At 36.5% G+C, this 71,569-nt stretch overlaps 5 protein-coding genes and 2 long non-coding RNA genes across 11 annotated transcripts; all 7 read left to right on the top strand.

The window, feature by feature from the left end:
• The first annotated feature begins 3,539 nt into the window (after positions 1–3,539).
• On the top strand, positions 3,540–4,995 carry LOC125474664 (NAC domain-containing protein 90-like). Its single transcript, XM_048578617.1, has 3 exons — positions 3,540–3,745; positions 3,919–4,205; positions 4,394–4,995. The coding sequence occupies exons 1-3, from the start codon at positions 3,592–3,594 to the stop codon at positions 4,697–4,699; spliced, it is 747 nt and encodes a 248-aa protein (XP_048434574.1). The 5' UTR covers positions 3,540–3,591; the 3' UTR covers positions 4,700–4,995.
• Positions 4,996–11,778: 6,783 nt separating this feature from the next.
• Positions 11,779–14,040, top strand: LOC103963849 (vesicle-associated membrane protein 714). Its single transcript, XM_009376702.3, has 4 exons — positions 11,779–12,170; positions 12,290–12,480; positions 12,819–12,982; positions 13,644–14,040. The coding sequence occupies exons 1-4, from the start codon at positions 11,954–11,956 to the stop codon at positions 13,732–13,734; spliced, it is 663 nt and encodes a 220-aa protein (XP_009374977.2). The 5' UTR covers positions 11,779–11,953; the 3' UTR covers positions 13,735–14,040.
• Positions 14,041–21,047: 7,007 nt separating this feature from the next.
• On the top strand, positions 21,048–22,776 carry LOC103963848 (capsanthin/capsorubin synthase, chromoplastic-like). The gene has a single exon (XM_009376701.3). It carries the CDS (start codon positions 21,133–21,135, stop codon positions 22,621–22,623), a length of 1,491 nt encoding a protein of 496 aa, XP_009374976.2. The 5' UTR covers positions 21,048–21,132; the 3' UTR covers positions 22,624–22,776.
• A 12,772-nt stretch (positions 22,777–35,548) lies between these two features.
• On the top strand, positions 35,549–43,597 carry LOC103963847 (mitochondrial fission protein ELM1). The gene is made up of 10 exons (XM_009376699.3): positions 35,549–35,886; positions 37,515–37,741; positions 38,151–38,247; positions 39,540–39,689; positions 39,882–40,008; positions 41,350–41,462; positions 41,534–41,597; positions 42,242–42,335; positions 42,428–42,536; positions 43,204–43,597. Exons 1-10 carry the CDS (start codon positions 35,704–35,706, stop codon positions 43,303–43,305), a joined length of 1,266 nt encoding a protein of 421 aa, XP_009374974.2. The 5' UTR covers positions 35,549–35,703; the 3' UTR covers positions 43,306–43,597.
• Positions 43,598–43,724: 127 nt separating this feature from the next.
• LOC125474669 (casparian strip membrane protein 5-like) lies at positions 43,725–45,256 on the top strand. The gene has a single exon (XM_048578635.1). The coding sequence runs from the start codon at positions 44,455–44,457 to the stop codon at positions 44,785–44,787; it is 333 nt and encodes a 110-aa protein (XP_048434592.1). The 5' UTR covers positions 43,725–44,454; the 3' UTR covers positions 44,788–45,256.
• Positions 45,257–59,612: 14,356 nt separating this feature from the next.
• On the top strand, positions 59,613–62,105 carry LOC103963843. 4 transcript variants are annotated; one of them, XR_669791.3, is made up of 4 exons: positions 59,613–59,850; positions 60,207–60,262; positions 61,448–61,528; positions 61,614–62,099. It is a non-coding gene; the product is annotated as an uncharacterized LOC103963843 (long non-coding RNA). The 4 variants fall into 4 exon arrangements; XR_007256124.1 differs by having other exon boundaries at positions 59,613–60,279; positions 61,448–61,942; positions 62,088–62,105; XR_007256122.1 differs by having other exon boundaries at positions 59,613–60,262.
• Positions 62,106–62,142: 37 nt separating this feature from the next.
• Positions 62,143–64,816, top strand: LOC108868422. Of its 2 annotated transcripts, XR_001954596.2 has the most exons (3): positions 62,143–63,576; positions 64,271–64,433; positions 64,737–64,816. It is a non-coding gene; the product is annotated as an uncharacterized LOC108868422 (long non-coding RNA). The 2 variants fall into 2 exon arrangements; XR_007256121.1 differs by lacking the exon at positions 64,737–64,816 and having other exon boundaries at positions 64,271–64,600.
• The last annotated feature ends 6,753 nt before the right edge of the window (positions 64,817–71,569 follow it).

The raw sequence follows: 71,569 nt of genomic DNA, 5'->3' as shown, positions 1-71,569 counted from the left end.
TATAAATAGTACTATATACAAAATCTTCATATGGTTTTCTATCTTGCAGCATCAGCATTTTTTGCTTGTACGGGTCTAATTTCCAAATCAGCAATTTAATGGCAGACTAAATGATTTTTGTTACGGAAGAACTTCAAGAATGCTATAGAAAATATAAATAATCCAACATACAATGATGTTTGTCTGTATAATTGACCCCCACCATGGCGTTTGAGTGTCAAAGGAAGTCCACCCCTATGAGGCCCTCAATATTTGTAATTTGTCCAGTCATTTTAACCTTTGGGACATACGACAGTCAAAAATTAAAGTCACACACCAAACGATGACTAGAAGGCCAGAAAGAAGACCCCATGCATGCAAGTTGGATGACCACAAAACCTGAACGCGGGTGTGAAGAGGTAAACGAAGAGAATTGTTCCCCAGTCACGCGTGCAAAGATTGGATTTTAATGGAATATAAGATTTACACAAAAGTATGTTTCCCTTTCTTAGATTTATGTCCCTTTACTGCCCTACATGACCGAGTCTTTGTTGGTACTTGACATTTTGTTTACTCTTTATAATGATATATGATATTGGAAAAGAATGAGTCCATGGTGGAAAATTAGGCTTTAAGTATTAAATACTAGCAAAGAACACATATTTTGTGTGTATGAACAACCGTCCATCTCCTTTCACATTCTCCTCAAGCGCAACCGCTTCAGTTCATTTAAACTATCCAAAAAGCATCATGATTTCACTTACCTGTATAAAAAAATGATGGTGAGACAATTTCTCTTAATAAATCTTATGTAAATATTTTGATACAAAATTACTATTTTGCCCTTCTTATGTAAATAGTGTATCAAAGGGTGAGGGCAAAATAGGAAAAAAGGGAGCAAAAAGTTCAAAAGGTACAAAATTACTATTTTGCCCTGCTCATGTCAATATTGTGTATTCAAAAGTGAGGGCAAAATTGAAAAAAAAAAAAAAAAGGGGCAAAAAGTTGACAAGCCCTCTTCTCTTAATAGAATATATATATATATATATATATATAGTTAATAAAGAATATGAAAAGTTAATACAAATTTTATCAGTTTTATGTTATGCATATCACTTAATTTCTCATTTTATTTAGGTGTTGATGTTTTTATATTGGGCACTCCTCGAAATGTTGCTTGTCTTGAAGCATCTCTAATGGACATATCAAATTATTATTGTCAAAATTTTATTTGATAATTGATGTAACAAATTAAATATTGATGTTTAATCTTCTTTCCTTGAAGTACATGTGTCAAATATTTGTTTTATTAATATGTTTGGCCTCATGGTACATTAACTATTAAGAAATAATTAAAAATGATTTAATTTTCATTCCATTGATTGGTAAAGGAAACCGTGCATTAAAAAATAAATTAAAAGCATTTAGCGCCCAAACCTTATGTTGCCAAAAATGACAACCAAAGGCAATGCAATCGATCCACGTCAGCTTATAACATTTCGCTGTGTTTTTTGTCCGACATGGCGTTGGGCATTCTACATCACATTTCACATATTGATTGAAGATGCTCTTAGATTTTTTTTTCTCATCATGCTTACTTATATATCCTTTGGGAAAAAAAATATGTATATGTTTTTGGTATAATATATTGTGGAGTAAAACAATTCAAAAAAATTGTAAGTGGTGAATTGCTTTGGTAATTAGAGTCTTCCATTCAACCCTCTGCATTTTGGATTCAAATTCTTTTTCAACCTCTTAGCGTAGATTGACATAAAATATTCCTTGTAATAAAAATAAAATAAATAAATTTAAAAACTGCCTGAAAGGATTTTGTTTTAGTGTACTAAAATAAACTGAAAATTATGTCTGGAATGGTGATATGAAATTCTTATTTTTAATTTGAAAGTTGTCTTTCAATTTCTCATATCGAAATTGAAAATCCTTGTTATGATAAAATAAATCAAGAATTATTATCTAACTATTTATAACATCATAATAGACCAACACGATGTTTTTCTATAAAACAATGAAATGCTCATGGTGATAGTCAAATAATTAAAGATTTTATATATAGTTGTTTCTTAAAGAATAAGATCTAACTAGCTCTTTGTACTATTCATCCGAGGGAACTACTCTTATGAAGGGGTTGTATGTATGTGAGCATGTGTTTACATGTATAAGCAAACTTCAAGGGAGGGATCTCAAATTTGTCACAAGAAATTATCAACTTTTTTTTTTTATTTCTAAAAGATGATAAAAACTTACACAGAGGATCCTCGACACATCATACTTTCAAATTTATCAAAAAGTAACTTAAAAACTATTACATGAAGAAAGTTAGCAAATGAAATATAACGGTTGGAGGCCATGTTGGCAAAAAAAATCGTTGAAGGATTTTGTTAATTTATTTTTTTTTTTTTTGCCAATATGCCAAATTAGCAAAAAAAACACTTCAAGAACGTGGCAAAAAAAAAAAAAAAAAAAAAAAAACTCCTTATCTATTCCTTGTTATGCTCTAATAAATTTTCTTAGCTGTATATTTAATTTGATTTTACAAAATAATTTGAATTTTTCTCAAAATTATTTAGTTTTAAAGTGTTTTTCTTTAAATTATGATTTTCATAAAGAGCTTATGTATGGAAAAGCCTACAATGCTACCTCATCAAATGTACACAAAGATGCATCATCTCACCAACAAAACTAGAGTTATAAATTTAATGTTTTCTTATTTATATGCAAAGAAGTTAAGACAACTTTAAATTTTTAATATATATATTGTTTTCATACGACGATGCATTTACATTAAAAAGGGGGAGATTTGAGTTGTCACACAATGACTTAGCCATTATAATTTAATATCAAACTTACCGTTCACGAAAATTAAACTTAAAACATTATGCTTGTAAGTAAAGATAAATAGCGTAAATAAATCTTCAATATATTCATTATTTTTGTAATATTATTTAATTTTGTCTACCACCTTGTGTTGTGTCCACTAGAGATTAGATTTTTTCTTTTCACCAGGGGAGGAGAGGAGAGTGAGTTCAAATTTAAGCAATAGACCCATGGTTACATTATTTAGTGAATAGCTCAAATTTGAGTTCAATGGTACGTATCATCGGTAATATATAGTATTAAAGAAAAATCCAAATAACTCTACTAAAACTCAGGTCACATATTTGCGTCCAGAAAACCACAGATATCAAGATTAACTTCAATTCTACAAATTGCATTTATGATTAAAATTGGCGGTGACCATGCTGGAAACGTTACGTCGTATGGACCACAAACCCACAAAAGAATTGGACCTTTAATTGTTTTCCTTTCTTGATTGAGTTAAACTGAATAGTATAGCTGACTAGTTCAAAGGAGATTTTATTAGATGACTAATCATGTCTACATCAAATAAAAAAATAGCAATTATTTTCTGACCTAAACGCGTGAAAGTTTCCACCAATCCACAGGCCTCCCCATTTTTCCAATCTAACTCGGTAAATATCTCTTTCTCCCCATTATTTTTTATTTTGTACCTCTCCATCTATATAAATAGCTCCCTTAGCAAGCACACAGATATCAAACTAAAATATACACGTACAGAATAACACAAAAAACATGGAGGAGCTGCTACCAGGTTATCGCTTCTATCCAACAGAAGAAGAACTGGTCTCCTTCTATCTGCATAACAAGCTCCAAGGGAAGCGAGAAGATACTTGTCGCGTAATCCCGACTGTAGACATTTACAGAAAAGAGCCTTGGGACCTTCCAAGTACATTCTATCTTCCATTAATCTGTACATTCTTATATATGTTCTACTATGCTCAATTGCATGGCATGCACCAGAGTACTGGATGATTGGATATGTAGTTCAATCCAACACGACATACTAATATAATGGTAGCTAGTGCTTATGTGAGTAAGTTTGTTCTATATATGTTGTAGAGTCATCGGGGGAGTTGTGCCGTGGAGACAAAGAGCAATGGTTTTTCTTTACGCGGAGGCAACAACGAGAAGCTCAAGGAGGGAGGCCCAACAGGACTACTGCCTCTGGGTACTGGAAGGCCACCGGCTCACCTGGCTACGTTTACTCTTCAGATAACAAGGTGATTGGAGTGAAGAAAACCATGGTTTTCTATAAAGGCAAAGCTCCAACTGGAAGAAAAACCAAATGGAAGATGAATGAGTATAGAGCCATTGAAGTAGACAACTCAACTACCAATACACCCAAGGTATGTGCACGATAATTCAATTGACAATACGAACAGTAATGCATTTGCAGCTCAATTAGATAAGACTTAAGAGCATTCGCTTCTGCACTCGAGGTCTGGATTCAAAATTATCAGAACCAATCACATTATTACATTATCATTTTCAAATTTTCTTCACATCACGCTTAATAACATTTTATTCCCTATAGTTGGGGCATGAATTCAGATTGTGTCGAGTGTACGTGGTATCTGGGAGTTCTCGAGCATTTGACAGACGGCCATTGGATCCAGTCGGAGAGGCACAACAAAAATTTAGTGACTCTACAGGAGCAAGTACTTCTTCTTTGAAGACTACAATGATGGAGAAAGCAAGCGCATCAGATGAAACTTATTCACATTCAGGAGAGCTTGGTGATCTCCCGGAGACGTCAGCAGGGATTAATAGTAGTAACTGGGAGATTAATGAAGGTTTTGAAGAACCTCTATGGGAATGGGAACAACTAAATTTTCTCTAATAAGCAGCCCAAAACCAACTTTTAAACGTGCATCAGTTGGATTAGGCATCAAGCTAAGCTATTAGAGGAAGCAAAGCATAGGTATAACTTAATTTAGATGCAGTAAAATGTAAATTTTTTGTGACTACTCCATTGTCAAGTATAAGAGAAGAATGAGAGTGAAATATTAGAAGAAAGTAAACCATTCAAATTCATGTAAAATAAATAGTTAGATAAGTTGAGGCTGATATTTGACTTTGGAGATGACCATCTGTACTTTGTTCCTATTATAATTTTAGTTATAGAGTTAAAAAGCATTGTTCCTTTGTAATCTCTTTTTTTATTAATATATTATCAGTTGGTCAAGAAAAAGAAAGTCTTCGAAATCTGAAAGAAAATGGAAATAATGTCAATAAACAAATCAAATAGAGTTGCGCTGGCACTCCAACTCATTTCGATTTCGTCATTAGGTTACATTTCTAAAGTAATTTCAGAAGAGAATAAAATTGTATTGGAGAAAGTCAAGAAGTGGGTGAGAGATGGGGAGAAGAGACACTTGAATCTTGACCCTTTCAACCATATAGATAAAATGACAGATCATAGTTAGAACACTGAAGAATACTAGCTTATTTTTTTATTTTTTTAAAGGATGCTTAGTAATTAAAAGAAAAAAAAAATCACAGCACATCAGATAACCAAGATAGTTAATCTTTCACACGGACTTGTTAACTCAAAAGAAATAAAAGCGTTCCGTTGTCTGGTTCCTTGCATGGAAAAAAACGTTAGCAAATTACAAATGAACCGCATCCAACCACCAAGACACAGTGCAAAGCATTTTTATGCCAGGAGGATCTGGCCCGCATCCAACCACCAAGACACAGTGTGCAAAGCATTTTTATGCCAGGAGGATCCTTGCTGGATCCTCTTTGTGAAGATCCTGGGAATCTTTCAATTAGGTCCGTTCATCGTACATTGTGCAGTCAGAAATCATTGTAAAATTTTATATTTAAAATTGAATATAAATAGTATCTAACAAAAATTGGCCGCACGATGTATGATGACCAAATGTGATTAAAGGATCCAGTGAGGATCCTCACTCATTTTTATGCTCAAAAGATGTGGAGGTTGATCACAATAACATATGAGCACAAAAAATTGTTATAAATTTGTTGACTCTAAAGACTACTTAGCCTACGTGGCGCGCAAACTTAATAGATAATAAGCTAACTATGTCCTTCAATTGAATGCAAGGTGTGCCAACCCTTCTTAAATTGTCACACCGACCTGCCCAACAAAGGCAAGTCAACACCAACCTGCCCTGAAAAATCTAGAATTCCAATCACTTCACCTACATCACTTAGAAACACGTTCATAGAGAAGTTAATTTTATGGTAGATACTATTTCGAAGTTTTGAAGATTCATTCAAGACTTGTACTTTGTGGATCATATGCTTCTTAGTTATGTTAATAAATGGTTTTTTCGGCCTTATTAAAAAGTAAAAATCTATTTCACTAAAATGGGCCTCCTAAAGAAATCCACAGGGACCTAAACTAGTAATGGGTTATCTAGGTGGCAAGGCCCACAACATTAACTAGAGAGGTTTCAAACTGAGCGTATTGTCTAACTAAAGCGCTCGACCCTGGTCACTTTTTTATCTACACAACTGAGCATTTTTTACCCAAGAAGTAGAAGGCATGCTCAACTATCAACTCTGCACCACATGTCAGTAATCGATACGGAAGAAATCCCGTATTAGGGGGAAATGATCCTCTCCGGATTCCTCCCAACAAAATCTTTCGGATCATGAATTTTGCATGCAAGCCTTGCCTCCAGCACAGCCGCGAAGCTATCACAGCTTCATCTTCTTCCTTGAATAAGTCCACAAAGCCACGATCTCAACCTTGGCTCGAACAGGATCGTGAAGCTATCGATCTTGACTACGATTCTAAAAGCACCGTCGTCTTCTCCACCTTTGCACCCTCTTAACCCCTCATGTTATCAACACCATTGCCGGGGATTCGATGATCATTACTGCCATCGCAACTTCTTCTTATTTCGATGGCGGGAAAACGTTTTCCTGATCGTTCGGATTTCTTTTGGATAACTAAGATTGAAGGATCCTCCGAATCCAGATGGAAGGGATCCGAATAAGATCTTATTCCTATATGGGAAAGGATCATCTCTGGATTCCTCCTAACCGGATCCTTCGAATCCTGAATTTTGCCTGCAAGCCTACCTCTAGCACAGCCGTGAAGCAATCACAGCTTCATCTTTTTCCTCGAACAGGTCCATAAAGCCACGATCTCAACCTTGCCTGGAACAGGACCTTGAAATTATCTATCTTGACTACAATTCTGACAACGTTGTCGTCTCCTCCACCTCTGCACCCTCTCAACCCCTCATGTCGTCAACACCATCACGGGGAATTTGATGCAGAGGATCCGATGGCCATTGTTGCCATCGTAGCTTCTTCCAATTCCGATAGTGACTAAACATTTTTTTGACTGTTCGATTTTCTTTTGGACAACTAAGATTGAAAGGATCCTCCGAATCCAGATGGAAGGGATCAGGAGAAGATCCCATTACCGTATTATGGCCATCACCTATAGCCTACTTACCCACAAGAGGCTTAAAAAATGGAAGACAAATCTTTTAGACTAAGGAGGCATGGCTTATAAGAGTATTCAAGGTATTGCAGTGCAATACATTCAATCTTTGTTCTCTTCGGCCAGGGCATCTAATTCATGAATATTATATCATGTGTGCCGAGTAGAATAAGAGGGTTGGAAAATAATTTATTGATTGCTCGGGTGACCGATGCGGAGATTGAGCATGCTATCTATCAAATGCACCCAACCAAATCACCAGGTCCAGATGGGTTTAATGTTGGGTTCTTTCATCATCATTGGGAAATAGTGGGTGGTGTGGTGCTAGGCATGGTTAAAACTTTCTTTCAAATTGGCTGAATGCTAAAAAAGTTGAATCACACAAATATTGTGCTTATTCCAAAGGTGGACAATCCAAGAAAAATGTCCCAATTTCAACCAATATCCTTATGTAATGTGGTGTACAAGATTATTTCAAAAGTGATGACGAATCAATTAAAGAAAGTAATTCCTAAGGTAATTAGTCTGAATAAGTCGATGTTTATGGCAGTGAGACAAATTTCAGATGATATACCGATGGTTCATGAATTGCTTCACTCTATGAAGCAAGGGAGTGAGGAAGGGATCAATTTCATGGCGTTGAAATTGGATATGGCTAAGGCTTATGATTATGTTGAATGGCTGTTTTTGAATGCTATGTTGCATAAATTGGGATTTGATGAAACTTTTTGTGAGTGGGTGATGGAGTGTGTACAAACTATCTTTTATAGTGTGGTAGTAAAGGGGAAGCTTTGGGGAACATCACACCTTGCAGGGGTTAACCGCCAAGAGGACCCTCTATCGCCGTTTCTGTTTTTAATTTGTGTCGAAGTTCTTTCTACCTTACTACAAAATGAAGAGAAGGTTGGGTGCATTCGGGGCATGACTGTTAGCCATGTTGCCGAGTCTCTTTCTCATGTTTTCTTTGCGAATGACTCGGTGCTATTTTGTCAAGCAACAACAACAAAGGCGTTACATGTTAATGGTGTACTAAAAAAATATGCTAAAGGGTCGAGCCAATTCGTGAATTTGGAGAAAATCTCGACATACTTTAGTTCTTGTTGTCTACAAGCTTTAAGGATTCGGCTAATAGAGGTGTTGGGGATTAAATATCAAGAGAACTTCAACAAATATTTGGGTACCCAAGAGGATTTTGGGGTCTAAAAAAAGAAGGTGTTTGAAGATATATGGAATAGGTTAGAAGAGAGAATTAATGGATGGGCAGAACAGTTTTTATCGGTTTCTGGGAAAGAGGTACTTTTTAAAAGTGTAGCGACTGCTTTGTCTAATTATACTATGTCATGCTTTCAATTACCCATTCAGTTGTCAAGGGAAATTGAACAAGTAATTGCTCGCTTTAGGTGGAGGGACCAGAAAACACAAAAGAGGGTTCATTGGATGGCTTGGAGGAAAGTGGCGAAATGTATGACATTTGGAGGGCTTGGGTTCAAGGAAATTATTGCTTTTAACTTAGCCATGCTAGCGAAGGTTGGGTGGTGTATTATCTGTAATCCGGACTCTCTGTTGGCAAAGGTTCTTTAAGCAAAATATTACCCTTCCTCTTCTTTTTTGGATGCACCAGTGGAAAGAGGAACTTCTTGGGATTGGAAGGGTATTTTGTAGGGAAAAAATATTTTGAAATGAGGCATACGATGGTGGGTTGGAGACGGACGGAGTATTCGAATTCTAAAGGTTACCTATTTCATATACTTTTATCCCTATCTCAAGTTCTACGGAGATGCCACAAAGGGCTGAAGAGCTCGTGGTTCCTGATGGTAAATGGGGAATAGATGTGATTGATCGATGTTTCAATAATGAGGAAGCCTGCATCATGTTAAGTTTACCGTTTAGTCAATTTGGAGGCCCGGATCGTATCATTTGGCACTATACACGGAATGGGATGTACTCGGTCAAATCGGGATATAAGGTGGCTCAAGAGATGAAGTGGAATGGTGAGTTGGGATGAAAAGGTACGGGTCAGTCAAGTGAGGATCATCTTAAAGATCCTATTTGCTTGGCTATGTGGTAGTTGTCGGTTCCTCTGAAGGGTTGCAAAAATATCCTTGCGATTCGATCTAATCTACAATGTCGAGGTGTTCGGTTGGAGACTTGTTGTCCACATTGTGGGGAGGACATGGAGACACAGTACATCTCTTTTTCAAATGTTCGTTTGCTAGAATTTTTGGTTTGGCTCGCCATTACAGCTGGATGTGGTTTCGATGGAGGGTGGGGATTTTTTGGAATGTTGGAAATGGTTGAGTAAGAAATATAGTGACGAGGTGGAGGCGGACAAACTTATGTGGTAGGTGGTGTGTGGTTTGTGGCGTATTTGGAAATGTAGATATAGTGTGGTATTTGAAAAAGAGCATAGTGGAGCCTCGAGTTACTTTGGAGCTTCTGCAGTGACAATGGAGTGAGATTGAGGAATGTGGAATGTGGAGCGGATCAAGTGCAGTTAGATGGACAACAGTGTCGAGTAGGGGGGACGGTTCAGGAGAGGTAGGTGAAGCCTCAATTTCACACAATTAAGGTTAATTGTGATGGAGCTTGGTACACTTAAACGAGGAGGGGTGGATTTGGATGGGTTGCTAGAGATTTTGCAGGGATTTTTCAAGGAGCCGGAGGTGTGGGGAATGTTTTGTGTGAATCTAGCTAGATGGCGGAAGTGGAAGCGGTGATGGGGGCTTTGTTGGCATGTATGGAGAAAGGTTATAGGATGGTTAGATTGAAACTAATTCGAAGGTGCTCGTGGATATGTTAAATGGTCTTTTATTACCGGAGGCTAGCATTAAAGGTGTGTTATGGGACATTGGTCATATCTGACAGCAATTGAGTTATGTAGAATTTCTCTTTACTCCTCGTGCCTGTAATGGGCTGCGCATTTGGTGGCGAATTATGTCACAAGTATGCTGGGTTCTCACTTGTGGGATTGCTTTAAACCGGAGTGGTTGTTTAATGCTCTGGCTATTGATATAAACATTTCTATTCGTAACTAATAATATTCTTCTCTTTGGCCAAAATATATATATATATATATATATATATATATATAAGGGTATTTATGTACCTATCAATGCTCTATTAGTTCTACTACTTGTTTGATTTTACGAGTCTTTGTTGTATTAGTGATTTGAGTGTGTGAGTCTTTGTTGTATTAGTGGCTTTACCCTCACGGTTCATAATGTTATTGCATTAAAATATATATATATATATATATAATTATTTTATGCATGCAAAAGGAAATGGATCCTCTTCAGATCCCTTCCTCCTAATCCACCAAATTAGAGAACCCGTGCCATTGAAATTTGATCAAATGACTACAAACAGGGGTCTACTTTAAAAGTTATAATAACTTCAGCCGTTGGATTAGATTTTAACGGTATGGATTCCTTGATTTGGTGGATTAGGAGGAAGGGATCTGGAGATGATCCATTTCCCATGCAAAATACTCTTATAATCTTTTTATTATTATATACATGGAAGTATTAAAAAATTTCATGGATAGTAAAAGAATCCATTTTATGCGACAATGAGTTGTGGTCAGTTAGTTAAGCGAATTTATCCTTGCACTTAAAATTATGTGTTCGAATCTCTTCTCGTAGTTTAAATGAAATAGCATAGATTATCGTACTATTTATAAATAGTACAACAACAATCGGATTTGATGCTCATCAATTCGATCCATTTTAAAATAATGGCTTAAATGTCAAAATGGTCCCTATGTTATAGCCATATGGCCAATTTAGTCCCCGTGTTTTCGATTTGGCTTATTTAGTCCACGTGTTTGTCTTTGTTAGTCAATTAAGGACATTGAATGCAATCTCTTTTAAGAAATTCATAAGAAAAATCATATAAGAAATAATTACGCTTTCTTTTTACAGAAAAATGCAAATTAATGAGAAATAACACATATAAAAAATAAAACTTGCAATCTAAAAATTGATTAAGGTTGTGACACAGAAAAGAGAGGGTGTAATGTTATGAGGAGAATAATTTTTCTTTTAATTTTTAATTTTATTTCATTTTAAACATTTTAAATCAAATAAATTATAAATATGTTTATAATAATTTGTAATTTTTTTTACATGAATTAGGTGGAAATGTGCTTAATTGGCTCACGAAGATAAACACAATGACCAAATTGACCAAATTGAAAACATAAGAATTAAATTAACCGAATGACTAAAACACATGAACCATTTTAACATTTAAGCATAAATAATTAGATTAGAAATGAATTCGAATATGAATAACAGTAAATTGATCAGAATTCAATTGGTTTACAAGTCTTAACAGAAACACAAACTAACAGGGACATGGAAACAAATTTCGAAACACTAGTAGGACCAAGTGTGTGTACGATTCCTTCTTATTTTATCAAACACGAAACCCCAATATCTCGTTGTACTCACCGCCCACCGGTGACAGCCAACATCGTCTACTTCGGTCTTCACCTTCACAAACAAAAACAAAAAAACAAAAAACAAAAAAAAACAAAAAAACAAACAATAAAAAAAAACAAAATAATCAGTAAATCAGAATTCAAACAGCTCCATGATACTTCGATCGCGATCGAAGTAGAGAGCTTTTGGAGCCCCAGACCCCAACTCCCGACGATACGAACCGTCGATGGCGATACTCTACGCGGTGGTGGCTCGAGGCACGGTGGTTTTGGCCGAGTTCAGCGCGGTTACAGGGAACACAGGGGCTGTGGCTCGGCGGATCTGCGAAAAGCTTCCGTCGGAGGCCGAATCTAGGGTTTGCTTCTCTCAAGATCGATACATCTTCCACATACTTAGAGCCGATGGCCTCACTTTCCTCTGCATGGCCAACGACACCTTCGGCAGTGCGTAACGTATTTCCTTCGATTATGTTCTTCAATTTTGATTTGGGAACTTCCATTTTTTTTTTTTTTTTGTGGGTTTTGTGGATTTTTAGTGTGTTGGTGAATTGCTATTGATCCAGGAAGAATACCCTTTTCGTACTTGGAGGATATTCATATGAGATTCATGAAGAATTATGGCAGAGTTGCCCCTTATGCTCCGGCTTATGCGATGAACGACGAGTTTTCGAGGGTGTTGCATCAACAAATGGAGTTTTTCTCCAGTAATCCTAGTGCCGACACTCTCAACCGTGTGAGGAGCGAAGTTGGTGAGGTAATTTTGCTGTGCTTCTCTGGAATTTTGATCATTTGGTCGTCTTATCTTACTTGTTTCGCAATTTGCCCGTTATACTGGTTGGGGGTAAAATGAGTGTTTTAGGAGAACACATCTGATATCTGAAAGCAAGTCAGTTGGTGTTGTTAACCTAATAATTTCTGAGGCATCACAAGATAGTTTGCAGTCTCGGTGAACAAAATATTATACCGAAGCATTTAATTTGTAGCGTTCAAAGTTATACGGCACTCTGTTCATTTGCTAGGTTGATGTTTCGTTCTTCAATGCCTTTCTAGTTTATGTTTATTTTGTTCTAACAGTCATTTTCTGGTATCTAGATACGAACTATAATGGTGGACAACATCGAAAAGATATTGGAGAGGGGTGACCGGATTGAGCTACTTGTTGACAAAACTGCAACTATGCAAGATAGTGCATTTCACTTCAAGAAGCAGTCTAAACGCCTTCGTCGAGCTCTGTGGATGAAAAATGCAAAGCTCTTGTAAGTCATTTTGATTTACAAATATGATATGATGTAGAATGGTTGGCGTATATTCTGGGAAGAAGAAAGGGTAACATAAAGATCATTAGAAGTGGTCAGAATTCAACATTAAGTAATGAAACCAAACATTAAATTTCTCTTTTCTGAATAATTTTTCTCAGACCAGATAAAGGCTATGTATTTGATTGAGAAAAAATAGAGGAAATCTGTTGCAGGTATGCCTGTAGTAATGGTATCCATCTGCAATCACAAGCCTGAAATCTAAAACCTTGAAGAGCAAGATAACTCCTACAATAGTTGAAGCCGACATTGTTAATAAAGTAATGGTCGAGAAAGCTTAGCAAGATCACTCAATGGCTATAAATTTAATTTCACTGTTCATAATATCATGCTCTAAGTTTATTATAATCTATTATGCACACTGCCTTCTGAAGATGACATCGACTTTGTAACAAGATCAAATATTTTGATTTCATGTTCGACTCCAAAGTCCTTGGGTCCATAAGCACTGAATGCTTTTCCTTGCTGAGCTGTATAGCCTTTGTACTTCCCAAATGTTGTAAAGATGAAGCTGCATGATATTATATCGTGTTTCCATGATTTGTTTGTTTGGTATTGCCATTTCCAGTTCAGTGCATTGAAGGTTGTCTAATTGTTACAGGGCCCTGTTGACATGCTTGATTGTCGTGCTTCTGTACATCATAATTGCTGCTTGTTGTGGAGGCATCACACTACCTTCCTGCAGGTCTTGACTAATTCGTTTGTTGTTCAAATTCTGCTGAGGTATGGAACAATTACTTTTGAGATAATCCAAGTCAATATGTACGGAAAGGGGTTCCAGTGCGTGATGGTTCAAATTCTTTGTGTGTATATGGAAGTGAAATATCTTAGCTTTGCAATGTACCAGTAATAATCCTGTAGATTGTGCACTTGGAGTGAATTGCTGATATTTTTTAGGAAGCCTGTCAAGTTGTTCTAACAGTCTCATATCATCTCCGTAACTTTTAAACACTTTGGTAATTAGTAAATTGTTATTGATTGTGAAAACTTACATACTACTAGTTGGTAGTCTTTGACGATTTCTAAGGTGTGGATGGTACCAAAATGCATATTCCACCACGAGGTTCCAGTATCTGCAGATAAACCTCCTCAATACACATTTTATGTCATATCCTACTGCCGTTATAAAACCCTATATATGCAGCATCTCAGTTGTTAGTCGTGTAGGAGGTTGTTTGCATTGAAGATGCCTTGACAAGGGAGTAAATGAGTGGTGGTTGTGTCATATAAACTTCTACCTTCCTAGCTAAGCGCTGGTTAGGTGTCTTCTGTTTTCTGTTTATGTTAATGAGACTGATTTTGATAACCTCTGTGCAACCTAGTAGTGCTTCTGCAATGCAGCATTTCGTTTATAAGCAGACCTACATATTATTTTCTCCTTTGGTCGAAAGCAGCCTACCTATTCTTCGAGTGGCTTTGTCTAGAAGTTCATACTATGTGATGTCAAGCCTGTCTTACATATTCTTCGCCAGAAAGGTGATCATTTCATTTTTAGTGAACATTGCGTTGAGCCGCACCGTAAGTTTTACTCGTGTTCAATATCCCTTGCTGTAGATTCTGCCATGACCATACAGATGTGGACTGACCTTAAGACATGATTGGCATGGTTTGAGCATGACTCGTATTGATGTATTTCTATTAGGGTGAAGTGCAGATATAGCTTGAACTATCACTTCAGTGAAATTTAGGTTCCTGAATTATTTTTTCGGTAAAATAAGTTCCTAAATTCATTCAAAATTGCTAATTGCATCCCTACTATTATAGTCGTAGTTATTGTATCCAATTTTTCATGAACTTGAGTCACTTAACACATTTTAGAGTGTAATACCGTCCCTTGCTCATCTATAAGCTCTTAACGTTTCATATAGGTTGTGAACCAAACATCTAATTTACCCTCCAAAGTTAAACCCATACATTGTTTTTTATGAAAAATTGCCAATCTACCCTCTAATGTATATCACATGCAAGCGACGTGACTTAAATTGACAGAAAATTGAAAATAGTAGCTTTGTATTTAATATTAGGGTTGTAATTGGCAAATTTTTATAATTCAAAGATTGATGTTTCCGAAAAAAAAAATTAATAGTTTAGGGATTTAATTTTTACTCATGTGATAATTTAGGAATTGACAGCTCACCATTTTTGTTATATTGACACTATAATCATTATACGTTATCTATATACTAGTATGCGTGTGGTAATTGGTTTTTTTTTTTTTTTTTTTTTTTTTTTTTTTTTTTTTTTTTGAAAAAGCAAAAAGCAAAAAACAGAAAAAATAAAATAATTATATAGGAAACTAGACTATAATCCCTAAATAAGATCTATTTTACATTAAAGTTGGGTGTAAGATTAAATACTAATTTTGGTCCTTTGACTTTATATATCACCAAAATCTAGCTAATAATCATTAACTTTTGTTTTATTTTATTTTTAGTATTTTAAATAAAAGATTTTTACTTAATGTGTATTCAATACGTGTAAAAAATTGCTTAAGTGGTAACAGTACATATATGCATGTGTATAAATACATAATTTGTGTACCTATGCATATGTACATAAATCTATATTTATGTATCAATATATATATATATATGCTCCTATATTTACATTTGTGTGCCTATACATATGAACTTTTGTATATATGTGTACCTATATATATGCACCTATATATATGAACCTATGTAAATGTATACCTATATATATGCACCTATATATATGAACCTATGTAAATGTGTACCTATATATGTATATATTCATGTACCTTTATTATCTATATTGTTTATTGTGTTTGCATATTAGTTTATTTGTTTGGTTTTATGATTGTCTGTATAAATTTTTATATAGTTTAATTCTCATTAGCAAAATATTTTAAAAAGTCTTCCATTTTTTTTAACAAACAAAAAAAGTCTTCCATTTTAAATTGCGAAATTTGATTTGTAGAAATAAAATTCCTATTTTTAAGGCCTAATTGATGATTAAGTTAGGAATTTTAGAAAGAAAATTTGAAAATAATAAAAGTGGGCAGGGTCATTTAATATGATTGATAATGAGTTTTAGGGTGTGTTTGTTGTACCGGATTATCTTGGACTGGATTAGCTTTAGAGACTAAGCTAGACTGGTTTAGACTAGAATAAGTTGGACTAAACTAGTGAAGCGTTTGGTGCAGTGTAGGACTAAAGGGCAGGATAATGAAAAAAAAATATTATTTTCAATTTGGTGTTTGCTCGGAGATGGACTAAATTAATGTTTATTTTAATTTCTTTCTGATTAAAATTGTTATGAAGATTAATATTATTGATTCCATATTTTTATGAAAATTAATTTTGTGGATTCCAAGTCTTTTAATGTCACATCCTGGCTCGGGCGGGATCACTTCCTGAGCTCGACTCTATCGTAGCACGATATTATCCGCTTTGGGTCTCCAGCACATCCTCACGGTTTTGTTTCTGGGAACTCACACGAGAACTTTTCAGTGGGTCACCCATCATGGGAGTGCTCTCGCGCGCTACTCGCTTAACTTCGGAGTTCCTATGGAACCCGAAGACAGTGAGCTCCCAAAAGGCCTCGTGCTAGGTAGAGATGGGAATATACATATAAGAATCACTCCCCTGGGCGATGTGGGATCTTACAATCCACACCCCTTAGGGGCCCAACGTCCTCGTCGACACATACGCGGCCAGGGTTAGGCTTTGATACCAAATTGTCACATCCCGGCCCGGGAGGACCACTTCTCGGGTCTATTCCACCACCATAGCATGATATTGTCTGCTTTGGGCCCCACGATTTTGTTTTTGGGAACTCACACAAGAACTTCCCAATGGGTCACCCATCATGGGAGTGCTCTCGTGCGCTACTCGCTTAACTTCGGAGTTCCTATAGAACCTGAAGCCAGTGAGCTCCCAAAAGGCTTCGTGCTAGGTAGAGATGAGAATATACCCCTGGGCGATGTGGGATCTTATATTTAATATCAAACTAAAAAAAAAAATATATATATATATATAGTCTTTAATATCTATCTTGAAAATATCCAAATCCTTCTCCATCTTGGAAATATCGAAAACAAAAATAAAAGGGCATAGCCCTCTTCTATGCGAAATAGTGTTCTACAATTAAATCGTCTGCAGCGGGGCAAAATCGACGATGACTTCCCGAGGGTATGTGGAGCCATTTTCGTGTTGTTCAACCACACCGCACTATTGCAGGGCTTCTATTTCTCTGTCGAAGAGGGCAGAGGAAGGTCCCCGTACAACCCTCCTAGCATTTTGACGACTACCCACTTTCTATCTCTGCAATTACATAGCTCTGAAAACCCTAGAGGGAAACTGAAGCTTATGGATTGATGTGAATTTGGAAGGGTTTGATGGGGATTCGATGGAAAATGAGCAGAGGATTTTTGGGGGAAATCGGTGAAATGAAGGTTTTAGAGTTCGAATTTGTGGCGAGATTTACATATTGACTGGGATTAACTAGTTATAATAATTTAAACGGTAAATTACATATTACTTACTTAACTTTGGGATCAATTGTAAACTCATACAAAATATTTAAAATATTTAAAACATTTCATTCTTATACATTTACTATTAATTCATTTTAATTTCATATATCTGTTAGAAAATCTGTTAAGTTAATTGTTAAGTGATGACGTGGAGAATATGAATTTCGCATTTTGCGAGGGAGGGGAGCAGGTTGAAGGTGAATAGTAGTAGAGGTGGGGCGGGGCCTAGGGGTGGGCAAATGGGTATAAAAATCGTGGGTCGGGGGTGGGTAATCAAGGTTTAGGGTGGGTACAGGCCAATTCCAATTTTTTAATAAGAGAAACTGGGCGGGGTGGGGTTGGGCAGGGTTTTGAAATTTTAGGGGTGGGGCGGTTCTAGATGTATAGGAAAAGGGGACCCTAGACCAGCCCGTTTGTAATTGCAATGGACGGCCCAGCAACCTCGAGTCATTAACGACATCGCCTCTACAACTCACTCTCTCACCCTTCTTATCTATGCAAGTCTAGAGTATGTCTCTCAGACTCTAGCTAACACACTTTTTCTCTCTCTATCTTCCTATCTTTCACTCCCAATCGGAACTGGATCTGATCCCTACCACTCGCCGGACCCAAAAAATCCCACCCAAACTTGATTACTCAACGGTAGTCATCCACGACGACGATGACTCCGAGTTTGATCGACAGAGCAAGCACAAAAGCTCCGACCCAGAACCCGACCTATACACCATCATGGTCTATAAGGGTAATGTCGATGAAGACGAAGACGACGACGCCTCTCTCCATTCGCTCCTCAAATGCCTTCCCAAGGACTTCGACGACGGAGCCTTAATCGATTACTTTGACGACGAAGAGGAAGACGAAAACGGCTTACGATTTTGGCACAATGATCATCAAGCCCGATCGAAATCAAACCACAAAGAGGTCGCACGACTTCAAGCGAGTGTTGTTTAACGATGAGGGAGATGGTAGTGGGTTCTCGACCTTTGTGGTGAGGTCGTCGAGTGAGAGATAGTTGGTTAGCAAGACTGTGGTGAGGAGGACGACCAGTGGCGTTAGTTCGACGATGAGTAGGGCAATGGCAAGTATGTAGGTTAAACTGAACCTGCAAATCCGACCTCGAATTCTCCACCGCCTTGCGAACTTGCCGCTTGCGATCCAGCTCGGCGATCAACTCGCGGAACAGCTCGGCGACTTCGAAGTCTTTGTCGCGATCTGCACCAGAACTGCTCCTCATTCTGCTTTAATCTCAGTATGCCTAAAACCGAAAATAAAAAAGTAATTGGACTCGTGGACCCACCCCGACCTACCTGTTTGAAACGGGCCAAGTTAGGTCTGATTCCTAAACTCAAAATCCCTTTACCCGGCATGGCCCGCCCCGTTACATTTTAAAATGGGTAGGGTCAAGTTCCTCCAAATTTGGTCCCGGCCCATGCCCAGCCCTAATGGGGTCTATTATGTTCTAAAAAAATATATTAGCATATGTGGCATGTTAGTGGCATCCACGTTAGCAAAAATGTGGGCCTTATAAGTGTTACGTCATCACTTAACAGTCAAATTGAGGGATTGACTAATTGATTATGAAATTGAAATGAATTAATAGTGAATGTATGAAATTGAAATGTTTCAGAAATGATATATGAGGTTGTAATTATATCCAAACTGGAGGGGGTAAAATGTAATTTTACGAGAGTCAAATATAAAACCTCTCACTTAATGGAGTTGGATATGAAATACTTGATGATAGCATCTAATACATATTAGTGTATACAATATACCTAATAAATTTATTTTTTAGGCCTTTAAAATGTTTTACAATTATCAAACTATTAGCAGTCCTAAATTAGTTAGGAATGTCTTTGTGTAAATCCTTATAGAATTCTTTAGTATCTTTTGATAGTTATTTAGTTGTAATGTATTACTTGAAAGGCAAGGATTCTCCATTTCTTACTACTATAAATAAATACACAATGGGGTGAGAAATACAAACCACATAATTCATCAATTCTCTCTTCTTTCTTTAACCGCTGACCCCTTTCATCTCTCTATAATCAAGTTATGTCTTTATTGTTGAAAACACCACAATATCTTGGAGGTCAACCAAGCAGACCTTAGTTGCAACTTCTTCAAATATTGCTGAAATTCTCACTCTTCGTGAAGCTACGCATGAATGCTTTCAGCTTAGATCCATTATGGAGTATATTTGAAGTACTAGCAGACTTTCTTCTGTTGTTGACGTCCTTACAATGATTTATGAAGACGCCGCCACCTGTATCGTCCAAATTAAGAAGGGATACATCAAAGGAGACAACACCAAGCATATTGCACCAAAATTCTTCTTCTCACATCAGCAACAAGAGTATCAAAAGATTGAATTCAAGGAAATCCGTTCCTAGGACTACCTTGCCGACCACTTTACAAAGTCACTACCGAAGTTTACTTTCCAGAAGCTTGTTCAAGGAAGTGGTATGCGTAAACTATTTGAGTTGAATTGCTTGTAGTTCTCATTTGGAAGTTTTGTCAAACTCATGGAAGCATCCAGAAGTAGACTCACTTGATAATTTTTGTCAAACTCATGGAAGCATCCAGAAGTAGACTCATTTGATCTTAATGTACTATTTTCCTTTAGATTTTTGCTACCTGACGAGGTTTTAACGAGGCACCCATCCTGGCTGGTCATACTTTTATGTGCGTTCTACTTGCATCCTGAAGGCGTTTAATTTTGACTTAATGCAAGTCTCATTTTTCTTCTTAGACTATGGGTTTTTTATCCAACCCTGGATTTTACCATAGCAAGGTTTTGTGAGTTCAACTCTTTGTGCATTCTTCCTTTTGTTTTGATACTCGCATTCGCTCTTGTGTCGATGACTTCATCAACTGCTCTTACTTCGTTGTTGAAAATTTGATGAGACATTTATCAAGTATTTACACACTCAAGGAAAAGTGTTGCAGTCTTAAAGTAGTTAGAAATGTGATTGTATAAATTCTTATAGGATTCTATAGTATAGTTTCCTAGTTGTAACATATTACTTGAAAAGCAAATATTTTTACTTTCTTACTACTACAAATAAAGGTATAGTAAGAAGTACATGCCACAGAATTCACCAATTCTCTCTTCTCTCTCATGTTGCCGGCTCTTCTCTCTCTTTGTATAATTCCTTAGTAAAATAGGCCCCCAACACAAACTTAATTATTAAGGATTTCATTTGTTTCAAGTTTTAGAATAAAAATTCTTATAAAGAAATTATTTAATCATCAAAATTCTCCTTTAGTTCTTCAAGATCTGTTGATAAAAAGTTGGGAACTTTTTCGAAAAACTCCTGGTACTATTTATTTTAACAAAAAATTACATTTTTGCACTAAAAAGTCAATCCTGGTACTATTCATTTTACCTTTTATTTTATTCTTATTGTTAAAACTCAAAATTTTCAAACTCTTTTAATTAGTTTTGCTTAAAAAGTTAGGCAATCCACCAAAAACATGAAAAGGTATCTTGTTAACAGTAAACATTAGATTCCTTCTGTCGCTCTCTCTTATTCTGCATCTATTAATAACACTGCTTACTACTTCCCGTTGACCTTCATTTCTCTCTCTAATGGCCACCCTTCTCTGGCCATTTCCACCGCCGCCGGCAGCGGCCGAAACTTCCCAATTCCTCCACTCATCCACCCCTCCACTCCCTTTTCCAAAAACCCATCACCCATCTCCAAAAAAATCTCTCTCCAAATTCCACAGCAGCAGGTTCGGCAATTTTCTCGACTTAAAACCAGAGGCAAAACCCGAGTCTTTGCACTTCGATCTCCACCAATTCGACCCGTCAACCCGGTCTCGCTTAGATGTGATCATTATCGGGACCGGCCCGGCTGGGCTTCGCCTTGCGGAGCAAGTTTCCCGCTACGGCATTAAGGTATGCTGTGTTGATCCTTCTCCTCTTTCTATGTGGCCAAATAACTATGGAGTTTGGGTTGATGAATTTGAAAGCTTGAATCTTGAAAGTTGCTTGGACAAAACGTGGCCTATGGCTTCTGTTCATGTGAACGATAGTAAGGCTAAGTATTTGGACCGCCCTTATGGTAGAGTTAGTAGGAAGAAACTCAAGACTTTGTTGTTGGAGAGGTGTCTCTCCAATGGGGTTCAATTTCATAAGGCTAAGGTTTGGAAAATTGAACACGAAGAGTTCGAGTCCTCTATTTTGTGCGATGATGGGAATGAGCTCAAGGCAAGCTTGATTGTTGATGCTAGTGGGTTTGCAAGCAGTTTCATAGAGTATGAGAAGCCTAGGAACCATGGCTATCAGATTGCTCATGGTATTTTGGCTGAAGTGGAAGAACACCCGTTTGATTTGGACAAGATGCTTCTAATGGATTGGAGAGATTCCCATCTCAATAACGAGCCTTATTTGCGCACTAGTAATTCTAGATTCCCAACTTTTTTATATGCAATGCCGTTTGATTCAAACTTGGTGTTTCTGGAAGAAACTTCGCTTGTTAGTAGGCCGGTGTTGTCTTATATGGAGATTAAGAAACGAATGGTTGCGAGGCTAAGGCATTTGGGGATTAGAGTGAAGAGGGTGATTGAAAACGAGAAGTGTTTGATCCCAATGGGAGGTCCGCTTCCTCGGATCCCCCAAAGAGTGATGTCAATTGGAGGGACTTCTGGGGTTGTTCACCCTTCAACTGGGTACATGGTGGCTAGAACCATGTCTCTAGCCCCGGTGTTGGCCGAGGCCATTGCAGAGTGCCTTGGTTCAACCCGAATGATCCGAGGGCAACCGCTTTATCATAGAGCATGGAATGGCTTGTGGCCAATTGAGAGGAGATGCACGAGGGACTTTTACTCATTTGGTATGGAGACTTTGTTGAAGCTTGATCTGAATGGGAGTAGAAGCTTCTTTGACGCTTTCTTTGACTTGAATCCTTATTACTGGCAAGGCTTTCTGTCGTCAAGGTTGTCTCTGAGAGAGCTCGCGTTGTTGAGTTTATCTCTGTTTACCCGAGCCTCTGCCTCATCTAGGTTTGATATTGTTACAAAGTGTCCTGTTCCCTTGGTTAAACTGATGGGCAATCTCGCACTTGAAGCTACATAGCAATGTAACACTTGGAATATTTAGTTGAGTAACAAGAGTTTGGTTTTCGTTCCATTGATTTTACAAGTGATCCTCTTGTCAAATGATCAGCTGAGACACAGAGCATGTGTAAAATGCTATTTGGATGGTATACTTAATTCCCCAATTTCTTAATCTGTAGTTGGTTATGCTAGTTTTTCTTTCTTATTTTCTTCTGTTTCATTTCAATATTTCCTTCCGGAAGGCCATTCTCTTTATATGTAACTTCATTTCTACGTTTTCCATTTCACTCATACCTGATAAAATTGAATTGCTACGTATTTTACCTCGAAAACTAACTGATAGAAGACCGCAGGTATCCATTGAAAATGAACAGATGTACCGGAGGAGAAGGCTTGATGATGTGCATAAACTCAAAAAGGGGAGTCACTCAATTAACATGGGCGGAGCCATGAAGGGACCAGAATGGTCCCGGGCCTATCTTGATTTCTCTCTCTCTATATTGTTAATTGATTTTTATGGTGGATCTCAATTCGGGATTCAACTGTCAACAAGGAAAGACTCATTAAGGGTTTTCAAATTTGAGCAACATATCCCGCTACACATTATCATTGTGAATTACAGAGCAAATGATTTTCGACAATCGACTAAGACCTGGTTTGGTACTGAGGTGATTATGAAAAAAGCTGCTATAAAAAAATGCTGGGAGCTGTTTTTGTGTTTGGTAAACACTCAACTTCAACTTTTTTCACAGTTTTGGATAAAAAAAAGCCAAAAACAAGAAGCTGCAAAACCTAGATTTGAAAAACCGGCTTTTTTTCACATCTGTTTTACATAAAAGTTTACCAAACACTCTAATACTGTTTTTTTTTTTTCAAAAACACTTTTACCAAAAAGTTTACCAAACACTTTGCTGCTTTATTTCACAGCTGCTTATTCTCACAGCACAGTAGAAGCAGCTTTTTTTCAAAACACATCAATACTAAACCAGCCCTAATACAAGAATTTGTTCCTCCAAAATCCATCTTTTTTTTTTGTCAGTGCATCAGCGGAACCTCTCCCGTTGGCATTTTTTCGAACCATTCTTTTGCAAGTTGTGGGAACATAGGAAGGTCCCTTGGATTTACAATTTCGTATATATTAGAACTAAATTGGGGTTAAAACTCTGGTAACAAGGTCATATATATCATGAATAAATCTCTGTGTTTACGTTTCAAAATAAAAAATCTGTGTTTATATACGGAGGGTTTGGAAAGAGAGAGTTGAATACTCTGATCAATTTTGTACTTTTATTAGGAAATGGTTACGGTACACACCTTGAAGAAAGTTCATGGGACGTATCTTTCAAAACTTTTCTAAAATCGTTCATCGTGTGCGCGTCTATACGAACAAAGCTTAAGTATGTTCTATTGACAATTTTTTGTTTTTTTTTTTTGGAACAAACAATAGTATCTACATGGTTGATGAGTGGCCTAAGTCTTATAATGGGATTGCCATAATAATAAGGTTCAACTTCGCCTTCGGTAAAATTTGAATCTAAGATCTCTCACTTACAAGTGAAAATGAATATCACTAAATTGTGATACTAAGTGGCGACTTGTTTTTACATAACTACAATATCAACTAATGGGGAAATAAGTAAGTGTAATATATGGTGTCTTTATTTGGGCTGAATAATGATTTTGTCGAGAAATTTAATCCGGTTGAAGAGAAAAAGAATGTCCTGCCCCAAATTACAAATAAATTCTATCCTTTGCTAAGTAACAAATAAACAATTACATCAAAAAATTCCTCAAATCAAACTAGATCTTGTGTCACATCGTTGCAATCCTATTTTCTTCCTATCAGCAAATGCGTTTTATTTGCCTAACGTAATGAAGGATCTTTTGTTAGTAATTTTTATTTATATTGTTATGGCCTATTTTATCTGACAAAGGAAGGGGGTTGGCGGCACAAAGAGAGAAAATAGAGAGACATGTGTTTGTAGGGTTGTGTAAAGGAATGTGTGCGTTATTTCGCCTACGCAGTGCCTTTATTTATAGTAATAAGAGAGAGAAGAAATCATTCTCCTCCAAGGAATACAAGTCCATATAGGAAACAATAACTATAATCAAATCTAATCTAGGATTTACACAATCATACTTAAATTAGAAGTTTACAACACTCCCCCTTGAGTGTATAAATACTCAAGTAGATTCAGCATCATGTAAAGGTTGAGGGACACTGATTCTAGGAACACGTTATTCTCAATAAGGTAGGAACTTGCATAAGGAAGTAAGTCTCACAAAAAACCCTATGGTTATGGTAAAAACCCAAGTAGGGGCAAAATCCATAGTCTAAGGGAAAATGCGTGAGTAATGCAAAATCAAATGAAACATCTACGGGACGTCGACAGGGATATGATCAACCCAAGGTGGGTGTCTCATTAAAACCTAGTTAGGTAGCAAAAACCCAGTGGGGAAAATGCTCCTAATTGTAGGGAAAAAAAAAGTACGTTAAGATCAAGCAAGTATACTTCAAGATACTCCCCCTGAGTTTGACACAATTCCAAAGAGAACTAACAATGTTACAACTCGAAAAGTTTACGCATACCAATTTCTTGAACAAGCTTCTGAAACTTCGCATTCGGTAGTGATTTTGGTGAAGAGGTTGGCCAGATTGTCTTGTGAATGGATTTTGCATGACTTCAATCTTCTGATGATCTTGATGTAAGACGAAGAACTTCAACGCAATGTACTTGGTGTTGTCTCTTTTGATGCAACCCTTCTAAGTTGTTCGATGCTTGTTGCATTGTCTTCATAAATCGTTGTCGAGACATCAATGACGGGGTAAAGATCACAAGAGCTTCAAATATGGCCCACAGCTGCGCTCAACCAAAAGCATTCCCTAGTTGCTTCATGTAAGGTGAGAATTTCAACATGGTTAGACGAAGTGGCAACTAAGGTCTGTTTAGTTGACCTCCAAGAGATTACGGTGCCTCCAACGGTGAAGATAACCCGTTTAAGAACGCGCCTTGTGTGGATCAAATAAGTATCTTGCATTGGCATAACCAACAAGGCGAGAATCGACTTGAGATAAAGGGGTGCGGCATCACTCGAGGATCCATAATGATAGAACAAATCCGTATTACCCTTAAGGTAGTGAAGAATGTCTTTAGTAGCAGTCCAGTGTCTGCGTGTTGGTGCATTATTGTATCTTGCCAAAAGATTAATACCGAAGGAGATGTCGGGTCTAGTGCACTGAGCTAAGTACAATAAAGCGCGTATCACACTTAGATAAGGAACTTCAGGGTCCAAAATCTCTTCATCATTTTGCTTCGGACGGAAAAGATATCGTTTTGCATATACCGATCGAACGACTATAATAGTACTCGAAGACTTCGCTTTATCCTCATTAAAGCAGCGCAACACCTTCTAGGTGTAGTTCGTTTGATGTACTAAGATTACATTTAAACAGTGCTCTATCTCGAGATCGAGACAGTATCGAGTCTTTCCTAGATCTTTCATCTCAAATTCCGACTTCAGGTACATGGCAGTTCTTGCGAGCTCTTTAAGAGTTTCGATAAGGTTCATGTCATCGACATATATTAGCAATAATCACAAAACTGGAATGTGAGTTCTTAATGAACACACAAGAGCATAGTTTGTTGTTCACATATCCTTGACTAGTCAAATACTCACTTAAACGGTTATACCACATTCTTTCAGATTGTTTCAAGCCGTAGAGTGAACGCCTCAGCCAAATTGAGAACGTGTTCTGGGGTTTGGAAATATTTGATCCAATCAAAGTAAGTTCTTTGGGAACCTTTATATAAATTTCCGTATCAAGATCCCCATAGAGATATGCAGTTACTACTTCCATCAGCCGCATACTCAGTTTTTCAAAAACTACCAAACTGATAAGGTAGCGAAAAGTAATCACATCCATAACGGGTGAATAAGTTTCATCATAGTTAATCTCGAGGCGTTGTGAGAAGCTTTGCGCAAAGATGAGCTTTGTAACGTATAATTTCATTCTTCTCATTATGCTTCCAAACGAAAATCCACTTGTAGCCAACAGGCTTCACATGTGGAGAAGTAAGAGCTATAGGTCCAAACATCTTACGTTTTGCAAATGAATCGAGTTCAATTTGGATTACTTGTTTCCAATTTGACCAATCAGTTCTACGTTGACATTCCTCAACGGAACTATCATCGCTCAACATGATCTTAGTAGCTACTGCATATGTTAATGCATCGTCGACGATCATCTTATTTCTACACCACACATCATCTAAGCTAGCATAATAGACTGAAATCTCATGATTCTCGAGAGGTAGATTCATCTCTTCAAATACGCTTCTGTAATCTAGAATTTCCTCATGAGTTAGATAAAATGAGTAAGCGATGATCAAATTCACGATAGGCTCTTCAGGTGTTGTGCAGTGGGTTTCCTCTTCCAAGGGTGTGAATTCTTTGAACCAAGTGGTCTACCATGCTTTTGTGTAGGGACAGATGATTGGTTAGCTGATAACATACTTAGATTGCCAAAGTTGGCATCCCAAGCTTCCAGGAGGGAAGTCCGTCGTACATTTGGTACATCCATCTTTGCAGGCACATTCACAGCTGGCATATGTGATCTTGTCACTCGTGCTAAATCGGTGAAAGCATCTGGCATGCTCTGAGCTATGCTCTGAAGATCTAATATGCAATGCATTTCAGTCTCATACTGAGTGGTGCGGGGATCTAAATGAGACAAAGTGGGAGTCATGAACGATAATTCACGTCGTTCTTCAGGAACGTTGACGTTCTTATCTCCCCTTAACGACAGGAAGATTGTCTCATAGAAGTGACAATCTACGAAACGAGCAGTAAACATATCGTTTGTCAAAGGTTCTAAGTAACGAATAATCAAAGGAGAATCATATCCAACAAATATTCTCATCCTTCAATGAGGCCCCATTTTTGTACGTAAATGCGGCGAAATCGGCACATAGATCGCATAACTAAAAACACGCAGATGCGATGTCATGTTCATATTTGGTAACCAACTGAAGGGCGCTATATGGTTGGGTCACAACAGGCCTCAGACGGACCAACATGGCTAAGTGCAATATTGCAAGGCCCCAAGCAGCGATCGGGAGCTTGGTACGTATGACCAACGATCAAGCAATCATTTGTAAGCGCTTAATGAATACCTCTGCTAGGCCGTTTTGGGTGTGAACATGGGGTACAAAATGTTCAACTTCAACCCCAACCGACATGCAATAGTCATCAAAAGTTTTAGATGAGAATTCTCCAGCATTATCTAATCGAATATATTTGATCGAATAATCAGGGTGGTGAGCCCTGAGCTTGATAACCTGAGCCAACAGTTTAGAGAATGCAACATTCTTTGTAAACATCAAACACACGTGTGACCAACGTGTGGAAGCGTCAAACAAAACCATAAAATATCTAAATGGTCCGCATTGAGGGTGAATCGGTCCACAAATGTCCCCCTGAATCCTTTGTAGAAAAATAGGAGGATTCGAACAAATCTTGTCATAAGAAGGCTTAATAATAAGCTTTCTCATAGAACAGGTTTGACATGTAATTCCTTGAATCGAACCTAAACTTCGGGTTAGTGGATGCCCGTGTGATGATTTGAGGATACGGCGCATCGCTGTTCGTCCAAGGTGTACCAAATGATCATGCCAAAGTGTAACTTCGTGCGTGGTCCCAGAGGTAAGGCCGGCCACATAGTGGCTTTCTATAGGGTGTATGGTCGTAGTATACAGACCACTCAGGATACGCTTAATCATCTCTAGAATACACTTCTGACCATATTCGTAGGAAGTTATGCACAGAAATTTAACTCCATTTTCTACATAGGTTTTAGCGTGGAAATTATTATCTCTAATGTCCTTAAAACTCAACAATGTTCTTCCGGAACGCGGAGAATAAAGTGCCTCATCAATGGTCAAAATTGTACCATTGGACAACATTATACATGTCTTACCGTATCTTTCGATCAGGTTGGATGGGCTTGAGAGGGTTGTCAGAGGTGCATTCTTAGGTATGAAGTTAGTGAAATAGAAGCGTTCAAATAAAACGGTGTGTGTGGTTCCACTATCTGCCAAACAACTAACTTCCCCACTAGTCATACCTAGAATGAAAATTAGTTTGAATCGGTCACATGCATAAAAGTTCTAAAAACAAATATCCATTCAAAATAATTTAAGTATCCAAGGATGGTAATTAATATAAAACTTAATATGCAAAAAACAAATCACCAACAAATAATCTAAACATAAAGGAAAATTGTTTAAAATTAACCAAAAACAAAAAAGGGGGTTCAGCCACTAGGTGGAATTCGGTCCCATTGTCTAAATTTCAACTAGAAAAATAGTTTATGTCAAAGATTCTAATCTTCCATAAGGATAATAGCCTCTTGAAAGTCAGAAGTCTCCATCTTGGTACTCTACGGTTCATCCACTTGCACAAATTTTGATTCAAACTTCTTATGACGAGAATGATATTCAGCTATAACCTTCTGGGGAGCTTGGCAAACACTGGGACCATGGTCATTTGAACCACAGTGATATCACATATCTGCATCCATGGTTTTAGGTGCTTTGCCTTTATTCTTGAAGTTTGGGGCCTTAGGAGCGAGATTAGGGCGCTTCTGGGCTTTGTTTCCTCCCTTGGATGAGCCTTGGCTCTGTTGACCTTGACGACGTGGCTTTTAGCCACCCCTATTTGGCTCTGTTAACCTTGACAAGGTGGCTTTTGGCCACCCCTACCATGCTTATTTTGGCGTTTTAGGTGTTTGTTTGTGTTATAGTGTGCATCAGGCACATCAGTGGCCCTAGTAAGTCGAGCTTGATGATTTTTCATCAACAGCTGATTTTGCTTTTCAACGAAAAGTAAAACAGAGATCAAATCCAAGAACTTAGTGAATTTTGAGCCCTATATTGTTGTTGCAAGACAATATTAGTAGCAGAGAAGGTTGAATAGGTCTTTTCTCGGAGATCCTCTTCGATTAAGGTCTCGTTACAGAACTTAAGAAGTGATCGGATTCAACAAACTTCGTAATTATATTCCTTCATAGACTTAAAGTATTGGAAGCACAAATGCTGCCAGTCATGTCTTACTTCAGGAAAGAAGATGTTCTTATGGTGATCAAGGAGATCAACCAAAGTGACCCAGAGTGCTCGTGGATCTTCCTTAGTAAGGTACTCGGTTTGCAGTGCATCATGAATATGTCTTCAGATGAAGATCATGGCAATGGCTTTCTCAGCTTCGCCAACCGGGTTGTACGTCTCATCTTCAATGGTGGGATGTAAATTCTTTGCAGTGAGGTGGAGCTTTGCATCTTGGACCTACTTGAAATAGTTCATTTCAAAGACCTCCTAAGCGGTAAAGTCGAGTTTGTTTAAATTTGACATGTTCCTATCACAAAATAAATGGATAAGATGTGATTAGTGTAATGGATAAAAAAAAATAAAAAATATAAAAATCAATCCATTCACATAGGAGTAGAACATTTAGGTTCTAATAGACATGTATTGGTTTAAATTCGCATGAAAAAAGCTTCGGGTTTTCATGAGTGATGTTTTTAAGAAAAACTTTAGGTTTTCAAACAAGGCAAGTTTGTAGAAACTTTAGGTTTCAAAATAATTACGAACTTCAGGTTCATATATTCCTGCAGACAAACACAAATATATATACAGAAATATGCAACAAGGAAATATGCAAATAAAACTTCAGGTCTATAATTATATTTGAATTAATTATTTAGAATTCGGGGCAAATTTAAAGTGTGGGTGAAAAAATAATAAAACTCAAATTGTCTAAAAAAAATAAACAATTAAGCTCAGGGCCCAAAAACATGGGCCAAAACGCACGTGTGGGCTAAGCAAATTTGTACCTTAAGGTCTAGGCCCAAAACTGGGCTGCAGTGGGCACGGGTTGATCATGCCTCAATTGGTGTTTGGGCTGCAGACCCAATAGCAGGAAATAGGCTGCAAGGATTGGGTCTAAGAGAGGCCCAAATAGCTATCAGATGCAACGCGATGCAGGTGCACTAATGCACTAGCTGCAAACTAGGATCCGGTGCATCGCGGGTGTAAGAACACCATAGCCCTCGGGCTAGTGTCACATGTTGGGCTGAGCCATGGTTTTAGGCCACATCAGATGAGCCCCGTTACCAAAAAAATAAAAAAAAATCCTTTTTTTTTTTTTTCCCTGTCATAGGCCGAGATGGATAGCCTAATTGGGCTTGGGGTTTTAGCCATAAGAAAACCCCAGCTTCATTGGGTGTGGTCACCGAGGACGAAGGCCCGCACCGCCGCTGCAGGCGATTGTGTTCTAGTCAAAAGAACTCGAAACGAGTTGTTGTGTTTGACATGGAACTGGGATGGTGTGACGGAGAAGGTCTCGACGTCCAAAAACCAAAGAAAAACATAGGATTCAATTTTGGGTTTTCGAAATCTAGGGAGATTCATACGAATCTCAATCAAAAACAATGTTAACGACGACTGTAGGTCGTCAGGGATGGTAGCCGTAGTGGCTAGGCATGGCTGCAGGCCATGCTTGTTATGCCGTGAAGGGGCGTCAGGGTTTTTGGGCTGGGTTCTAGAAGTTTGGAGCTTCGGGCTCAGGCTGTGGCTTGGGTCCCTAGAAATTATTTTTTTATTTTTTTTCTTTATTTCCGTATTATAATTCAATGCATATTGACAAATAATTTAATGCATGAGCAGATATAGGATGCAATTCATGGAAAATATCAAATTCACATAATTCAACAATTATGGATATAATGCATATACAATTTATGTAGAATCTAAAATTCAAAAAACATAAAGTTGGGTCGTGCATTATGGTGAATGTTCATGCTATCAGGGCTGCAAAAATATCGATATAAAAACCATTGTTTTGGAAGAACCTTATTGCGTGATGATATTTGTGAACTGGTTTGATGCAGAAAGCTTCCACGTCAGATTTCTAAGGACAATAGTAGAAGTGTGCGGATAACGTGTTATGGCCTATTTTATCTGACAAGGGAAGGGGGCCGGCAACATAGAGAGAGAAAATAGAGAGAGATGTGTTTGTAGGGTTGTGTAGAGGAATGTGTGTGTTATTCCCCCTACGCAGTGCCTTTATTTATAGTAATAAGAGAGAGAAGAAATCATTCTCCTCCAAGGAATACAAGTCCATATATGAAAGAATAACTATAATCAAATGCAATCTAGGATTTACACAATCACACTTAAACTAGAAGTTTACAACATATATATCCTACTAAAATCTATATTATTTTTTATCACTTAGATAATTTTGGTATTTAAGACATAGGCATGTTTGGAAGTGCTTTTAAAATGATTGAAAGCACTTTTGGCCAAGCACTTAAAGTGCTTTTCCACCATTTGCTAAGATTTTTACTAAGGATTGGTTTTAAAAACATTTCGCTTTCAATCATTTTTTTTATAGTAACGATAGTCGATTCCATTCAATGAAAAGAAATCGATAAAACAGCATGCAATCAAGCCATTTACAAGCAAAGCCCAAGTCAATTACAATAAGATAATAAAAAGTTCGAAATGAAATCTGGTGGTTCCTCAAATCATGAGTAGATGGTAGAGTCGTTGTGAAGGGAATAACGTGCTAGATGGCACGAACATTGGGGGAGCCAGCATGGGGTCATTGGTCGCCCTTGACCCCAACAACGTAAAAAACTCATGTACACTTGTTTGTGTGTTGTATTCAATGTATTAAAAAGTGAAGGCATGGGCAAGGCATTTCATGGATAGCCCCCCCTAGGCGAAAGCCTTGAGGCATGAGGCGAATCATCATGAGACCTAAAATTTTTTAATATAAGTCAGTGAAAATTAGGTCACTGAATTGATTTTTCGGTAAAATAAGTCCTTAAGTTCATTAAAAATTGCTAATTTCATCCTTACTATTATATTCAAAGTTATTTTATCCAATTTTTTGTTAATTAAATCACTTGACACACTTTAGAGTGTAATATCATCATTTTCTCTCCTATAAGCCCTTAACATTTCATATAGGTTGTAAATCTAATGTCTAAATTACCCTCTAAAGTTAACTCCATGCACTATTTCTTTATGGAAAATTACCAATCTACCCTCCAATGTGTCTCACATGCAAGTAACATGACTTAAATTGACGGAAAATTGAATATAGTAGCTTCAAATATAATATTAGGGATGTAATTGGCATACTTTTATAATTTCAAGGATTGATTTTTTTGAAAAAAAATAGTAGAGTGACCTAATTTTCACTCAGGTGATAATCTATGGACTAAATTAGCAGTTCACCTATATATATATAATATACAATTATATATAATAAATAAAAAATATAATACTTTGTAAAACAAATATTCACTGTTATTCAAAAATGCATAAGTCACAAACTCACATCACAAACAAGTTTAACAAAGCAATCAAATTAATCAACAAACAAACAAATAGAGTAGAAATCAGACATCTAGAATCTTAAGTAAGTGCATATATATGTGTGTGTGTGTGTGTGTGTGTGTGTGTGTATGTATATGAGAATTTTGAGTAATATTTGGTTAGGATATGTAGTCTTAAAAAAAGAAATAAGATCATAAAGTTTTTTTTCAAAAATAATAAAAGGTTAAATAATTAAAAACAAAAAGATGTTTACTTTTCTACTGGCAGAATATTCAGGAAAATATGCTTCTTTATCTTAAAAAAATAATAAGACCAAAAATTAAAAGATGTTTATCTATCTTGTAGATGAGAAAAAAATAATATAAAAATTAAAAAGTGAACATAAAAGAAGATAGTAAGGTAATAAATGTTAGAAAAGTAGGTTCATTTTAAACTTTAAAGAGAAATAATATAAATAAATAAAAAAAGAACAAAAACCCCTCACGATTCATCTTCTTTGATGGGAAGACAGACATCCTACAACTAGAAAATTTTAAATTTGAGCAACTCAAAAAGTAAAACAAGGACGCCCAGTTAACACCTCAGGCACGCCTTGGCCGTCCAAGCACGCCTTGACAAAGTTAGGCAAGTTTTTTGCCCACTCACAAAATAGAGGTGATTTTCCTCCCGCCCCCCTCCAAAGCCACCTAGGCGCTCCTTGGGGCGAGGTTTTTAAAATGCTGATTGTATTTCACCCCTATAAACAATTAAGGTAAACTAAATTACAAACTCCTCCTCCTACTTCTATTTTCTTATGTTATATTTGTCTTTCTTTTTTTTTTTTTTTTTTTTTTATGTGCGACTTTATTGTACGTACCATGTACTCGATGAATTATCCTAGTTGACAAGTCTTGGCAATCTTTAACATTACTCCACGGTATCATATCCACACTCAACAAGTGTCACATCCCGGCCCGGGGCGGATCATTTCCCGGGCCCGCTCCACCACCGTAGCACGATATTGTCTGCTTTAGGCTTACCATTCCCTCATAGTTTTGTTTTTGGGAACTCACGAGCAACTTCGCAGTAGGTCACCCATTATGGGATTGCTCTAGCCCCCTTCTCGCTTAACTTCGGAGTTCCTACGGAACCCGAAGCCAGTGAGCTCCCAAAAGGCCTCGTGCAAGGTAGGGATGAGAATATACATTTAAACTCCCCTAGGCGATATGGGATGTTACAATCCACCCCCCTTAGGGGCCCGATGTCCTCATCGGCACACCACGACCAGGGTTAGGCTCTGATGCCAATTTGTCACATCCCGGCCCGAGGCAGATCACTTCCCGGGCCCGCTCCACCACCGTAACACGATATTGTCCGCTTTAGGCTTACCATTCCCTCACGGTTTTGTTTTTGGGAACTCACGAGCAACTTCCCAGTGGGTCACCTATTATAGGATTGCTCTAGCCCCCTTCTCGCTTAACTTTGGAGTTCTTACGGAACCCGAAGCCAATGAGCTCCTAAAAGGCCTCGTGCTAGGTAGAGATGGAAATATACATTTAAGGATCACTCCCCTGGACGATGTGGGATGTCACAATCCACCCCCCTTAGGGGCCCAACTTCCTCGTTAGCACACCACGGCCAGGGTAAGGCTCTAATACCAAATTGTCACATCCCGGCCCGGGGCGGATCACTTCCCGGGCCCGCTCCACCACCGTAGCACGATATTATCCGCTTTGGGCTTACCATTCCCTCACGGTTTTGTTTTTGGGAACTCACGAGCAACCTCCCAGTGGGTCACCCATCATGGGATTGCTCTAGGCCCATTCTCGCTTAACTTCAGAGTTCCCATGGAACCCGAAGTCAGTGAGCTCCCAAAAGGCCTCGTGCTAGGTAAAGATGGGAATATACATTTAAGGATCACTCCCCTGGGTGATGTGGGATGTCACAACAAGCCTCTACAAATAATAGTAATTGTCGACATATATTGGCACAAACTTTTGACATATGTTGGCAGGTATTGGCAGGGTGCCTGCTAGGTGCTTGATGAAATAGCCCAATGAAACTTTTTAGCTGATATATGACCTCATTATTTGAAAATCCTGGCCAGACCACGGGTGAGCAATACAATTGGCTACACCACTAAGTGAGCAATACAATTGGCTTCACGACGAGTATGGTCAACTATAGCTCCAGTGATCTTGAGGAGCAAACCTTCGCATCATCCACAATATGCCTCACATCAGACATGTTAGAAGAACTTTTCTAAATGAGTCATAAATGAATTATGTTCTATTTTTTCTTTTCCTTTTTTTTTTTGTTTTTAGGAATACTAATGAAAAAAAAATTTAAAAATTTTGAGTTTTGATCAAAATAACAAAAAAATATTGTAAGTAAATAATACATGAGTGATTTTTTAAAATAAAAATATTTTTACCGTTAAAACTAAAAATATCAAGAGTGTTTCATTAGGATTTTTTTATTTTTTTTATTTTTTTTATTTTTTTTATTTTAAGGAACTCTTGTTACTCTACGAAGAAATTGTAATACCCCAAAGGGCCTATAGAAAATAATTTTCTTTTTCTTGGTGACTCTCTTGACAGCCAAGCAGCGAGCAGAGGGAAATTAACTACCGTGAGTTTGCACCAAATCTTTCCGCCTTTAACCTCCTTTGCATTACGCTTCGAATTGAACATCCGAATCCGAAGTTATTAACTTTCATGAGGCCCATACAGCTTCCGGAGCCGCCCGGTCCCAAACTGCGCACGCCGGAAATCTTCGAAGGCGGTGTGTACGGCGTCGTTAGGCGGGCCGTCGTGATTGGCAACGGCTCCCCGGGTTCGGAGAATCAGAGCATCGGCTTGGTTTGCGCTCTCGGCCTCGCTGATAAGCATGTCTTATATGTAAGTTACGTGATTAAACCTAATCATGGGCTTAATCCTTTTGATTTCTCCAAATTATGGTTATAATTTTGTATGCTAAACTACCCATTAAATATTTCGTACTAATTTTTGTGTGATGATTGTAATTTCAAGCTCAAGAACATATCGCAATTGTATGAATTTTAGTCTTTTACAACCTAAATGCATGTTTTACTAGGTTCTTATTAGAAATTAGTATACTTTTTGTTTGTTGAAATTATTTTAGTTGAAAGGAATATAAAGGTGTTGGCAACTTACTGAAGTATAATGTTTGATTACTCTAGCAGTTAGACAACGATGTTTTATTGGTGTCCAGTACACGAATCTGTTATAGGTTTATTTATTTGTTGCATACTACTTTTGAATGTGTTTCCACTGAAAAGCGGCCACGTTCTTCTTTGAATCTGTTTCCGTTCATTGTTTCCTGTTTTGTGGTTATGGGTTCTAGAGTGTTAGTTGAACATTGCTCTCTATGCTGAATTTCGTTAAAAGTTTAATAAGGCTTGGTTTTTGCGAACCTGAATGATTTGTTGTCGTTGTTTAATGTTATAAACTCAGTATTGCTATTCGACTTGGATGTTTGGCAATCCACAAGACCAGCCAGGTTACTTGTAATGGAGCGAGTTTAAATTAATTTTCTGAAAAGAAAAAATGCTGTCGACTTACATATGTTGGGGTCAGTGCCAGTTCAGAAGTTTTCCAGTACAAAGTTGGTATTCAATATCTGGTTTCATTAATTGGAAGTGAGGTTTAACCATCAATCCATTCGACCAAAAGGAAAACATACATGATCGCTTAAAGAATTATAACCATTCGAGACTAACAATGAACTGCAAAACATATGACATTCAATTTTTTGTCAATTAATCCTACTGGACGGCTGATTACAAAATGTGCCCCTTGTGTATTTCATCCTCAATATTTCATCCCCACTTTGACTTTAAACTAGTTTAGGCTGAAATAGATTTCTCTATCAAATCCAACTAGAATTGGTGTGAACCAATTACATTTTTCGAAAGCTACATTGTTCTTCAAGACGTATGAGATGTTTTATTGGTTATTGGCAGAGGGTTCTGTGACTTGCTTTGTTACTATTTGTCAATTTTTATAAGAATAATTAGTTGGTCTTTGATGTATTGGTGTCTTCATCAAAGGTGGTAGCCATAGCAACTAGAAAAGGTTTTCGTTTTTAGATTACTTGTGTCTTGTGTTTGGAGGTCATCCTTGTGATTGCTTGTTACAGTACCCTTCTTGCAGTCAAGAAATTATTGCTTCTAATACGCGTTTGAAGCTTAATTTTATTATAAATTTTGCAAGTTTCAATTAATAATTTGAGCATGCAATATGCAAGTTAACTATATCTCCTTTGTGATGCAAATGTCTGAATTATTATGTTTCATTGTTACTTTCTTCTTGTTTTTATATTATGCATGTGATTCCCTAACTACTTTGCGATTTGAAAAATACTATTAATATTACAAGTTGCAACAAATTATTGTCTGGAAACACGGTGTTAACATCACTGTAACCTTTTGTATCCCCGAATTTATTCTCACATCAGTTTCACTTTTTGACTCTGTTTATCTTTTAATTTTGACAATGTTATGCAGCGGGTTACAAGGCCGAAAGGAGGATTGAATGAGTGGCTTCACTGGCTCCCAGTTTCTCTTCACAAAAATTTATATTACATTGTAAGACAGATCTGTATTTTATTAAAGTATCGGGGGCAGAATGTTTTGCCTCAACCTGCAGAAAATGGTGGCAGTGTGGGGTTGAAATGTGTTTTAGAAGCTGATGTCCAGCAGATTGTGACAATGGTTCGTCAGAATTTTGAAAAGTAAATATTTCTTCTCCTCTTTCACAGTTCACTGTTAGTTATAGGAAGTGTATTCTTCAATTGTTTGCCTAAATAATGTATTCATCGGCATGAGTTGGTTGAGTGGACCTCAGGTTTGCTTCCACGCGGTCTGGGGTTAAATTCCTTAGGGAACCTATTAGCTATTTTCTGGAGTTTCCTGTGTCCAAAAGATTGTACGGTTGCTGGGGGCATAGTTTTGATTCTGAGTCAGCAATGCGGTTTGGGAGATTTCTGGGTAGCCTAAAAAAAAACAAAAGCAAAAATCAAAAAGTTTATTCAGGAAATACACTTGCTAATATCCAGAATGGCATTTGCCTCTTAAAATTTAGAATGTGGTGCTTGACTTGATACCTGTCTAACTTTTGGTACTCATTCTTTTCTTTTTCAGGGATGGACCTATGTTGGTGGTAGCTTCTGGAAGGGATACCATTTCTGTTGCAAGTTCTATTAAACAACTTGCATCTGACAATGTATTTGTTGTTCAGGTTTGTCAATGGGACCTTGTTTTTCCTGTATCAGTTATTAGCTATATATTATATTCCGAAATGAATTTGGACTTGATTTTTTTATTAAGTTACATGGTTTAGCGGTAAATGCAGAAATGACAATGAATGAATATGTCACAATGTTTATATTTATTGTGACAGTACACTTGCAGTATCCTGTTGCACTAATGATTTCATGTACGTTTTGCTTGAGTTTAGGTCAACTTGAGATAGTTTCTGGATATTTTACTTTCGAGTTTTATTTTTGTGGTTAAAGTAGTTTGGAAGTGTGGTTTTTATTTTTTAACAAAGAACAACCTTCTTGGTGGTGATTATATATGGTCATCCATTATATTTGTTTTCAACATTTCCTTCTACCTTTCCTATAGTTTTCTTGGCTTTACCAGGCCTTTGAATTATGTAGCAATGGCCACTTTGAATTTATATCTGTATGCTGTTTCTTCATCAGACTGATGCTTGTTATTATGGAAAACACTACTACTGCTACTCGCTGCCTTTTGCACCTAATTCTGTATGAGATTTTTGGTCCCCGATATACTGTTACTGTTGTAATGGATAAAAAAGGGTAATTTAAGATTTTAGATTGAATATCTGGCTTTCGAAATCTATGTATATCATGGTTTCCCTGACTTCACGACTTACTTTTGGCCTGTGCATTCTAAGTGGTTTTTACACATCTTCTCAACTTCTCAACCTTACAGGATCTAAACTGTACGATGTTATTGTTTTGATTGAGTGAGTAGTTTTGGGTATATGAGTACACAAATGGGTTTGGAATTGACCCTTTTCTTTGTTTATTGGTTAGTGTCAGATTTCAGTACTCTTTGATTTGTCTTTAGGGTCATATTCTCTCATTGATTTCATGAAATTAGTATCTCCATTTCTGTTATAAATTTTCAATTGATTTCATCAAGTATGTTATGAATTTGCTTGAGTATGCCTTTGCTCATCTGTTTTGCAATGAGGGTTTAGTTTTTGGAAGTGCACAATTTTCTCTTCAAAAGAAGTGCACAATTTTCTCTTTATTCATTGCTAAGGTTGGAGAGATCTTTGGAATGGATGCCTCTTTAGTACAGTTATGGAAATCATTTGCTTGCTTGCCTAGAAAGGACTTTTAGTCTGTGACTAGGTTCATAATTTTCAGTAGCTCAACAATCCAATCTTCTTTTCTTTTGGTGGCTGCGGCCGTTTTTGCCATGTCATTTGAATACCCAAAATGTTCATTATCTTCTAATTTTTATTGACACCACCATTTTCCATCTGTTTCGCAGATACTACATCCCAGGTTGCATCTAAATAGATTTGACTTGGTGATTACCCCTAAGCATGATTACTATCCTTTGACACGTGAAGCACAAAAGCAGGTTCCTCATTTTATTCATAGGTGGATAACTCCACGTGAACCTCCTGACAGTCATGTGGTATGTATGATGATTGATGACTTTGTTATATGCATGCATTTCATATATTTAAGAAACTTTAACCTTGTTTAATATCAACTGCTCCCAGTACTTCGAAACTGGAGGCTATCTTAATTTCCTTCCCCTCCCTCTCCCCCTTCCCCCTCTCTCCCCTCCTCCAACATATGACATACTAAAAACTTCTAAAATCAGGTTCTCACTGTTGGAGCTTTACATCAAGTTGATGCTGGTGCACTTCGTAATGCAGCTAGTGCATGGCGTGATGAGTTTGCACCTTTGCTGAAACCCTTACTTGTTGTGAACATTGGTGGCCCTACAGGTAATTTTTGATATAATCTGAATCTTTGTTGCTTAATGGTTTATGGGATTGATATATAAGTATTTGAGTACTTGATATATAATGTTTTGATATAATCTGAATCCTTGTTGCTTAATGGTTTATGGGATTGATATATAAGTATTTGAGTACCACATCATGTTTGATATATAATGCCTGCTTCATGTTAGGTTAGATTAAGCTCTGTATGCGGGGCAGCTGGTAGACTATTAGTGTTTGGATGTGATGCTTTTCTTTCTCCTTTCTTTTGTTCTTTTATGTATTACATGTGTTACTAAAAAGGGGGACTAGAATGGGTGCTCAGTATACATGGTGTTTTGATTTGTAAGTGTAGTATATCTATGAACTTTAAGGACCTGTACTACCTGTAGTTCTAGCATTGGAACAATCAAAGCGAAGACAAAATATATCTCTAAAGGTTACGACAGTAACTTTCTTGTCCTAGAAATACATCTATTCCTCTCCTTCGAAAGGGTCCACAACACTATGTAAGGAGGAGATTGCCAAGTCAATGGCCCAATTTTGTTACAAGAACACCCTTGCCAACAACACTCAACACCGAAGGGCTAACAAAAAAGGCACTATGCACTGGATACAAAAAATTAACTAACAATCGATACTTATCCGTTAATTTCTTTTGGGATTTTCCTTTATCAACTAGTTTTTTATTAGATGTATTGTCTAAGCCAATAATCAGACTCTGGAAGTCTATACCAATTCATTATTTTTCGTATAGACATAGTATGAAATGTGGCAATAACCTGATACTGGCACGTGTCTTTCAATGTCACCAAACGAGCATTTAGTTATTCTGGAAAAACTTTGGTTCAAATTATTTGTGTTCTTATTTATGCACAAGTTCGTGCCATCCTGCCAGCAAATGTTGTTTTGGAGGTCGGGATTTCTTTAGAAGAATGCATTCCCTTTGACAAAGGGAGTGACTTGTGTTGCATGGTATACCCTTTTGTTTTGTGTAATATCACTGACCTAGATTTGAATCCAAGTTTATACTACGATGGATAATGGAATTTGTGTCTTTTTTTTGTAATTTGTTTGAATCTCGAGTTGAAATCATTATGGCCTAGTAAAGGGAATGTAGGAAATCTGAAAATGTTTTATGTTTTTTTAATGTTAAATAGATTTTTGTTGCACGTTAGTGTTCAAGATTTAGTAGAGAGATGATTACTTTGAGGTGTATTAGATCATTCATTTTCTGAGTTTTCTGAGATGTTTGGAACTATCTACGTTGTTATTTTTGTTGCAGTAGTCCACTTATTCCAGTTGGGGCTTGTATGATTTGTATCCTTTTTTTTCATTTAATAGGCAATTGTCGTTATGGTGTGGACCTTGCAAAGCAATTGACAACCAACCTGCTCAGTGTTCTTCCTAGCTGTGGGAGTATCAGAATATGTTTCTCTAATAAGACTCCTGAAAAGGTATTGCTACAGATATACAAGTTCTTACTTTGGTTTTTTGTGATACTCAATTTTTCCTTTTTGCTCGTCAGGTATCTAATGTTATAGCGAAAGGGCTTGGCGGTAATCCAAAAGTTTATATCTGGGATGGCCAAGGTATCATGTGACTCAAAAACAATTTTCAAGTTTTAGGCCTTAAAAACGTGTTTGGTAGGACGATTTGCAAAAATTGAACTCAAGACTAACTAAAAAATATAGTCTATTCTCTAAAAATATAAACAGTGAGTTTTTAGAGTTTTTAAACTTAAACTTACTCCTTTCTTTTTCTCTCACTCCAAATCTCTCTTTTCTTCTTTCTCTCTCTTCTTTTTTTTTTATTTTTTTTACCTTTATCGTCTCTCCTCCAATCTGCTCTCTTCATTCTCTTAGTTCTTTCTCTCACTCGTCTTCCTCTCTTTCTCGTCGGATCCTCTGTCTTCTTTCTCTTTCCTTCAATCATCTCTTATTTTCTTTCCTCCTCTCTCCTCTTTCTCCTTCTCCTGCGACCCCCCTCTTTTTAGTTCTCTTTGTCTAGTTTAAGTCGTAAGATATAAAAAATTTAAATCGCAAACCAATCAAGTTTTTGAGTCTTAAAGAAAATTATTTTCAAGAAATGTTCTTAAGAAATGTTTTGAGAAATGATAACAATTTTCAAATAGGATACCAAACAGGCCCTTAACTTTTTCTGAGTTTCAGGTCGTTTTTAACTTTGATATGAATTGGGCTTTTTGTGCTGTACTGATGAGTATTTTGGTCTCCAGAGCCAAACCCACACATGGGCCATCTAGCCTGGGCCGATGCATTTGTTGTCACTGCAGATTCTGTCAGTATGATAAGCGAGGTTTGCAGCACTGGGTATGATTGAGGAAATTATGTCTGTATTCATGATATTTTCTTTAATGTATTCTTTATTTAAGCATTTTAATTTTGTCTGTCCATATTTCTAGGAAGCCTGTCTATATTATGGGAGCTGAGCGATGTACTTGGAAGTTCTCAGAGTTCCATAAATCACTTAAGGATCGAGGAGTAGTTCGGCCATTCACAGGTTCTGAGAATGTAAGTAAAAACCAATTTGTTTCCATAACTCTTCCATACAAGGTAGCAGATTATAGAGGATGCCCTTCTTAGGATTGCATTATTCGTTCATCATTCTCTGTCAACATAGATGCTAATAGAATAAATTGACAGACAACATTGGGAAATAAAAGAGACTGGGAGTACCGAGGAGGAGAGGTCATTTGTTTTTTTTCCCTTGTAAACACTCACAGACACACACACACTCTCTGTAGAACTGCTACAATAAAATTGCTTTGTTATCCATTCCAAAGGATACCAAAACTGAAGGAAATATTCTTGCTTGCACACATTGTAATGGCGGATTTTGTCATGCAATTCGAGGATAAGGTTTTTTCTCTTTCTTTGGAAGGTTTATGGGCCATTAATAGTTTTAAAGGTGGTTCTTCCAAGTTTTCGTTTCTTGATGGAATCACAAATGTCTGACTTCAGTTTGCTAATAATGATAATATATCCATTTGGAATGGTTGGAACTTCCGTATATTTTGACAAACCTTCCATATATTAACTTCTTTGTGCTTTTCTTTTTCTTGATTCTAACCGCATTCTCATTTATTCTTGATCACCATCTTTACCGAATGAATATTGGTCTCAAGTATACTTCTGGCTTTCTCTATCTTACGATCTTTGTTGCTTTGTATATTGACAGATTTCAGAGAGCTGGAGTTACCCTCCGCTCAATGAAACCGCAGAAGCAGCCAGTCAAGTGCATAAGGCACTTGCAGAGCGTGGATGGAGATTGCGACCATAGCAAGTGAGTTGATAACCATTGTTACTTGTAGACACACTCAAATGTTATGTTGAAAGACACCCATTGCAAGTTAAGCTTTTTGTGATAGCACGTTTAGGAATGACAGCTAGGCTGTTGTAGCTCTTATCTTTGATTCTTCCCCTTCCGGGGGGTCTTGAGATAGAATAAAGGCTTTCTCTAATTCTGCGGCTTGTAAATTACGAAGAGGGGCGAGCGTTTCTTTTGTCTAAAAGCGGGATGGTTCTTGTTCGAAAAATAATTCATTTGTAATTTAAAGTGGTTTTCTAGATTCTGTTTGATATTATCGAATTGGCCTTTGTAAACCAGTTTTCATGTAAGTCTTTTGAGATTGGACTTCGATTTGGCACAGTGACGGTCTGTTTGCTTCACCCATCACACCCAAGATTGAAAACGAACCAAATCAAATTGATTTGGTTCGTTTAAGTTATGTTCAATCAATTTCATTTGGGTTGTCCAGCTTCGCTCCCCAATCCATCAACGATGTTAAACATAAAGAGTGGATGACGGGTTGGAGGCGCGGAGGACAGGGTTGAGGCGTGGATGGAGGTTGCGACGTCGCAAAGGAGACGAGGGATGTTGAGATTGTGATGGAGGAGAGTGAGATCGTGAGGGAGATCAGGACTCTAGGAAGGTAAAGGTCGTTCATAAGGAGGAAGATAACCTTAGACGACATAATTTCCAATTGTTTCGTAACAAAAAGGAAGTCAAGAAGTAAGACGATGATTTGTTGGAGGGATTTGTTATAAACGCTTCAAAAATATTATCATAAATGATGATATTTCATTATCTCATTGCTGCTTAATCATCCCACCAATAATTTGATTCATCATCCAATATACGAACATATATACTAGTAATTAAGTAGGGATTATACTCACAGCATGATCATAAATATCAAACTTAATGCTTTAGCTAGGTTAATCTTCATAATTAAACACTTTGATTAGCATTTGCTCATGATGTTGCTTAATTAGTGGAGCAAGTGAGCTTTTCGGCAACAACTCCTGTTCCTCTATTCATCTCCCAATTAAAAACAACATTAAAACTAACACATTAATTAATCACTGCATATCCCTATATAAACCCCATCCCAGCATTCCCTTGATCACGAAAAACTAATTCCATAACATGGACTCTAAAAAGAATGGTGAAACAGTAGCAATCAGTACCGATGAGAAGGCGAATTACGGTGCAGAAGGCAAGACTGCTGAAGTTGCTCCTCCTCCTGCTGTGGTCACCACAAAAGCTACCAAAATCCAGAATATGGGAGGAGGATGGAGAAAGGGTTTGGCAATCATAGACTTTGTGCTGCAGCTTGGTGCCGGTTCAGCTGCTCTTGCTGCTGCTTACATTACGGGGAATACCGAACAGATTCTTCCCTTCTTCACGCAGTTCTTCCAGTTCCATGCTCAGGATAATGATCTTCCAACTTTGACGTACGAAACATATATATACGCTTAGTTTAAATTTTGAAATTTTCTTTTGAGCAAACAAATTAGTAGTGTGTTTGATTAGGGTTTTGATGGATTCCTTGATATATATGGGCAGGTTTTTTGTGGCTGCGAATGCAGTAGCTGTGGGATACATATATAGCCCTCTCCTTGCCCTTCTCTATAATCTGCATTATTCGACCTCATGCAATAGGGCTAAGGCTACTGCTCGTTATCCTTGACACAGTAATATGACTAACAAATTCTACTATTCCATACCCACATGGCATACTGATGAGTCCCCTTTTTTATTTCTTTGTTGTGATTGACGAGTGTATATTCGTTCAAATTGTAACACGTGTCAAATATTGTTAGTATTTAAATTTTTTAAATCTAAATCTGAGACTAATTAGTATACGCATAGTAATCTGAGTTGATTACACACTATATATACACTACATCAACATGTCACGTGATTCATCCTTTTAAACCTAACTAATAATTTTTTTATCTATTAAAGAAATAACGCTCTAGAGACGATCAGTTACATGTATATGGGAAATCATAAGTAAACTCTTTTTCTCCACACACAGACAACACACCCATGTTGGATCATATCCATTATATTTGTTTGATCAACCAATTGCCATGAATAAAGAAGGATATGTCGTGTGTGAGAGACTAAAATGAATATGTGAAAATCAGCTACCATGGTATATATCGCAACTCTATCGTTAAAGAGCTCCCCGTTTTCTCTTTCCTTAATTATGTATACGTTGATCTATATATATTGACTTACTGAAAACATTGCAAAAACTATTCCTTAAATGCTTTGCAGGTGATGGTTGCTCTAATCATAGCAGCAGATGGTGCTTCATCTGCAATTGTGTACTTGGCGCATAACGGGAACATGAACGCAAACTGGCTTGCTATTTACAGGCAATACAACGACTTCTGCCAGGCACTCAGTGGGGCTCTTGTGGCTTCACTTGTCGCAGCAGTCTTTTTTGTGTTTCTGGTTGTGAATTCTACTTTTTCTCTTAAAAGAAAATGAGAAATTAAGGAGCTTAATTACTGTATAATGGTATTGTTAACACTTCTAAATTTCAGACATGCATGTTGTCCATTGTGTATATTATTAATTCCATTAAAATTAGGGTGAATGTAAACTGATATAAGTAATGATAGATTTGTGTGGATTGGCTTCAAGACATATATGCTAGCTAAAAGTAGTTTTTTGTTCGTTCGTTTTGTTTTTCTTTCTTTATTTCCCTTATTTTTGAGAATCTTTCATGCTAATTAACAATTCTCGTACTAAAGAATTCTAAAATCATTTTATATAATTTTCTAAAATTTATGATGATTTTTGTTTGATTAACCTAATAAAATTTAAGTTTCAAACCCGGAGCATGTGACATATAGCAATCTACTACAAACACTAACCGTGTAGGTGAATTGTTATCTTGTGGTGGTGGGGTGGTGATGGCAACGATGGTTGTAACTTGTAAGGTGGGGGTTCTGGCAATGTTGGGGATTGCTAACCATGGACATATGGTGGTGGTGGTACTAGTAATGGTGTGTTGTGATCTTGTTATGGTGGTGACGATGATGGTGGTGGTCATGGACAATGTGGCAATGATGGTAGTCGTGGCAGCAACGATAATAAGGGTAGACATATGTAGTTGGGTTTTTTTAATTTAAACTCTTACTCATGAATTTTAGAAAGAAAAAGGCTTTTTATATTAGCACCCCACAAAATGTTGAATGCACCCCACATTAAAATTTAATATTAAATAACTTATTTACCCCGCTATGCAATGACAATTTTGACCTTATTAGGTTTAAAAAAAATAAAAAATTTCTAAATGCACCCCAAATCACTATTAAAACGCCTTCCACCATCCATTGTTGAACGAAATCCTAACCAATGAAACTACACACATGTTGATTGAGAAAAGTTATTTTTGACGAATGGAACACTAAATTGATGTACCTTCCACTTGTATTGAGAGAAGGTAATTTTGAAAGTCTAATGGAATCATTTGGTGCCAATCCCCATCAAATTTGTTGGTTCTTTTATGTTATTTGTATTAGAAAGATGAAGACCTAGTTCTTCAATATATGAATGACAGCATATACCTGGGAAAACCCGCCTTGTCATCCCAAAGAGAAAAGTTTAGCAATTAAGAAGGGCAACATTTTCTATGGCCACCCTTGAGAAAAAGGGTAGCAACTATAGAAATCTATTTCAATTGAATGTTAGACAGTGTCAAAGAATGTGAAATGCAATTAAAAGACACATAACCCTCTAACCAAGAGAAATCGAAGAAAATGTTCGCATTCAACAAGAAAGGGCATTCTTTAAGTCATTAGAAATCGAGACCCAAAACAATTCCCAATACTTATCCTTTATTTTTTTAATTCAGTCTCCAAATGTATGCTTAAACATCATGGTATTTCTTTCTAGACAAACCATCCAGAACATTACCATTGCACCAGTTCCATAAAACTCTTACCTTTTTCTCTCCATTATTGAAAAAGTTCAAATGAATCTAAACATTTTTCATATCATTCATTTTGAAATCATTCGGCAAACTAAAAGTTCAAATGTTTAGATTCAGTCCCTGAGTGAAAAAGTAAATGCGAGGTGTATTAAGTATGTAGGGTTTATTCAATAATTTGTGGGGTGTTAATATAATAAGCCTTAAATTATATAGGAATTCATTCAATTTTTTTTTGGGTTTTTTTAACTTTAATTCTTCAAGAAGATTAAAATTTAAAATAAATCTGGTGTTAGATTACATATTGATTATAATCCCTTGATGTGTCCTTAATTCAAAATAATTAATGTGCATTTTATTTAATGTCTCCCATTAAATATTTAAATTTATTAATATACAAATTTGAATTCATTTTTTGACCAAAAAAGAGTTTTTAATTTATTAATTTTATTTAACATCTTCAAACTTGAAAAATTCAATTAATGTACCTAAATATTAGTACCGAAATGTGTGTACCAAAATGTATTATATTGAACTAATGTATTTAAATGTTAGTACCTAAATGTATGTACCAAAATATATGCACCGAAATGTATTATATTAAATTAATGTACCTGAATGTGTGTACCGAAATGTTAGTACCTAAATGTATTATATTGAATTAATGTACCTAAATATTTGTATCGAAATGTATGTACCGAAATGTGTGTACGTAAATTTATGCTCCGAAATGTATTATAATGAATTTAATGTACCTAAATGAAGAAGACAAAGTACATTGAAAATATATTGTATAACAAAAATTAGTTTATCTAAATGTTTACAACAAAATATATTACGATAAATGAAATGAAAATTATAATTATAATGAAATAAAATTAATACATTAAAAATTTGGAAGAAAAAGAGAAATAGTTAAAAAATCAAAATATAATTAATAAATGAGGTGATTAATGTATTAAGGGACTAAAATTAGATTTTGATTTTACACATGGTTTTAATCTAAAAATCATCTTTGCCAAGAATATATATATATATATATATATATATATATATTATCACACGAAATTTATAAATCTTTAATTAATAATAAATGCCCTTCTCTCAAGAAATACCAAGAAATGACCTTCATTTCAAATTCACTCTTATATATTCGAAAATCTTATTGATCTCTTCAGGAGTTCCAATGAATTTCATATTATCAACATATACCACAATTGCAAACCCATAATTTAAATTTTCCTAGTCAAAATTTCATTAAGACAATTATACCACGTCCTAATTGATGGAGTACATGTTCTATGATTGCGTAGTTGTTTTCGACGAATTTAGTCATTTTGGCACTTTCATATAAGTATTGGCATCTAATTCCGCATATAAGTGTGTTGTGATGATGTCCATAAGACGCATGTCTAGTTTTTTCTAAAACTACAATACTTATTAACTAACGAATAACAAGAGAATATTGTTGAAGGGCTTTCCTATTGGCTCGTTAGACCACCACCTGTTATACTGCTAAAGTTTCGTTGGATGATATTTGCCTCCCAAGAAGGTTTGGGTCTTTGAAGGTTGCATTAGTGGAATAAAGTTCTGATGTGTAGACATGTTTGCCTTCTTTGTAAAGGTGACAATAATTTGTGGGTTAATTGGGTATCTATGTATCATCTTATGAGTAAATGCTTCGGGACTAGTATTCCTTCTCAATCTTGCTCTAGGTCAAGCTGTAGTTGACAGTAATATGAGTTGAATATCAGAGTGTGCGACGAACAAGATTACAAAATAATAAGAATGTTATTAAACAAACAGAATGTCAATACAGAGCCTGACTTACTTATCAAACTAAATTACAAGCTATAATTATAGAAAACTAAACCTAAGAAATCCTAACTCGGATGGGCTAGGCCCAAATCCTAAATTAAGAAGCAGAACTCAAATACTAAAATAAACATAAATACTAATATTTTCCAACAATATGAAAGTGAGTAGCATTGTAAACGATGTTCGATGAATACTTTTGAGGCGAGCCTTGGAATCAGAATTTTCATCAACAATATTCTTAATGTCAACTCTCGTGATAAAGTGAGGCGGCTCTGATAAAGTAACGGTATGTTCTTCACTTGGTCGTCTTGGCAACAAAGAGCCTCTGAACCTAAAGTTTCTTGGTCTAATCCGGCATGGTTCAATCAAAATGATCCTAGTGAGGCCTTTGTTCTTTGGCTTGTTACTACAGATATAATTCATGTTTACATCTTCAACATTGATCAAAGGTGTCCTTTGTAACTCTTAATTTGAATCCCACCAGCACCTCTTATTACTTTAGTCTAAAGTAAGGGGAACGCACTGTGCAATTTTGGCTTAATTTCCCTTTATTTACGAGTTTGCCACGGGGCTGAGGGGGTAAGGGCATTGTGCAATTTTGGCCCAATTTCACTTTATTTAAGAGTTTGCCACCGAGCTGATTTCAGCCTAAATTTTGCTTTATTTACAAGATTGCCATTGGGCTTAAGAATGGGTCTTCACTCTTTGAGGCTTTTGACTCAGGGGGAGAGAGGGAAGGGCGATAGAAGGGTTGAGAGGGAGACGTTCGTCGGGATTTCGAGGAGAGGATTTTCGGGAGAAACGTGTGTTTAGGTTTCGGGGATGGGAGGCCATGCTGCTACTTTTGATCCACGAGTATGTGAGTCGTTGCTTCAGCCAAAACAGGTGCTCTCTCCATTTTTCATCTCTTCCATACTCAAACCCTAGGCGTTCCACCTCTCTCTCCCAGACATAAGCAAACTCCATCTGAAGGCTAAAGAATCCAAAGGTAAATCCTTCGAACTCTTCGATTATGAACATCTGAAAGCCAAAGAATCTAAAGGTGCTCTCTCCATTAATTTCAATCGTCTTTTTCCCCTTATTTCTTCTTCCTTTGCTTCGTTTTTTCTGCTGCTTCTTCTTCTTCTTCTTCCCCCTTTTGGTTCCCCGCTCTCTTTCTTTATTTTTTCTAATATTTTCTCTCTCTCTTGCTATCTTCAAATCCCACAACAGTCTTTGGAGTTGGAGGCTTTTGCTCTGTTGGGTTTTTTTTCCAATAACTCAAAGGGCCAAAAGGTATTCCCTTTTCATGTTCTTCTCTCCTAATTTCTTTAGGGTTAATTTCAATTTTCTTATGCTATTTGCAATGGTGCTTTTTAGGGTTTAACCATTTGATTTCACATATTCATATTGAGGCAAATGCCTCAATATCCAAAACTGTTAGTTTGTTATAACAGTAAAGTGTTAGTTGAGATAAGTAGTGGTACAATATGTAATTAGTCGTAGTTAGCTAAGGGTATTGTTGTACAAAGCCAAGGGCTATATATACTCTAGTGTAATAACATTATCAATCAATGAGAAACATTTTATCCTAATCCAATCTCTCTCTACTTTTCTCATTTTCTTTCTGATCTATTTTCTTAGTCAGGAAGATATTGGTTTTTACATGGTATCACGCTACTCTGCCTCACGACGATCAATCCTCTTCTGTTGTTAAATCGATGAATGTTCATTGATTTCTCTACTGATTTGTCTATTCTCTCTGTAATTTATGTTCTGATTTGATCTCTATCAGCTATGGCATTGCCCTCGGATTCATCTTCTCCGATTGAATTAACATTGCCAAACCCTAATTCCTCTGGAATTTCTTCCACTTTCGAATTCATATACCTCTCTGACAATTTAGAATATCGGTAGTAGTCCCGATCAAACTAAAGCGATCAAACTATCTTCCATGGCGTGCCTTGTTTATGTTGATTCTCCACCGGTACAAGCTCGTCGGCATCATTGATGGCACTGAATCATGTCTACCGCCGCTCTTGCCTGATCGTTCTCTCAACTCTTCCTTCGAACTGTGGTATGAAAATGATCAAAACCTTCTTATTTGGTTGAACTCTACGCTGTTTGAAGAAATTATTCCCTTCACTATTGGTGTTTCATCATCGTGTGATCTCTGGCTAAAACTTGAGCAGATATTTAGGGAAGTATTTGATGCTCACATTCATCAATTACGCTTTCATCTTCAAACTGTCCAAAAAGGTTCTCAATCGATCTCGAAATATCTGCAACAAATTAAGGAAATTTCTGATTCTATGGCGCTGCAGTTCCTGATAGTGATTTAATTGTAACGATTCTTCATGGTTTACCTAAGGAATTTGAGTCCTTCATTGACTTGATTATGCTTCGAACCTCATCTACTTCCCTGGATGAACTTCATGGTCTGCTACTTACAAAGGATTTATCTATGGCCCGCCGAAAGGAAGCTATATCATCCATCACCACTGAGCCCTTTCAGGCTTTTTCTGTGCAGTCTCAGGCACTTCTCCTCCCCACTCCTTCACATACATTTTCTATTCAACAGGAGCCTCTGAACAATTCATTCAAGCATAATTCCAATCGCGGTCGCAACAATAATAGCAACACCACCAGAAGGTTCAATCGAAGGAATTTTTCTTGTAATTCCTAGTAATTCCTATTCAGGCAACAATCAAAGCAATTTTTCTCGTGGCAACTATCAGGGTTCTCCTGGCAATTTTTAGTACTCATCATCTCACACAGGTTCTAAAGTTCCCTGTCAAATTTGTGGTTCTACCAGCCATGAGGCCATTAATTGCTTCGATCAGATGAACCCCAAGATCTTTGGAAAAGTACCACCTGCAAAATTGACTGCCTTTTGTGCTCATTACTTTTCTAAATCGAACCATTCTTGGCTGATCGACTCTGGCGCTACATCTCACATAACAAATGACATTTCTAATATCTTAGCTCATTCTCCCTATGCCGATGAAGATAAGGTTTATATTGGCGATGATAAAGGTTTGTCCATCTCTCATGTTGGTCATTCATCTTTGAATACTCCTCATGCTTCTTTTAAATTGAGCAATGTCTTACATGTTCCTCACATGACTCATTACTTGTTGTCAGCGTACCAATTCTTAAAAGACAATAATTATGCATTAACTCTTAACCCTGATGGATCCACTGTAAAGGATCGTATTTCGGGGAAGATGCTTTTGCGGGGTCTGGTTAAGGATGGATTATATCTCATTCAAGCATCCAGCTCAACACCTACATTTCCTTCAGCTTTCATAAGTATCAAGGCTCCTGTCCAAGTTTGGCACCAACGACTGGGACATCCCTCTTCATCAATTTTTCGAAGAATCTTGTCTAGTAATAAAGTTGCACTACAAGGAAAATTTGTTGTCGATTTCTTTTGTAATGATTGTGCTCTTGTTAAGAATCACAAACTTCCCTTTTGTGTTTCTAGTTCTTCATCCACTCAGTTTTAGAGTTGCTTCATTGTGACTTATGAGGACCTACCTCCAGTGTTTCACCTAGTGGTTTTCAGTATTATATGTTACTTGTTGATGATTACAGCAAGTATAACTAGTTTTTTTCCTTAAAAGCTAAGTCTGAAGCTTTTCATACATTTGTTGTATTCAAGTCTTATGTAGAGAACTATCTTGGTAATAAAATAAAGACTTTGCGTACCGATTCAAGGGGTGAGTTTACTTCCAATGTTTTTAACTCATTTCTCCAAACTCATGGCATTCTTCACCAGTTAAGTTGTCTCCATACACCTGAACAAAATGGTTGTTCAAAGAGAAAGCACATACATTTTGTTGAAACTGCAAGAACTCTACTTGTTGCCTCCAAGGCTCCTCATCTCGATTGGGTGGAAGCTTTCTCCTCAGCTTTATATTTGATTAATAGGCTGCCAATTTCTAGGTTGTCACAGTCTCCATGGGAATTACTCTTTCACAGGCCTCCTGACTATTCCAGACTTAAGGTTTTTGGTTGCAGCTGCATTCCCTAGCTCAAACCTTATGTTCAATCAAAATTGGATCCCAAAAGTGAAGCTTGTGTATTTCTTGGTTATAGTTTACAACACAAGGGCTACAGATGTCTCAATCCAAATATTGGCATGATGTATATATCTAGACATGTTCTCTTTGATGAAGGCACTTATCCATTTCACTAGTCCACCAACCCATCATCAGTTCCCAATGCTTCTATTAGCTCACCATCGGTTAATTCACAATTTTCTATGCCTATTTCTTAAATCAATTGGATATAAGCAATGTCTTCCTTCATGGTGATTTAAGAGAAGATGTGTATATGGAGCAACCTGCAGGTTTTATTGATCCCTCAAAGCCTCAACATGTTTGCAAATTGAGAAAATTCCCTTATGGCCTAAAACTGGCACTAAGGGCATGGTTTGACAAATTATTTCAGGTCCTACAAACTTTTTGTTTTGCCCAATCTTCTTCATATGCATTTTATTTGTTCTCAAAGGACCTACCTTGGTAATAGTGCTGGTATATGTAGATGATATACTTGTTACAAGTCCTAACATTGCCCTCTGTCAATCTTTTATTCAGAAATTGAGTGCCATTTCCAGTCAAAGATTTGGGCCCTTTGCACTACTTTCTGGGACTGGACGTTTAAATAACACCTGAGGGTATCTTTCTTCACCAAAGCAAGTATCTCATTGATCTCCTTTAAAAGACAAATATGGAAGGTTCTAAACCTTGTTACACTCCTCTCAGTTCTACCAAACTTGATCACAATGGTCCTCTTTTGTCTAATTACGCTAATTACAGGTCTATTGTTGGTGGTCTCCAATATTTGCCTTAGACAAAACCTGATCTCTCCTTTGCAATGAATCAACTTTGCCAATTCATGCATGCTCCGAGAGACCAACATCTGCAGGTTGCTGAACGAGTTCTTCGATACTTGAAATGAACAATTTCTTAAGGCATTTGGTTTAAAACAAGTTCTCTTCATCTCACTGCATACTCAAATGTCGATGGTGCAGGTTGCCTATTTGATTGTAGATTTACTAGTGGTTATAGTGTCTTTCTTGGTTCAAATCTAATCAACTGGAGTGCAAAGAAATAAGCTATTATAGCTCGATCATCCACCGAAGTTGAGTATCGGTCCTTGGCACACACAACTGCAAAGCTTACCTAGATATGCAAAATATTTCATGATATTGGCTTTCCTCTCAGTTCTACTCCTACCCTATGGTGTGATAACGTCTCAACTATCTCTCTTGCTTCAAATCCTGTTTTTCATTCAAGAACCAAACATGTCGAAATAGATTATCACTATATTCAAGAGTTGGTTCTTACAAATCTTATCAAAGTTAAGTTTGTTTGTAGGGAAGATCAGTTGGCCGATATTTACACCAAGTCTCTGTCCAAAAACAGGTTTTGTTACTTAAAATCCAAGCTTCCCATTGGCACTCTTGCTGAGTCCAATATTAGCTTGAGGGGGTGTATTGAGGTAAATGCCTTGGTATCTAAAACTGTTAGTTTGTCATAACAATAAAGTGTTAGTTGAGATAAATAGTGGTACAATATGCAAGTAGTCATAGTTAGCTAAGGGTATTGTTGTACAAAGCCAAGGGGTACACACACACACTCTAGTGTAATAACATTATCAATCAATGAGAAACATTTTATCCTAATCCAATCTCTCTATACTTTTCTCCTTTTCTCTCTAATCTGTTTTCTTAGTCAGGAAGATATTGGTTTCTACAATTCATTCTAGACAAATTAGGATTTGATAGGATTTTAATAGACTTTGAAATCTAGGTGTAGTTGATTAAAATTTTAGAAGAGGATTTTAAAAGATTCTGAAATCATGATGTAGTTAAATTAGGATTTAAAGGATTTTAAAAATCCATTCAAATCCAGAGGTAGTCAATTATGATTTTAAAAAAGTCCACACAAGTATAGGTGTAGTCAAAATCTCAAAAATTTAGTAGGATTTTATTAGGTGAAGGATTTTGATGGATTTTAAAGAGGTGGTATAAATACCAAATGCCATCCAAAATTTAATCCTAACCCCTCTGATTCCTTTTCACGCCAGACGAAGATGAACAGGCCATTCCATCTATCTGTCAAGAAACTATCTTTTTCACCGATGCTCATATCGAGCAGAAGAAAGTGTCTGATGCCATTTGGCTTTTGATCTCTGTCAATACGACGCTATTCCCACTCCAGTCAAGTTGATTCTCTGAAATATCTTATGTATGATTTTTCACCCAGACCTTGAAAATTTTCTTTTCATTTCTTCCAAACTTTGAATAATTTTTTTCTACGTTGTATGTTTCGAAAATGAACTTGTGGTTGTTGATTGAAACGGGAATCACAATTTATCTTTGTTTTGTGACTCTCTGCATTCCCAGTTCCACTTTCCACTTTTGTGGGTACTATGCATATTTAGCCTCCAAGTTGTTTGATTAAATGCCTCCAAGAAGTATATGGGAATCATATTGGGTGACTACTGCAACCTGCAAAGGTTCTAATAAGAGCACCTTCGAGTTAGGTCAGGCGACGCACTCAACTGCTTCAATGATTAGTAAATCTTTTTCCTTGTGTGTGATGCCCATGTAATTCATTTTGGTTTGTATATTGCACTATGTTGAATAAATAAGCAATACATAGGCAACTGGTTGTACTTAAGGACAAGAAAAGCATTTATCAGTTGAGAAGATGATGATGATGAATTGCTGGACAACAATTCAATTGATGTTAATTTATGATTTCCTTCTAGCTTTTATATAGCAGGAGTTTGACTATGACTGCAAACTATATTTATAATTGAATGGCCTTTGCTAAAACAGTTAGCAGACTCACTAAGGAAGTGAAGAATTGGAAACTGAGACGCATAGAATAAGTGAGACAAATTCAGGATCTCCTCATCCAGTTTCATCTCCTGTACTTCGTGGAAGGGCTCCGCTGGCTCACAGGGACTTGTTTAGTCCAACTGAATATGTTAGTGCAAGGAGTCCATCTCTTTCTGGTAGTAGGAGCTGAAAAGGTTCATAATGTAGTAGGAAGTCTGGAAGTGTTCCGTTGATATGCAGTGTTTTAAATATAGTTATGCCAGAACGGATTGCACCTTATATGCAATGAAATGTGTTCTGAAAATTGTTGGTGGTGTAGGTGCAAACCTTTTTTTTTTTTTAAACAAATGTTGCACTTTTGAGTAAATGGGGGACAATCATCCAGCAAATTCCACTTGTATTTTGCATGCAGATGTAATGAAATTTTTTGTTAAAATCAGTTATCATTGTATAGATTTTGGGTTTCGGATTTTGAATAAAGTAGCATTGCGATGAGGTTACGTTCTTATCTTCTTTTCCTTAAACAAGGAATAAGAAAAATTGCACCTACGCCTACTAAACATTGGGTTGCATCCCTAATTGCCCTAGGAAATCCATAAAAATCTTAAGAAATCCATGAAAAAACTTCATACAAATCCATACAAATCTATAATAGAAATCCATACAAATCTGTCAAAATCCAAAAGAATTGTAAACTCTATTAAAATCCTTTAAAATCTGTCACTGAAAAACAATCTATTAAAATCCTGAGAAATGCAAATTGACTACATCCCCTACATAGTTACATTTTTAAATTCGTATTTCATAACTTGATTCAAATGTCGATTCGTTACAACAGTAGCGAACTTTTTCTTTCAATAATTTAATCTGATGTAACTCTGTTTTTGTGCTCTCATGTCTAGGTTGGTCGAGGACATGGGGAGAAGAGCATTTTGGAAATGGGTACGAAAGGAAATAAACTTGCTGAACTGCATTGTCATCTGTTGTTCTGGTTTTTCTTAGACAAGTTAACTTGCTCTCTCTTTGCAGTAAGGTGCACAAATATGGGAAAAGCACGACAGGGGTAAGCTGGGATATTGTTGTGGATGAGGAGACCTATTACGAGTAAGAGGCTGGACTTGGTTCTGGTTCTGGTTCTGTGCGCATATAGTATGTTGAAGCAGTCAAAAGGATTTCAGGGGAACCAAATATAAATAATTTAGATTACATCTTCTGGTATTGCTCTTACTGTAAAAGTAATTTTGATCTTTCACTTTTTGATGAAGGGCTGAGCCGCCTTACGGGTGGGCAGATGTTGTTGGTGACTGTAGCCAACTGCTGTCAATTAAGCCTCGGGAAAGGCCAGCTGGCGTCTACCTTGCCCTTGATTTTGGATCATCGTCGCCTTCAGTTGATGAACCACCAGATGGATTTTCTCCAATATCGTGCGGCTCAAAGAATTTTGTATGCGTTTTCGCGTATTTTTGTACTCTGAATAATTCTAATCAAAATCCATTGCTCCTAAGCTAAGGTCAGAATTTGTAGCATATAAGGGAAGGTTAGCAGATACTTGCCAATTATCCAAAGCTGGATATTAAGGTCTTTAAGCTTAATATCTTTTGGTATGTGTAGCATCTGCTTGGAAAAGGTTTCAACTTTAATGTCTGTATGTGTTATTACTCTTCACTGATTGTCAAGAACTAGGATTAAAGAAAAGCGTCCTTTAAAGTTTAAACTGGAAGGGGGCAGGTTATAAATTACAGGTGAAATGAAACTAGAAATATATAGTCTTATGATTTGTGTCTAAAAACACAATAAAGAATATTACGTCAATCCATGATAACAATAAGATTATTTTTCATGTGGTTCACCATGAACCACCTCTTTTTGATCACCTATTATACTTGAATATGATTTTCAATTTGTTGGTGCTACAACAAAAACATGTCCTTAACTGTGACAAGTAAGCATTATAATTCCACTTTGTGGATTGATATTAAGTCGGCTTATGGAGTAATATAAGGTCATGTCAAGGTTGAACATTTCTACATAAGGTCATTAAAATTGAAGTTTTTTTTTTATTTTTCGTTAGTTTTCTTATTTTATAACGCGTCACTAATAAATATTCGTACATTATTTTGATTAACCAATTTTCTAGGAAAATGGCTTTTGTGAATTGTGGTTAGACATAGTATTTGAATTTTTTTTTTTTTTTTTTCCTGTTGAAAATTGCATGGCACGGTTAATAATTTATCTATCATTATTTTGTTTGAAAAATTAGCTTCTCTATCAAATTTGAAGTCTGAATATGCCAATAGAACCATATAATTATAATAGTTGGGACAGATCTTTTTGTGACTTTTTAATGGGTATATTGTTCCATTGCTTTCTTGCAGGTATATATATTTTGGCTATTTGAGAATGTGAATGAATACGCAAGGTCTTGATGATACTATGTTTTTGGCTATTTTTAGTGTTTACGATCTGATACCTCATTGACCATGGGTTTGATTCTATTATATCCCGTTAGTTTGATTCTAATATCAGTGAGGCTACTAACCTTCTGGATTCTATTATTTTTAGTGTTTACAATTTGATACCTCATTTACCCAAAGATAATCTTCTGGATTTGTCGTTTTTTTTTATTTAGGGATTAGAAACTTTGTCCATCAGAACTTGGATGTCGTCCTCGGCATCAGTGCATTCGTCTGACGTCGTTTATGCAGCCTTTGAGCTCCGCCTTCGTTCCTTGGTAGTTGTATCCTATCAGCACTGCCTTCTTCACCATTTCTGAAGATTTCCGATCACTCTCTCTGTTTTTTGCTTTTTTTATTTTTGTTTTTTTTATTTTTTTTTTTGTTTTTTTTATTTTTTATTTTTTGTGAGAGAAGGAGAATTGCATTGTGGTGCTCTGTTTGATATTGCCTTAAAATTAGAGTTTTATTATTTATTTATTCCGGAATTACAATAATATTTTAATATACAAATCTTTTGTTTAATTAATATACAAGTTGAATTAGTTTTTTAATTTGGTTTTGGTTTGGGTTGGTGCCGGCAAAGAAGAACAAGATAAGGACTTGGATGCACGTCCAGGCTTTTAATTGCATACCAATTGCTGCATGATATATTTTGCCATATTGGCAAGATATTATGCGAATGACTATCTTATCTTTTAAAATTGGTACAAGTTAAATTTAGAGTTATCTTGAAAATATTTGTAGTATCTTAAGCAGTCTTGAATATACCCATAACTTGGCTGTTTAATTCCTGTTTGAACTGTCTTTGGCTGAACGCAGGCGCCACGACCGCCACTCAAATACGTTGTTCTATTTGTACAAGCTTTTTCACTTTTTTTTAAATCAAATTTCTTTCTATGTAATTTGCATGTTAGGTGGGAGAAGTTGGTTTGGTATTGCTTAGTTTTGAAAAAAAACTGCTTCTGCTGTGATGTGAGAATAAGCAGCTGTGAAATAAAGCAGCAGAGTATTTGGTAAACATTTTTGTAATAGTGCTTTTGAAAAAAAAAAAAAAAAAAAAAAAAAAGCAGTATTGGTCTTCGAAATTTTTTTGTTTTCCGATTGTGTTTCTTACTAGAATTTGAATGCCGATATGGTTATTTGTAGAGATTTTTTTGGAATTTATAGGATACTGATTGTATTATGCATTGCATGGTTGGTGAGAGGTAATACCTAGGCGTTTGACTAAACACTTTTTTTTTTTTTTTTTTTTTTTTTTTTTTTTGTAATAACGCTTTTACTTGTTTTTTAACTGCACTTTTTAAGCAGTATGAGAAACGTGGGAAGAATTGAAGAGAACATATTAGTGATCCTCAATTCTTCCAAACGAGGGAGACCAGGTTATTCAGGCTATTGCATTTGGTTCAGACTCCTATACATGTGTTGCTCGTCGTGGAAGGAAAGACGGATGGAAAAGCCGAGCTCTCTCTCAAGCATGCAAGAAGGTTCGACTCTCTCCCACCCTTCTCTCGCTCCCAAACCTCGACTTCTCTCTTTCATTTTCTTGTTGAAAACGATTGTTTCTTCAGTACTTTCACTCTTAAACTACAAACCATAATGTATTCTCGCTGAAAATAGTGAATATGATGTCGATTTGAAGAAAAACTTAGCCCATAAAAGGTATTGTTTTCTGTGAGTTCTCCGCTGGAGTAATTTTATGCTTTCAATATTATGTGTTTAGATGTGTAAATTTGGATTTAAAAATAGGTTTTGTGTTCAAATTTTGTTTTTGTAATTTTGGGGGGTTTTGTTTCTAACCTCGGATTCTATATCTTCGTGTTTAATTTGGTTTTGTTTTCAGACTCGGGAGACTTTTTTTTTTTTTCCTTCAGATTTTAGGGCTTTTCTGTACTCAAGGTAACATTGGCCTCGAGGTGACATCTATGAATCTGACATATTTCTATTTAAATTTAATGAAAATAATATTACTGAAAATATAACTTTAACCCTTCAAACTCATTTTCTTTCATATAAAACCCGACATAAATTTTTTACTCGAATAAAACCTAATGATTAGACTCCACATAAGCAAATTCATTACTTATGTTTGACTTTACACATTTTAATTTTTTCAAATGCCTATAATACCCCTTTTTGCATGTTTAATGTGCATAATTAAACATATGTAGATTTTAAGGAGGATTAATGATTTTACAAAAAAAATAAAAAAGGTACTAATATTCTAAATGCATTGCATGTTATATGAGAATTCAAGATTTCCACATTTTGTAATTAATTTGGTTGATTCATGTTTCTCTCACTCCATAAAATTTGCTTCTAATTTGATATAGGAATTAATTGGCAAGTTTTCTTAATCTTAACAACATTTTTCAATTTAAATATATATATTTTTTTTTAGTGAAATAGTCTATCTTTTAAAATATTTATCAATAAAATAATGTACCTATTGTTCAAATTTTAGGATAAAAATTTACTTGTTCTTATTTAACAATAATGTATCCACAATGTTATTTTTGTATGAATATAATTTACCTACTTTTTGATTTTATATGAAACTAATTTACCTACTGACAATAATGTATCTACAATACTACATAAAAGATTTACCTTTTTTAACAACAATAGTGTATCTACAATTTTGTTTTTGTATGAATATAATTTACCTACAATTTAACTTTTCAAAAAATATATCTTCTATTTTATGTTTTACTATCATATGTATGTTTATGTGTTCACAAAATAATATAGTTAAGAGATATTGTAATGCATTTATATTAATCCATTATTAGACTGGTAAAAGAAATTGTTAAAAACGTTAGCCATAATGGTTGGCTAATAATGGTTGTATGAGAACAGTTATAGAAAGTTGTGGCATAAATTGTAAATAACTTATATTAATAGGTTACTTGTTTTCTTATGTTGCAATTTATTTCAATTTTGGGTCTTTATTGGATGTTGATTCATAGATGGGTTTTTATCCGAGATATATGAGTTGTATGGGCCTATATCTAAACAACCCCTAATATTATGCTTGGTTTGAGCAATGAGGAAATTAACAAGACCGCTGTTTTCCTTTATTAGCTTTCTGTTGAAAGGTTGGGTTGAATGAAGAAGTATGTACATGTTGTGTCCTTGCCTTCAAAGTCACTTTTCAGAAAGTGAGTATACTTTCTTCTTATTTTTTTATCTTATATTTTGTATACACTTCCATTTCTATTAATCAGTAACTATGTTTTATGCCTGACAGCTTCAATCTTCTGGATTCCCACGTATGGCTTGAATTCTATGGATCCCCATCTGATCGCAATGTCGATCTCTTCGGAAATTTATATCCGTTCACCTACTTTCTTTATGTATTTTCGACATTCAACATCAAACGCTCTTCTATTATTTTTACTAATATGTAGGTTTATTGGGATATTTGTGCAGCTTATTCAGTCATAGTGTGTCATGGGATGCTTGGGTGCCTATATTGTTAGTCCTGAGTGATTCTGCCTAATTGGTGATCTTAGATACATACGAACAGCCATTCATGATTGATTTTTCCAAGTATAAACATTTGAATCGAACTGTAAGGTAATCGTGTTGTAATTAGTGACTCGAATTGTTTTGCTTTTGTCGTCAAATTATGTAGCAGTAGCCAAATATAAACATTTGAAATAACATTGCTTAAAAGAGCGGTTTTAGTCCGAACTCAATTCTTTTCGGGGACATATTGTAGGTTGATTCACATTCTGGGATGTAATATAGTTGGCGTGTTGGGGCTGATCGTGGAGATTCTGTTTACACTGTAATTTCTGTTGAAAAGAGTCCATATATGCTGCTTAAAGGCTGGTATCGACTGATTCATGATCTGATTACTCGAGAAGGTCCATTTCTTGAAATAGCTTGCATCCTTATTGCTGGTTTGACAAGCATTCTGTGGCTAATTGTGGTTGTTTCAAGTATCGTGTTGGCAGCTTTCATGAACATTTTAATTGGATTGTATGCATCAGTTGTAGTATATCAGGTTTGCTTACACCAGACTATAATCATTGTAATCTCCCTGGCCTTTCATGATAAGTAAAATTATACATTTTTTTAACCGTTTGGAAATGCAAGAGAGATCTTAGGAAAGGTGTGGTACATGATTGCAATGATGGCTGAATTTGATGAGTACACGAATGATCGGCTATATCTTCAAGGGGGATCAATCTTTCCAAAGTTAATGACTTTCCCGCTTATGAAATATTGTTCCTTAAGCTCATTAAGTTTTACCGCAGAAAGTTACTTTCAGAAAGTGAATAGACTTTCTTCGTATCTATCTTATATTTTGGTCATTTCCATCAATCAGTAACTATGTTTTATGCCTGACAGCTTCAATCCTCTTGATTCCCATGTATGACTTGAATCCTATAAAATTGGCCATTGGGAATGAAAAGTCGCTTCATTGCTGTATATTTATCATTTTTGGTTGTATCATGTGAAATTAAGTGTCGCTTGATGAGCTTAGATTCCTAAAAGGTTAGATATTAAAATGACATCAATTTGCACAATGAATGATTCAAGAGGTCTCAAATGAGTTTTATCGATATTAATAACAAAAAATCTTGATATTTTAGTATAGCTAGCGAAAATGAACGGTTCGATATTAAACTGTTCAAATTCGTGGATTTGGGTAAGAAACTAAGAAACCCTGATATTTTCTTTCGGTTTTAAGAGCTGAAATGGACATGCATGTGTTTTTCTTTGTGAGAAATAAGAAATTGAGAAATTTTTTGTTTATCATTCTGGAGTGGGAGGGGTATTGTCAGAAATAAGAGAATTACTAATTTTAATCAATTTGATAAATTAAGAATATAGAGGTAGCGATCTACACAAAAATATGTTAATAAATTGGTTGATGGGTTTTCAATTCCGTGTTATTATTGGCTCTGATGCTTTTGTTTGACTTATGTGTATGATAGAATTGATATGTTCTGTGTATGTGAGCTTGCTTAAAATATAGCTAGGAAACATCTTTCCTTTTTCATTTGGGCAAACATTTATGTCCTACACTGTTAACTTTCTTTGATGTTTACTCTGGATTTTATAAGTTATTTTTAAAGTTTGGCACAAAATTGCTTCTCTTTTCTTGGGGTGCAAGGAAACGAAGGAAGGGAAAGAATCAAAGTCTGGATTTATCAAATACTTGGTAGATATTCCATGCATTTTGCAGCTGGAATCTTTTGGTAGATACTTAACCCTTTAATCAAAGCCTATATATCCCAATAGGTTTTGTAAGTGGCATCAAATAATTAATTGCTTTTTTCTTGGTAAGTACCAAAATGTTTACACTTTCAGCTTAACAGAAAATGATAAATTGAGACAAACTTGGAACCTAATAATCAATATTAGCAAACCCATAAACTTATTTCGTGACTACCATGATATTGTTTCAATATTCTAATTTTGCTTGCAATTTTGTTCTTTCTAGGACATTAAAGTGCATTTTTGGTTTTTAAGTTTCACCATCAAACACCAACTGTTTGATTGTGATCTCTCTGTGAGATTGGATATATGACTTAAAAATTATGTTAATAAATGTTAATTGTGATTCAATTGTTTTTTCAATTATGTAGGGAGACGCAATCTAAGTGACTGTAAAACATGTCGATTGTGCTTTACTTGATCAAAAAATAGAAACTGCATGTGTGTATTATGAGAAGAAGCGGAGAGCAATCTGTCTCAATTTTGGAGTGTATTGGAATCAAAGAAACTAACTCAAGGTGCTAACTTTGAATTTTCTTGAAATATATTAATTATTTTAGACGTAGGAATTCTCCGTGTTTTATTTGGTAGTTGAAAATATAAATTTGGGACTTCTTCCATTTAGTTATTTGGGAGTTTGAATTTATAAATGTAGATTTTTGTTTGTTTGCCCAGTTGCTATTTCAAAGCTGGAGGAGGCATTGTGGATTAATAATAGGAAATATGATGCTATGTGGTGCTGGGAAATGCTTAAACTGCTTGCGCATTATGCACTCCGAACCAAATGAGGCAACAGTTCCAAAAGGTGTTGCAGTGCTTCCATAAGGCCTTCAAATAGGTACTTCCACTTACAAATCTCAAAGAAACTATATTGTTTTTTCAACTTTCAATGTGTAATAAGGAGGGTAGTGAGATTGACTGCATAATTTGTAATTTGGGTTTAGTGACTTATAAAATTGCAATTTCAAAGATCTTAAATTATAGCTTAGTTATCCATTTTTGAAATTCATGTGCAGAGTAATTGATAGATGTAATGCTATTTAAAAATTGTTATTACTGTGATTGTGCAATGCTTACTATGTATTTGCTTAGCTTAATTATAAATTACGGGTGGTTGAAAGTTAGAATTTTATTCATGCAGTTTGTGCAGAGAAGAGTGTCTCATTACAAGGAACTCAATCCAATAGAATATTTACTACTTTTAAAAGCATTTTGTGAACTTGCTCAAGTCAATCCTTTATTTTCATCTACTTTTTATTTCTTTATGTCTAGGTCATTTACATGGTTTGTAACCATTAAATCACTCAACTTTATATTTACAATTATGTTTCTAATTGTTGATATCAATTAAAATACTATTATTCAGGTTATTAGATTTTATGCTATATGTTAACATATTCATTTTAATAAGTACCACTTGCTTTGATGCATTGAAAATGCTAATTTTGTGACAAGAAAATAATCTTATTTGCTGTTTAATAAAACTTATAATTAGAGTGTGACATCCCGTCCCGGGATTATTAGAACGCACATGTGAAATTACTTATTTGCCCCTAGTTCGTTTTTATCACGTTTTTGGTTGTTTGTGTGGTGTGTCATGTGTTGGACCACACACACACACACTGTCACACTCTTCCTCTCCCTCTGTCTCTGTCCCGTGTCTCTCTCTCCCTTTCTTCTTCTTCTTCTTCCTTCGACGTACGGACAAACATCAAAACCACCCAAATCATCACGGATCGAGGGAACCAACTACATCATTGAACTCGTGAGGCTGAGAGGAGCACGATCGTACCATTTTCAGGTAAGAACTTCATCGTTTTCACGTCGATTCGACAATGGCAGTTTCGAGCACTATTCATGCAAACTTAATCTAGCATGTTTTTGGGATTTTTAAGGTTGTAGTTGTGTTGGTGAAGTCCCAAGGAGCTTGGGAGTGCTTCGTTGGTCGAGTTTGGACGTCGGGATAGCTTGGTTCGAAGTTGGCCGATTCTTGGGTTGTGTGGACAGGTATGATTGCGTGATTTTTAGCCCTTAAAACTTGTCTAGATGTGTTCTACTAGTCCTAAGCTTCATTTTGGTGCAAAAATCAAGAAAAATGGTTGAAAAACGAGTGAGAAAACACGGTTGGAAGTTTTCCCAGTTTTCCGGCGCCGGCGACGGCGCCGGTGGTTCGCCGGAGAAGATGACGGAATATTCCTAACGGCGTCAGTTGACGCCGTCAGTGTGCGCCACACGTGCCTGCGCGTGGCCGGCGCGTGTGGCCGTGCCTTGGCCGGCGCGTGGGGGCGCGTGCGGCGGAGGAAAATTATTTTTAAAATATGGTTGTGATCCTGAGGTTGTGTAGAGCACGTTGATATATTCAATTGTCCATTTTGAGCAATGTATGAGAAGTTATTACGAGAAGTTGGTTATGTGCTCTAAAGTTAACGTTTTTATAGTTATTTCGCATATAGGTGACACGTACCCCGAGGACGAGCGTGGTCACGCGAGGCAGGGGGGCTACGACCCTTCCACGTATCAGTGAGTGGGCTTTTGTTTTCCGTATATACCTATATACTATATTTTCCCAGAAATTGAATAAATGTCGATTAGTTTATGCCATGCATTATTTCATCATTATTCGTGCATTGATGGTTATATTAGTAGTTGCATATATTTATACATATGCATATTGGGTGCTGTGGACGCACAGGTAAGTGCCAGGTAAGTGGTATTCATATTTACTTTCAGCAGTAGTTTGAGATGATTAGAGAGCTCATAATCTGCACCCCCGGTGTTAGTGCTCCCGCCCAGAGTAGGGCACAGTCCTTCACATGATGTTCACCTCCCGCACCACACGCTCAGCTTGGATCCAAGTTAGGTGCACAGTCCTGTCGTACAGACCACTTTAGGTGGTTCCGACTCGTAGGTGACTCGCGATTATTCGCACAGTCTTCACGTGATCGTAGCACTAGAGCGTACATATGTTTTACACCCAGGCCTGTCGTACATACCACTTTAGGTGGTTCCGACTCGTGGGCAGGTTCAGTTATTGATTGTGAGATTTGAGCTCTAGATGCAGCCGTACATGTCACGTTAGGTGACTCCGGCTGCCAGATTATATGATATTGATATGTTTATACCTGGGCACTTGCATATCGTTATGAGATTTCGGCATGGCATATTATCGAGCATGATTGACATACCTGTGAGCATGTTTGGCATACCTATACATACGTATATATGTTTATTTTCTGGGAAGTATACAGGTTTTACGGCGAGGGGTTATAAAGTATTTTATAAATGGTTTTCGAAAGATTTGTTTTTGCCCACTCACGCTTTTGTTTTGCGCCCCTCCAGGTTCTAGTTGCTTAGCTGTTGCGGTGGTTTCCCCTGAGGGCTTTCCGGCGTTTCTGACAGACACTCACCATTGTAGGGTCACCTTCGGGTGTACTATTGTTGTCGTTTTCATTTGGGCTGCTATAGACCTGCTCTGAAATTGTATCTCACTTACTAGCACTTGTTTTGGTACTTTGTATGCTAGTTTTATTTTATTCGTACTTTTACATTACTACTTTATTAGTTTCCGCACGTGCACATGGCTTCGTCACCGTTGTGTGACGGCCAGCACGCTCCGATTTCGGTCGGGGTGTGTCATAGAGAATCTGTTAGAAGAGAATGATACATAATTATTCATGCAATTTGTAATCCCACAGCAACGCTCAAGCATTACTAGCTAGTTACACCTATTGTGATGGGATTTGTGTGAGCCTTTTGAGTAAGTGTAATGAGAATTGGCTTTGTTGTCCATTGCCAAATTTTTATTGAGAAAGTTTTTGATAAGTGGACGGGTAAGCATTTGATAAATTTGATTTAAAAGCTTTGCCTAGCTTCTACTATTTATGCCATATGGAGAGAGAAACAAAATGATCTTCAGAAATGAAAGCAAAAATTCAATGCACGACTCTAAAGACCATCATCAATTCTATTTAGTACACTAATAGGCTGCTGAAAGTTCAGCACAGCAGCCGTTCTTGCTGATATATAATAACAATTGAATACGTGCTTACTTTTTATTTACAATTTTAATTATTTAAACACGTGTTTAAATGTAATTGAATATTAGTAGGAGCTGTGTTGAACTTTCACAGCTAAATAGTGTTCTTTTATTAAATTAATCCCTGTCAATTTTAAGCCTTTGGTGAATACGTACCTTTTTGAAATGGATCCCATCTGGATCCAAATTGTGGGATCCTAGGTATCCTTATATTTTAGTCATTCATCGTGCACTGTGCGGTCAGAAATCATTTGATTTTTTTATTTAAAATTAAACGCAAATAATATCTGATGAAAACTGATCACACGATGTACAATAAACAGTTAGAATGTAAGGTTCCTAAGATCCTTACAAAGTAGATCCAGGGAGGATCCACTTCCTTTTTTGTTGCCTTTTTTTGAGCTGGTCGGCTTTCGTGCCTAGTTGTTTTCTTTATGGATTTTTTTACAAGTCTACGTGCCTTTTTGTTTGGTGTTAGTCTTCTTGGGGCTATAGGTTTTTAGTGATTATCCTTTTTGTTGGATTATTGTCATTTTTTTTATTTTAAAAAGACTAGTAGTAAAAGAAAATGATGACACAAATAATTAGAAGAACAGTATTTGATACCTAGGTTTCATGCCCCATCTTAAGAATTAGCATGAATCTTAAATTACAACGTGAATTAGGGTAAATCTTGAATTAAGACTATTAAACTTATATAAATAATTTTATTTTTTAAAACAACGGACTAACTAGTGGCTTCTCCACTACAATTTACCACTCCAGGGACTGTGAAGATTTACAGAAACATTTCAACCTCTCATGTCCATCATCGTGTGCTTTATCAACACCAAGAATCAAACCCATAGCATGCCTGTGAAATATGAGTCTAAAATTCATCCCAACTTCTGGATCACTTTGTGATGGTTTACATATCTTAATAATTCTTCTTTTGAACAAACAGCATTACCTACACTAAGGGGGAGTGGATAGGCTAAGCCTCACAATAAGCTATTAATAATGTGGTTCAAATTCTCCTTTGACGAGAATAGAACCTAAGACCTCTCACTTATAAGTGAAGAGAAATACTACTTGTAACATCCCACATCGCCCAGGGGAATGGATCATGTAAGCCTTATATGTATATTCTCATCTCTACCTAGCACGAGGTGTTTCTGAGCACTCACACGAGAACTTCCCAGTGGGTCACCCATCCTGAAATTGCTTTCGCGCGAACTCGCTTAACTTCTGAGTTCCTACGGAACCCGAAGCCAGTGAGCTCCCAAAATGCCTCGTGCTAGGTAGAGATAAAAATATACATATAAGGCTTACATGATCCACTCCCCTGGACGATGTGGGATGTTACAAGTAGTATTTCTCTTTACTTATAACTTATAAGTGAGAGGTCTTAGGTTTTATTTTCGTCAAAGGCGAATTTGAACCACATCGCCCAGGGGAGTGAATCATGTAAGCCTTATATGTATATTCTCATCTCTACTTAGCACGAGGCCTTTTGGGAGTTCACTGGCTTCGGGTTCCATAAGAACTCCGAAGTTAAGCGAGTTCGCGTGAGAGCAATCCAAGAATAGGTGACCTACTAGGAAATTCTCGTGTGAGTTCCCAAAAATAAAACCGTGAGGGCGTGGTTGGGGCCCAAAGCGGACAATATCGTGCTACGATGGAGTCGAGCTCGGGATGTGGTGAGGGCCCAGGCGGGGATGTGACACTACTAGACCGTAGTACTAAGTAGCTATTTATTTAAATAATTAAATGGGAAGAAAACATAAATAAGAAGGGAAAAAAAAACATTTTTGCTTTAAAAATTGAATAAATTACATCTAATTTCACAACTCGAAAACTACTAAAAATTTGCACATGAGTAGCTCTTATTTCAAACAATAGAATAAAAGACATCAAGACCTTCATTTTATTTTATTTTTTGTACAAAGCTACATATTAAAATTCTAAAATGGTATGAATGAATACAATTTGAAACATCTTAACCGAATCCGTTAATCAATATAACTGAACACCCAAACCATGTCTTTGTCCAAAAAGAAAAAAAAAAAAACACCCAAACCATGTCTTATTTAATGCTTATACCACATGATCTGAGTGATTGAGTTTGGACTAAATTCAGTTCAAAGAAGTCCAAATGGACAAAATTATTAATTGTCTAGGTGACCTTTTTTTTTTTTATGTTGAACAAATGATGTTATCTACACTTAAGGGGGATGGGGATGGGCTTAGCCTCACAATGGGCTAGCAATAATGTGGTTCGAAATCACTTTTGGCGATAATCGAACCTAAGAGCATCTCCAATGTAAGTTCCTATATAGGGACTCCGACCACCACTTTTGAATACTTATTTAAGGACTTAAAGCAAATCTTCGAGCCCCTAAAAGAATATTGCCTCCTAGGGCTGGGCAATTTAAAAAAAAAAAAAAAAAAATCTAGACTGACCAAACTACACCAACGGTTTGGTTTGGTTTTTTGTTTATTTTTTTATCTTTTTTTTGGTGAGTAAACCAAACCGCACCGACTAAAATTGGTTTGATGAGCGGTTCCTAAAATTCTTGAACATTGGTTAACCGAACCAACCCGTGTGTTTGCTTTTATTTGTTTTAATTAGAATAGAGACCTTAGTGGTGATGGTGGTGTTTCGTCTGTATGTCTAGGATGACTATTTTGTTGCCTAGTTTGTGTCGACATCACATTTTCTTTACTTTTCTTGCCTTTTGGTTGTTTGTTCTTATGGCCCCATTTTGAGTGTTTAATGGATAACACTTTTTGGTTGTTTGTTCTTGTGGCCTCTTTTCTCTCCCCCTTTTTTCTCTCAGTTTCAAACTTAGTTCTCAAACCTAGCATAGCAGCCTCCCAGCCGCGTCCTTCATTATTCCTTCCTTCACCACCATCGTGAATCTCTCCAGATGACAGCTTTCTCTCTCTTTCACTCAGGAGTCATACACAAACCGAAAACCAATCAAACCAACCTGCCATTGTTGGTCAACCGACATGATCGATTTTAGACCCAACTTGATTGGTTTTGGTTTGCAATTTTGGACTAACCAACTAGTTCAGTTTGGTTTCGGTTTTGACCCAAAAGCGACCCAACCCAGCTCGCGCCCACCATTATTGCCTCCAATGGTAGAGTCCTAAGAGAATTCCTAAATTTGAAGTTTTTACAATTTTATGTAATAATTTGATTAGATGCACATTTTTTGTTTATGTTAACTTTTTTTTTTAATTAATTAAAACAATTAAAATTAAAAGCATTAAAAGTATTAAAATCTTCAATCAAGATTGTGGGTGACACATCCCAACCCAAAATGTCTACTAGGAATCTGAATCGAGCTGTGTTGGCCGACACCTGGAAGGTGATGAAGCCATAAAGTACGGTGATGTGGAAAATGTGAATAAATTTAAACCTAAAAGTGCCTAAGGACCAGAGTGCGCTATGAGCGGGAATGAACCCCTTTCACATATGACGTCAGAGTATAAGCAAAGTACAATAATGTGGGTAAGGATCATACCCTCGGAGGTAGCCACCAATACTGAGATTTGCCAAGAATCCTCGTTGATATGGACTTTCAGTAGCTAAAACCTGGAGGGCGCAAAAACAAGGGTGAGTGGATCTGAAAATAAAGTTTTTAATAAAAACCTTTTGAAAATGTTATAACGCCGCGCTGTAGAACACGTATAACTTTCTAGAAAATAATAATACATATGTATATAGAAATCATGCTCGAGAGTAGTGAAAACCAAGTATATGCCATATCAAGTATCTCAGCAATGAAATAAGTAAGTTGGGTGAAATAAATCAAAGTAAAATGGTATATCAACCGGAGTCACCTAACGTGACTTGTATAGCTGAACTTATTGCTCATCAATCCAGCCGGAGTCACCTAATGTGACCTGTACGGCTCTAAACCTGCACACGACTCGGAACCACCTAATAT

This window comes from the organism of the source record quoted next, unplaced genomic scaffold (assembly GCF_019419815.1).
Source record: "Pyrus x bretschneideri cultivar Hongxiangsu unplaced genomic scaffold, Pyrus_bretschneideri_v1 Contig128, whole genome shotgun sequence".
Taxonomy (NCBI): domain Eukaryota; kingdom Viridiplantae; phylum Streptophyta; class Magnoliopsida; order Rosales; family Rosaceae; genus Pyrus; species Pyrus x bretschneideri.
This window is presented reverse-complemented; position numbering and strand designations above follow the sequence as displayed.

Bases quoted from the DNA above. Each gene is read 5' to 3' on its own strand.
- LOC125474664 (XM_048578617.1), top strand. From the start codon at position 3,592: ATGGAGGAGCTGCTACCAGGTTATCGCTTCTATCCAACAGAAGAAGAA. The intron at 3,746-3,918 runs GTACATTCTATC...TATATGTTGTAG, and splicing joins AGAGCCTTGGGACCTTCCAA to AGTCATCGGGGGAGTTGTGC. The intron at 4,206-4,393 runs GTATGTGCACGA...TATTCCCTATAG, and splicing joins CAACTACCAATACACCCAAG to TTGGGGCATGAATTCAGATT.
- LOC125474669 (XM_048578635.1), top strand. From the start codon at position 44,455: ATGGACTCTAAAAAGAATGGTGAAACAGTAGCAATCAGTACCGATGAG.
- LOC103963849 (XM_009376702.3), top strand. From the start codon at position 11,954: ATGGCGATACTCTACGCGGTGGTGGCTCGAGGCACGGTGGTTTTGGCC. The intron at 12,171-12,289 runs GTGCGTAACGTA...CTATTGATCCAG, and splicing joins GGCCAACGACACCTTCGGCA to GAAGAATACCCTTTTCGTAC. The intron at 12,481-12,818 runs GTAATTTTGCTG...TCTGGTATCTAG, and splicing joins TGAGGAGCGAAGTTGGTGAG to ATACGAACTATAATGGTGGA.
- LOC103963848 (XM_009376701.3), top strand. From the start codon at position 21,133: ATGGCCACCCTTCTCTGGCCATTTCCACCGCCGCCGGCAGCGGCCGAA.
- LOC103963847 (XM_009376699.3), top strand. From the start codon at position 35,704: ATGAGGCCCATACAGCTTCCGGAGCCGCCCGGTCCCAAACTGCGCACG. The intron at 39,690-39,881 runs GTATGTATGATG...TTCTAAAATCAG, and splicing joins AACCTCCTGACAGTCATGTG to GTTCTCACTGTTGGAGCTTT. The intron at 42,336-42,427 runs GTATGATTGAGG...CCATATTTCTAG, and splicing joins AGCGAGGTTTGCAGCACTGG to GAAGCCTGTCTATATTATGG.